This window comes from Canis aureus, chromosome X (genome assembly GCF_053574225.1).
Source record: "Canis aureus isolate CA01 chromosome X, VMU_Caureus_v.1.0, whole genome shotgun sequence".
In the NCBI taxonomy this organism is placed as follows: Eukaryota; Metazoa; Chordata; class Mammalia; order Carnivora; family Canidae; genus Canis; species Canis aureus.
In genome coordinates, this window is record NC_135649.1 from 73,060,686 (window position 1) to 73,132,774 (window position 72,089).

Sequence of the window (72,089 nt, forward strand, 5' to 3'; positions counted from 1 at the left end):
ATTACGATTTTGGTCACCCTCTAATGCAAACCAGAATTCCTATACTCTTCCACTCCATTCACACAAGATGTCTGCTGTCCTTTCATTCATTAATTCATTTATTCGTCTTGCCTGTGGAGTCTATTTAGATCATAGAATATGTAACTTAAAAGGTGTGTGTTTAAATAAATGAAAGATGTCAGGTTAAATAATCTCCAACAATTTACATTTATTCATCCTAGTAAAAAGCTATTCTGGGGGTATTTTGCCATTAGGAGAATGAGGGATTTCTTATATTCAGGGGTCACCTTATATTCAGGCATATATGGTATCTGTGATGACCATCCATACTACTTTAGAGGTAAGATCCCTTTTTTCTCTTGTCTTGATGATTAAAATAACATCTAATTGATTTCTGGGCTCCTCCACTTCAATAACACCTACCAGAATTGACTTCCAAATGTTTATTTTGTCATCATTCACCTGCTTAAAACTTTCCCATGGCCTTGAGTCTTCAACAAAGTTATTTTCATACACTTCTCTGATAATAACTGTATTGGAAAAATACTGTGAAATCTTACCTGTAGAAGGATAATAATATGACCTAAAGTGACTGGGTGATGGGCAATGAGGGAGGCACTTGGCGGGATGAGCACTGCGCGTTATGCTATATGTTGGCAAATTGAACTCCAATAAAAATCTTTTTTAAAAATGACCTTAAGCGAAAAACTTAGAGGCATAAGATTTCTTTAAAAACTTATATTTGGGGGGATCCCTGGGTGGCGCAGCGGTTTGGCGCCTGCCTTTGGCCCAGGGCGCGATCCTGGAGACCCGGGATCGAATCCCACATCAGGCTCCTGGTGCATGGAGCCTGCTTCTCCCTCTGCCTCTGTCTCTGCCTCTCTCTCTCTCTCTCTCTGTGACTATCATAAAAAAATTTAAAAAAAAAGAGAAAAAAACTTATATTTGGTCAAAAAATTTTAAATTTTATATATCTTTATATAGTCTAAAATATTAAAATAGTCTTAAAATTATTATTGAACATTACTATTATTTAAAAAGGATGTGGCAGGTAAACTAAAATACTCTCTATCATTTCTTTCTATTGGTATGATTTGTTATTGGAGTTCGATATGCCAACATATAAAGTTTTGAACAGGAATGGATGCTGTATTTTGTCAAATGCTTTCTCTGCTTCTATTGAGAGGATTATATGATTCTTTTTTCTCTTGTTGATATGATCTATCACATCGATTGCTTTACAGGTGTTGAACCAGCCTTGCATCCTGGGGATAAACCCCAGTTGTTCGTGGTGAATAATGTTCTTAATGAGCTGTTGGATCCTATTGGCTAGTATCTTGTTGAGAATTGTTGCATCTGTGTTCATAGGGATATTTGTCTATAATTCTTTTTTGGTAGGGTCTTTGTCTGGTTTTGGAATTAAGGTGATGCTGGCCTCATATAAGGAGTTTGGAAGTATTCCATCCCTTTCTATCTTTCATAAAAGCTTTAGTAGAATAGGTATAGTTTCTTCTTTAAACGTTTGATAGAATTCCCCTGAGAAGCCATCTGGCCCTGGACTTTTGTGTCGGGAGGTTTTTGATGACTGCTTCAATTTCTCACCGGTTTTTGGCCTGTTAGATTTTCTATTTCTTCCTGTTCCAGTTTTGGTAGTTGTGATTTTCCAGGAATGCGTCCATTTCTTCTAGATTGCCTAATTTATTGGCGTGTAGCTGTTCATAATATGTTTTAAAATCATTTGTATTTCCTTGGTATTGGTTGGGATATCTCCTTTTTAATTCATGATTCTATTAATTAGATTCTATTCTCTTTTGTTTTTAATAAGGCTGGCTAATAGTTTATCTATCTTATTAATTATATCAAAGAACCAACTCCTGGTTTTGTTGATCTGTTCTACAGTTCCTCTGGTCTCTACTTCAATGAGTTCTGCTCGAATCTTTATTAACTTCTTCTGCTTGGTGTAGGTTTTATTTGCTGTTCTTTCTCCAGTTCCTTTAGGTGAAAGGTTAGCTTGTGTATTTGAGTTTTTTCCAAATTTTTGAGAGATGCTTGTATTGCAGTGTATTTCCCTCTTGGGACTGCTTTGCTGTATCCCAAAGATTTTTTGTTTTTGTTTGTTTGTTTGTTTGTTTATTCTTTTTGTTTTTTGTTTATAATACATTCATTATTGGTGTTCAATTTGCCAATTTACAGAATAACACCCAGTGCTCATCCCATCAAGTGCGCCCCTCAGTGCCCGTCACCCATTCACCCCCACCCCCGCCCTCCTCCGCTTCCACCACCCCTAGTTTGTTTCCCAGAGTTAGGAGTCTTTCATGTTCTGTCTCCCTTTCTGATATTTCCCACACACTTCTCCCTTCCCTTCTATTCCCTTTCACTATTATTTATATTCCCCAAATGAATGAGAACATATAATGTTTGTCCTTCTCTGATTGACTTACTTCACTCAGCATAATACCCTCCAGTTCCATCCGCAATTGCACTGTTGGGGATTTACCCCAAAGATACAGATGTAATGAAACGCCGGGACACCTGCACCCCGATGTTTCTAGCAGCAATGTCCACAATAGCCAAACTGTGGAAGGAGCCTCGGTGTCCATCGAAAGATGAATGGATAAAGAAGATGTGGTTTATGTATACAATGGAATATTACTCAGCCATTAGAAATGACAAATACCCACCATTTGCTGTATCCCAGAGATTTTGAATGGTTGCATTTTCATTTTTCATTGGTTTTCATGAATCTTTTTAATTCTTCTCTAATTTCCTGGTTGACCCTTTCATCTTTTATTTGGATGGTCTTTAACTTCCAGGTTAAAGCATTATGGTCCAAAAATATGCAGGGGACAATCCCAAACTTTTGGTTTCAGTTAAGACCTGATTTGTGACCCAGTATGTGGTGTATTCTGGAGAAAGTTCCATGTGCACTTGAGAAGAATGTGTATTCAGTTGCGTTTGGATGTAAAGTTCTGTAAATATCTGTGAAATTCATCTGGTCCAATGTATCGTTTAAAGCTCTTGTTTCTTTGGAGATGTTGTGCTTAGAAGATCTGTCATTTGCATAAATCACCGTGTTGAGGTCTCCTAGTCTTAGTGTATTATCTATGTATGTCTTAACTTTGGTAATTAATTGATTGATATACTTGGCAGCTCCCACATTAGGGGCAATAATATTCATAATTGTTAGGTCCTCTTGTTGGATAGGTCCTTTAAGTATGATTTAGTGTCCCTCTTCATCTCTTACTACAGTCTTTGGGATAAACTTTAATTTATCTGATATGAGGATTCCTACCCCTGCTTTCTTTTGAGGACCATGGTAAATGGTTCTCCAAACTTTCACTTTCAGGCTGGAGGTGTCCCTAGGTCTAAAATGAGTCTTTCGTAGACAGCAAATGGATGGGTCTTGCTTTTTTATCCAGTCTGAAGCCCTGCATCTTTTGATGGGATCATTAAGCCCATTCACGTTCAGAGTTACTATTGAAAGATATGAATTTGTGTATTATGATAATACCTATTCGGTCCCTGTTTTGTGGATTATTTCTTTGGGCATCCTCTTTCTTTTACAGGGTCCCCTTAATATTTCTTGCAGAGCTGGTTTTGTGGTCACATATTCTTTCAGTTTCTGCCTATCTTGGAAGCTCTTTATCTCTCCTCATATACTGAATGAGAGCCTTGCTGGATAAAGTATTCTTGGCTGCAGGTTCTTCTCCTTTAGGACCCTGAATATATCCTGCCAACCCTTTCTGGCCTGCCAGGTCTCTTTGAAGACGTCTGCTTTTAATCTAATATTTATCCCCATATAAGTTAGGGATCTCTTGTCTCTTGCTGCTTTAAGGATTTTCTCTTTATCATTAGAATTTGCAAGTTTCACTATTAAATGTCAAGGTGTGGAACAGTTTGTTATTGATTTTAGCAGGGGGATCTCTCTATCTCCTGGATCTGAATGCCTGTTTCCTTCCCCAAATTAGGGAAGTTCTCAGCTCTGATTTGTTCAAATATGCTTTCTGGTCCTCTGTCCCTTTTGGTGCCCTCTGGAACCTCAAATAATGTAGAGTTTTCTTTCTGAGGCTGTCATTTATTTCCTTTAACCTTTCCTCAGTGTCTTTTAATTTTTTTCTATTTTTCACTCAGCTTCCTTCCTTGCCATCAACTTGTCTTCTATGTCACTCACTCTTTCTTCTACCTCATTAACCCTCGTCATTAGGATCTACAGTTGGATTACATCTCATTTAATTGATTTTTAATTTCAGCCTGATTAGATCTAAATTCTGAAGTCATGAAGACTCTTGAATCCTTTATGCTTTTTTCCAGAGCCACCAGTAGCTGTATAATTGGGATTCCGAATTGGCTTTCTGAAATCAAATTGTAATCCAAGTTCTATAACTCTGTGGCATAGAGCATGGTTTCTGATTCTTTCTTTTGTGGTGAGTTCTTCTTTGTAGTCATGTTGCTCAGTACAGAGTGGCTAAAAATGAGTTGTACTGGAAAAGGAACAAAAGAAAAAAGAAAAAACAACTAACAAAAAAAGAAACTAACAATAAAGGTACACACATCTCATGCTGTACACCTGGAGGCCACTCACATCTCTCACATCCAGTGTCAATCCACATCTGCCTCTCACATGCTGCCCTTCTCCCATCCACCCAGGGACACCCAATGGCTCCTCCCTGATCCTCCCCCTGCCCCTAGCCTGGAGGAGCTCTGCCCAAGAGGGCATGTGAATATGCAATGGGAGTCCCGGGCTGGACAATGGCAAGTGTGCCTGCCGTGATATGCCCATTTCTGGGGCTGGCCAGTTCTCCCTTGTGTGAAGCTCGTGCCCTGACTCTGTCTTAAGTGCATTCGTGCACTTACACATGGCCTTATGTTTGCAGCCTTGCCCGGCCGCTGGGGTGCATAGGGATTTTAGCGGACATGAATGTAAAGAAATTATATATATATATATTGCTAAAAAAATAAAACACCTTATTTTTATATAAGAAAATAAAGTAAAAAACAAGGAGGGGTATCCTCTGGTTCTATATACTGTAAATATCATATTTATCCCCATATAAGTTAGGGATCCCCTGGAGCTTTCCAGTGCTGCTCAGCCAAGAACTTGCTCTTCCCCTGTCCTTCCAGCTGGTCTTCTTGGGGAGGGGCCTGCTGTGCTAATTCACAGGTGTGTGCATGGCTCAGTGGGATCTGTTTTTTCTGTGAGGCCCCTATTCCCTGGCCACTCTGCTCCATCCCATGCACAAGGTGACACCAGTAGGAACAACAACAGAGGCGGTGGCCAGCTCTCCAGCTCTGGAGTCAGCTCCCACAGTAACTACCACAGTCTCCCAGTCCACACTGGCCTGGATGCTCCACGGCCTGTGGGTGCTGATCTGCAAAGCTTGGGCGCGCCCCATGGCAGGAGAGTCGTCTTTGTCTTGTGCCCTCCCCACCTCTGCCTTTCCCAGGGGAGTGCAGATCCAGGGCTATGTCCTCTTGGCACCCTGGATTCCGGGGCCTGTGCTGCTGGAATTGCGCTCCTGGGGCCGCAGCTCCTGAAGGCAGCAGAGCGCAGTCCCTCCATCCAGAGCTGCCGCCTGAGCTTCTCCCGAGTAGCTGCCAGCTGCACATTCCAGCCCTTTATTGAGCTGGCCCACAGTCTGTGGTCCACTCTCCCCCGGGGTGCACTTGTTCTGTTAGTGACCCCGGGAGACTGGAGGCTCCCCTGCCTCTCCTGTAGTTCTGCCCGAGTTCCCTGCTAAGCGCCTTTCTGTGCAGGAAGAATCTGGTGCAGATTTTTAAAGTTCCTGCTTCTCCTGGACTGGGCTTTCCTGTCCTGGAGTCCTTTGCCACCCGGCTTTAGCTCGGCTCCTTGTGGGGTCCCTCCCCCACTGGACTCTTTTTTTTATTTTTTTTCCGCCTTCCTACCTTATTAAAAGTGCAAACACTTCTCTCTGTAGCGTTCCAGCTGTTCTCTCTTTAAATCTCAGGTCGAATTCGTAGGTTTTCAGGATGATTTGAAAGTTACCTAGGTAAGTTTTTGGGGACAGGTGACTTGGGGACCCTACTCCTCCGGCATCTTGCCCCACCCCCCTATCATTTCTATTTATGCTGGGAATAGTTGTGCTAATATTTGAGAAGAATGACCTATGGGGGAATCCCTGGGTGGCGCAGTGGTTTGGTGCCTGCCTTTGGCCCAGGGTGCAATCCTGGAGACCCGGGATCGAATCCCACATCGGGCTCCCGGTGCATGGAGCCTGCTTCTCCCTCTGCCTGTGTCTCTGCTACAGAGACTCTGCCTCTCTCTCTCTCTCTCTCTCTCTGTGACTATCATAAATAAATTTTAAAAAATTTAAAAAAAAAGAATGACCTATGGAATGAAGTCAAGATTTCTGATTTCATGTACAAGGCCCTCTGTGATGTATGGCTCTGTACTATCTTATTAATATTTTTTCTTGACACTCCTTGCCCTTTTCTGCTCCTAGACCATTATGCTTCAAGTACTGTAGCCAAAGTTAGAACCCTGAATTATTTTATTAAAAATAGAAGGGGTGACTGGGTGACTCAGTCAATTGAGCATCTGACTCTTGTTTTTGGCTCAGGTCATGATCTCCCAGTTGTGTGACTAAGCTCCATGTTAACCTCTGCACTCAGTGTGGAGTCTGCTTGTCCCTGTCCCTCTGCCTCAGCTCCTCCCCCTGCTCTAAACAAACAAACAAGTAAAATCTAGAAGGGAAAAAAAAATGACAAAAACCATAGTAGAAAAAAGACAGATGAACCTATATCATCTTCATTCCATGAGTGAACTTTTAAATTTTTTTGCGTGTATTTGACACACAGTGTTACATTAGTTCCAGGTGTACAATATAGTGATTCAAATTTTCTGTATGTTATTCTGTGCTCACCACCAGCATTGCTACCATCTGTCACCCTAGCCTACAATGCTATTACAATATCATTAAGTATATATCTTATACTGTGACTTCTTCATTTCATAACTTGAAGCCTGTATCTCACACTCCCCTTCTCCCATTTTCTCATGCCTCCCTCCCTCCTCTGAAGTAACCATTTCTTAGTTTTGTGTATTCATGGGTGTAATTCTACTTTTTTGTTTTTCATTTATTTTTTACATTACATATATGAGTGACATCGTGTGGTACTTGTTTTTTTATAACTGACTTGTTTTACTTTGCATAATACAATCTTGGTCCTTTCATGTCATCACAATGTCTTAACTTCACCATTTTTTATAGCCGCATAATATGATATATATATATAATATATATGTGCTATATATATGCTATATATATGCTATATATATATATATATATATGTCACATCTTCCTTATCCATTCATATATTGATGAGTACTTAGGTTGCTTCTATAGCTTCGCTACTGTAAAAATGTTTAAATAAACATAAAGGTGCATATATGTTTTCTAATTGATGTTTTTATTTTCAATGAGTAAATAAACAGTAGTGGTGTTGGATTGTATGGTATTTCTATTTTTAATTCTTTTTAGGAAAGATATTTCATGCAAAACATTTTTTTCATTTCAAAAGTTTTATTGAGGGATCCCTGGGTGGCGCAGCGGTTTGGCGCCTGCCTTTGGCCCAGGGCTCGACCCTGGAGACCCAGGATCAAATCCCATGTCGGGCTCCCGGTGCATGGAGCCTGCTTCTCCCTCTGCCTGTGTCTCTGCCTCTCTCTCTCTCTCTCTCTCTCTCTGTGTGTGACTATCATAAATAAATAAATAAATAAAAAGTTTTATTGAAAAATATATCCCTTGGGACGCCTTGGTAGCTCAGCAGGTGAGCGTCTGCCTTCTGCTCAGGGTGTGATCCCAGAATCCGGGATTGAGTGCCACATCGGGCTCTCTGCATGGAACCTGCTTCTCCCTCTGCCTATGTCTGTGCCTCTCCTTCCCTCTGTGTCTCTCATGAATGAATAAATCTTAAAAAAATAAAAATATATCCCTTAATGCCAAAGCAATCTTGAGAAAGAACAAAGCTGGAGTTATCACAATTCCAGATTAATACAATATGTAGTAATTAAAGATGTAGTAAACAAAACAGTACAGTACTGGCAGAAAAAATAGACACATTCACCAATAGAACCAAATAGAGAGCCCACAAATAAGCCCACAATTATATGGTCAATTAGTCTATGACAAACAAGGCAAGTATGTACAAAACAGAAAAGTTTATCTCTTCAATAAATGGTGCTGGGAAAACTGGATAGGTACATGCAAAAAATAAAACAGGATTACTTACTTACATTATACATAAAAATACAAACTCAAAATGGATTAAAGATCTAAATGTGAAACAGGAAACCATAAAACTTCTAGAAGAAATCATAGCCAGCAATTACTTTGACATCAATCACTGAAACATAATTTTTTGTGCTTGTACCATATGGTTTTGATTAATTGAGCTTTGTGGTATATATTGAAATCTGGAGTTGTGGTACCTCTACCTTTGTTCTATCACAAAATTTCTTTGGCTATTGGGGATCTTTTGTGGTTCTATACCAATTTGGGGATAATTTGTTCTAGTTCTGTGAAAATTGCTTTTGGCATTTTGATAAGAATTACATTAAATCTATACATTGTGGGGCACTTGGGTGGCTCAGTGGGTTAAGCATTTGACCTGATTTTGGCTCAGGTCATGATCTCGAGGTTGTGAGATCGAGCCCCACATCAGGCTCCATGCTCAGTGGGGAGTCTGCTTGAGATTCTGTCTCTCACTCTCAATAAATAAATAAAATCTTTTTAAAAAATCTGTAGATTGCTTTGGATTGTATGGACATTTTAATAAAATTGATTCCTCCATACCGCAAGTGTACAATATCTCAATTTTTTGTGCCATCTTCAATTTTTTTTTATAGTTTTCAGAATGTAGGTCTTTCATCTCCTTGGTTAAATTAATTCCTAGGTATTTTATTATTTTTGGTGCCATTGTAAATGGTTCACTATTAAATGTCGAAGTGTTGAACGGTTTTTATTGATTTTAGGGGGGGATCTCTCTATTTCCTGGATCTGAATGCCTGTTTCCCTTCCCAGATTAGGAAAGTTTTCAGCTATGATTTGTTCAAATACATATTCTGGACCTCTGTCCATTTCGGCGCCCTCAGGAACCCCAATTAAATGTAGATTTTTCTTCCTCAGGCTGTCACTTAATTCCCTTAACCTATCCTCATGATCTTTTAATTGTTTGTCTCTTTTTTTCCTCAGTTTCCCTTTTGCCATCAACTTGTCTTCTATGTCACTCACTCATTCTTCCACCTCGTTAACCCTCATCTTTAGGACCTCTAGTTTGGATTGCATCTCATTCTATATATGAGATGATTTTTAATTTCTGCCTGATTAGATCTAAATTCTGCAGTCATGAAGTCTCTTGAGTCCTTTATGCTTTTTTCTAAAGCCACCAGTAGCTTTATAATAGTGCTTCTGAATTGGCTTTCCGACATTGAATTGTAATTCGGATTTTGTAACTCTGTGGGAGAGAGGACTATTTCTGATTCTTTCTTTTGAGGTGAGGTTTTCCTTCTAGTCCTTTTGCTCAGTGCAGAGTGGCCAAAAACACGTTGTATTGGGAAAAGGAGAAAAAGAGAGAAGAGAAAGAAGGAAAGAAAAAGAAAAAAAAAGAAAAAAGAAAAAAAAGAAAGAGAAAAAAAGAAAAAAAGAGAGAAGAGAAGAAAAGAAAAAAAAAAGGGGGGAGGGATCCCTGGGTGGCGCAGCGGTTTGGCGCCTGCCTTTGGCCCAGGGCACGATCCTGGAGACCTGGGATCGAATCCCACATCGGGCTCCCGGTGCATGGAGCCTGCTTCTCCCTCTGCCTGTGTCTCTGCCTCTCTCTCTCTCTCTCTCTGTGACTATCATAAATAAATAAAATTTAAAAAAAAAAAGGGGGAGAAGCAAACAGAAATCAAAAAACAAAAAATAAGGGGGAGTATCCTCTGATTCTGTATACTGTAAATTCCTCGATTTCCCCTGTAACTTTCCAGTGCTGGTTGGTCAACAATTTGTTTTTCCCCTGTCTCTCTAGCTGGTCTTCTGTGGGAGGGGCCTACTGCGCTGATTTTCAGGTGTTAGCACTTGGGGGAGCTGCTCAGCCCCCTGCTTGGTGCAGGGCTCAGTGAAAGATGTTTAAGCTGTTTATCCGGTTAGGGCACTATGAGGCTCAGTGGGGATTGTTTATCCTGTGAGGCCCCAGGAGGAACAACAACAGTGGCGTTGGCCAGCTCTGGAGCCCTGGATTCAGCTCCTGTAGTAACTACAGAGCTCTCAGTCTGCGGGGGCCTGGATGCTCTGGGGGCGGAGCTGATCTGCTCAGCTTGGGGCAGGAGTATCCCTGCTGTCCTGTGCCCTCCTGGCTTCTGCCTGTCCTGGAGGGAGTGCGGGATCCTGGGCTGTGTCCCCGGTGCCCTGTGCTCCCAGGCCTGCGCTGTTGGATTTGCGCTCCCGGCCGCGCAGCCCCTTCTGTGCGGAGCTGCCGCCTGAGCTCCCAGAGCCACGCAACCCCCTCCACGTGGAGCCTCCACCCGTGCTGCCTCCAAGTACTCCCGGGTCCAGCCAGGCGCGCACTGCAGCCCTTTAGGGAGCTCGGCCGCGGGGTGTGGCACTCTCCCCCCCCTTCCCCCGGCGCAGTTCCTCTGTTAGTGTCCCAGGGAGCCTGAGGGCATCCCCGCCCCTCCTGGGATCCTGCTCTAACTCCCTGTGAGAGCCTTTCCGCCCGGGAAGATTGGTGAAGCTCCTGCTTCTCCGGGATGGGGCTTTCCTGTCTTGGGGACACTCGCCCTGGCCTTAGCCTGGCTCTTCGCGGGGCCCCTCCCCCTTGGATGCTTTTTGTTTATTTCTTTTTTCCCGTCTTCCTACCTTGATAGAAGCATGAACTCTTCTCACTGTAGCATTCCAGCTGTTCTCTCTTTAAATCTCAGGCCGAATTCATAGATTTTCAGGATGATTTGAAGGTTATCTAGGTAATTTGGTGGGGACAGGTGCCTTGGGGACCCTACTGTTCAGCCATCTTCTCAATGTCGAGAAGGATAATCTGGGAATAGAAAGAAAGGAATGAAACCAGGAGATATAAGTTCCATGGAAGTCAAGAGAGCCAGTAAAAAAAGAAATAATTTTGGATGATTCTGAGAACTCGAATGAGATAAGAAGAAGCCATGTTTTTCATAGTAAAGGAATTCATGGGTGATCCTGAGGAGATCAGAATGTAGTGGGTTTAGAAAATAGAGATGGAGGTAAGGATATGAAAGCAATGGCTATGGAAAACCCTTTCCAGAATTTTGACTCAAAAAGGGAAGACAGAGTTTATGGGAATAATCCAGAGGAAGAGGGAATCTGGAGATACCAGATAAAGCAAAGTAGGGTAGATGGGAGAAGTGGGAACAGATAAAGAGATTAGTCTGGAATAGAAAAAAAAAACTCTTATATAAAAGACTAGAATAAGCTCTAAGGTGGAGGCATCCGAAGTTGTTTAGAGGGTTATAGCCTGATGTTGTATTATGGTCTCAGTGAAACTATAGGTGAAGTCTTATCTGCTAGGAGTTTTGAGTAGGATATATTAGTGTTGGGTACTTAAGTAAGATGAACAAATTTGAAATACCCATCTTGGATGGGACACCTGGGTGGCTCAGTGGTTGAGTGTCTGCCTTCAGCCCAGGGCATGATCCTGGAGACCCAGGATTGAGTCCCATATGTGGGTCTCTGCATGGTGCCTTATTCTCTCTCTGCCTATGTCTCTTCCTCTCTGCCTCTGTGCATCTCTCATGAATAAATAAATAAAATATTTAAAAAATAGCCATCTTGGGCAGGTGGAAAGAAAGATGATTAAGGATGTAAGAAAAGTCTGTTCAACTAAACTATGGACCAACTGAACTTTGAAAAATCCCAGGACTATGAGTCATTCTTTCTTATGTCCTACCTTTCAAATTCAGAAGATCCAAGACTGTATATGCCATTGCCTCAGACATCTATGGCCATGTTTATCTACATATATCATATAGACTGACAAAAGGGCATCAGGAACTGATCTTGGTACTCAGGCATGTACATCCCTATAGATGCTGGATTCCATAGGGACTGCCCCATACACCCCAGTATCCCCTGATGCCTTCACTCTCTGCTTTTGCTCTCTGTTCCTAGTCTCCAGAGGGGCTTTAAGGTCCCCATTATGTCTATATATCACATGAGAGGTCACTCTGCCTGCATCAAACTCTGAAATTAGAGGAATGACCAACATTCCCCTAAGTAACCTTAGTAACTTCTGAGAGGGAGCTGAGGGTGGCTTTAGGGAGCCCTGAATCTCTCACTGGGCCACAGTAGAACATCTCTGGCTACAGAAATAGGGAGTGGGGAGGTTGCTCCTATCCATTCTGCATCATTTCAGGCTGATTCCATCAATGAAGTATAATCAGAGATACCCTTTACCTGGGAGTACTTGGTTTGAGTTCATGAAGTGACTCCTGTCCATCTTAAGAGTAAGTAAAGAGAAATCCCCCAAGAGATGAGCTGACTAAACCTCACTTCTACTGCTCAGGTATGGGGGCCAGAGTGGCTCCCCCATAGAGAGCAGAGCTGAGAGCCTTAACTCTACTGTCCCTCACATCCCACCTCAGGTTCTTGGTAGGGGGTCTGGTGCTGAGGAAAAGTCCAAAAGACCCTGGCAATTCCATTAGTTTTTGTTACATAGGGTTTTAGAAAAGTCTTCTCTTTTAAGGTGAAGTTTGAACAGATACTAGGAGGAAGTGAGGGAAGGATTCATGCAGATATCTGAGGGAAGAGTTGCCCAGACTGAAGGAACAAGTACAAAGACTGAGTCTAGAGAATGCTTTGAGAAGAAACAGCAAAGAGGCCCCATGTGGTTGGATATGGATTTGCCAAGGGGCAGTGGCCGATGAGATTAGAGATATAAGGATAGGGTGATGGAGGTGGGATGGAGTCAGGTAGACCATTGTAGACTATTATTAAGGACTTTGGATTTACTCTGAATTAGAAACCAGCCATTGGAATGGTTTGGACAGAATTGAGCTGATTTGAATTTTCAAAGGATCACTCTATCTGCTGTGCTGAGAACTGACTAGGGTGGAGTAAGGTCAAGAGCAAGAAGACCTGTAGTAGGCTATGGCAGTAATGTAGCTGAAAGATGATGGTGGCTTGCAACAGAGTAGTTGCAGTGGATGTGCTGAGAAGTTGTGGGATTCATAGTATATTTTGAAGACAAATCTGATCAGTTGTGCTAAAGGATTGAATGTGAGATGTGAGAAAAAGAGGGGGCAAGGATGATTCCAATGTTTTTAGCTTCATAGGGTTTTTGTGAAGATGAGATAAATTAATCCATGTAGAACATTTAGAATAGTACCTAGCAAGTGCTTGGTGAAGGTTAGTCACTATTACAGACAAGTTATGGTAGAGGACAGTAGTTTCATAAATGCTGCCTAAGATAACTTTCCAAATAATGAGACTGCTTGTGGACTCTGAAGTTTCCTTAGTACCTTTATCTCAGGCTTCCTTCTATCCTCCAGGAGAGGAAGCATTATGGAATACAAGTCTCTTAATCTGTAAAATGGGGATAGTAATCCCTATCTTGTAGGACTGTTGTAAGCTACAAAGGGGCATATTTGCATGATTTATAAATGCTCAGTAAGTGTTCCTTTCCATATTTTCTTCAATGAATAATTTTGATTATGCTGTCCCCTAGCTAATGTACCAGCAAATGTCCTTTTAATTCAGTTTACTCAGGTAAGTGCTGCCAATGGCCTAACATGGCTCCCTGTCCTTATATTCAGTTTTCTAAGTAGGATCAAAAGAGGTAGAGCAATGCAGTTGACAGCACAAAAGTTGGGTGAGCCCTTGAGGCTGAGGTTGTAGATAGGCCCCTAATCCTGACCTGATGAATTTCCCATCTTAGCTAGAAGGTACTTGTGTTTAAAAAATAAAAGACAGAGTGGCTGCACCATTTCACATTCTCACCAACAGTGTAAGAGGGTTCCCTTTTCTCCACATCCTTTCCAACATTTGTGGTTTCCTGCCTTGTTAATTTTCCCCATTCTCACTGGTGTGAGGTGGTATCTCATTGTGGTTTTGATTTGTATTTCCCTGATGGCAAGTGATGCAGAGCATTTTCTCATGTGCATGAGCAATTTCACTGTTGGGGATTTACCCCAAAGATACAGATGCAATGAAACGCCGGGACACCTGCACCCTGATGTTTATAGCAGCAATGTCCACAATAGCCAAACTGTGGAAGGAGCCTCAGTGTCCATCGAAAGATGAATGGATAAAGAAGATGTGGTTTATGTATACAATGGAATATTACTCAGCCATTAGAAATGACAAATACCCACCATTTGCTTCAACGTGGATGGAACTGGAGGGTATTATGCTGAGCAAAATGAGTCAATCAGAGAAGGACAAACATTATATGTTCTCATTCATTTGGGGAATATAAATAATAGTGAAAGGGAATATAAGGGAAGGGAGAAGAAATGTGTGGGAAATATCAGAAAGGGAGACAGAACATAAAGACTCCTAACTCTGGGAAATGAACTAGGGGTGGTGGAAGGGGAGGAGGGCAGGGGGTAGGGGTGGATGGGTGACAGGCACTGAGGGGGGCACTTGACGGGATGAGCACTGGGTGTTATTCTGTATGTTGGCAAATTGAACACCAATAAAAAATAAATTTATTATTAAAAATAAATAGATAAAAGACAGCATGGTTGCGCCAGGTGGGTGAATGTCCCCAGGCTAAAGGGTCTTTCTTGCTCCGAACTAACATTTCTTCATCAGGAAAACATTTTAACATGTGGGGCTCCTTGGCAACTGAAATTCAATATGTTCAAAGTCTTCCTGGCCTCTTCCATTTTGTCTTTTGCATCTTAGTCCTCTCGTAATTTGTTTTGTTCCTCCTACTATGTATCAGGCTCCTTCACAGCCTTGCCATTTCCTAGCTGTTTGACATTGTACAAGTCAGTCTATGTGTCAGTTTTCTCATCTCTACATTGTGACTAGTACTAGAGTAGTTACAAGTATTAAATGAGTTGATATATGCAAAATATTGAGAAGAGTGCCTGGCAAATAATAAATTATTTCCAAGAATTATTGTTCCCTCATGATGATGGCCAGTTGGAGGGAAAGGACAGACATTAAGCAAGTAAGAAAATTAATTAAATGATTATGGGTTTAAGTTAGTGCCAATAAGGAAATAAACAGGGTGCCGGGGACAGGGGCAAGACAGGCCAAGTGAAGCTTATATCAAGATGTGACACTCTGCCATAATAACTAAGATCCTCCCTTGACACCACAGATTTTAACTTTACCTTTGCAATTTCTCCTGCTTCCATTCCCTTTTTATCATCACCATAGACCAACCTCTTCATAATCTCCTAATTAGTATCTATAACCAGCCTTTACTCCACCAATTTATTTCCTACCCTGCAGCCAAACCCATTTTTTTTAAACTCTAGGATCTAGAATATCCTTTGAGCACCTATTGTATTCTCCTTGCTTTATGAACATTAGCTCACTTTAAATTCACAAATTCATAAACAAAATATTATAAATCTCTATCTGCAGATGGGACAACTGAGGCTTAGAGAGGATAAGTTCTCTGCTAAATAGCCAATAGCTATTACGTATTAGAACCAGAGTCGGAATAGAGATCTGTGGATTCTAGAGTTTTTATTCCTTCACGATGCCTTCCTAAACTTGCATTTTACCTATTGGGTAATGACCCAAGGAAATAATGATAACATATACTTATATAGCATTTTCCATGCTCCAGGTACTATTACATGTATTACTTCATTCAATCTTCAAAACAACCCTTTGAAGAAGGGATTACAATTGTTCTCATTTTACAGAGGAGGTTACTGAGCAGCAGATCTAGGATTCTAACTCAGTTTACCCTCCTTCTAGGCCTTAGCCCACAGTAGCAGTCTAAGAGGCCCCATTCTGGTCCTAGCTTTAATCAGGGGCCATGTTGGGAGTTCACTCAGGACCAATTCAAAGTCACCTCAGAGCCTATTCATCCTCTTTTTTTTTTTTTCTACCAAAGGCATTGATTGCAGCCTACGTACTGAGACCTTACCTTAAACTAGCATACGGCTTCTGCCCACACCAGGTGAGGCCCCTCAGAGTCAGATTATGACACATTGCTTGGACCCTCTCCCATGCCTTGGCTTAAGCTTCCTTTCTCTTTACCCATAATGCAACTTGATCCTCTGCATTTTTTTAGGCCCCCTCACTCTATTGAAGAGCATTTCCCTTCCTTGGCCATATTTTCTCTCTTATGTTTTTCCATTTTCTCTGCTCCCTTGCTGCCCGTCTAGCCTGTACCTCATAGTATGGCCACTCATTCAGTGTTGTATGCAGTTCTTTGACTATGTCCAGTCTTTCTTATCTCCCCTCTTCCTCTGGAAGTTCTTCAAGGTCAGGGATTAGTAACATTCCAGTACTTATCCACTGATGCCTCTGTTATTATAAACTTCTAAACCACCAGAGACTCATTGCTGGAAAAAAAAACCCTTAAAGTCTATTTAGTATAACCCCTTATTTGTATAGAGACTCTGCGTTCCAGAGAAGGTGATTCCACAAGCAAATTCTCCTTGATTTTGAGTGGTCTTTCCCCTGTTTTATGTCTCCTCTCTTCCTCTCCAAATCCTATCTACTTTTCTGAACAAAGGAGGGAAAAAAGGAGGTCAGGAGCTGAGAAGGGGCTTTTCCATGTGTCTGAAAATTGTTACCTTTCCAACATAATTTTCTGAAAAATTCCAGCCCTGCTAACATTCATGTACAGAACTTTGAGGAGCTTAGCTGCATCCTACTGTGCAAGAGTTACAAAAGAAGTCTGCATAGTGCCTCTGACTACTTGACCCTCTGTCTGTTCCCACAAACCAGGCAAAAATCTAACTCCCAGTCTGCCCACAGTCCCTGAAGCTTTTTGATTCCTTCCATAGGAGTGGCTTGGTCTCTGTTTACCTCCCCTTCCCCGCCTCCCAGCAGCACTGTGTCCCTCTCAGGGGTGGGATTTCTTTGCATAGACATGCCTAGACACTCCAGTAGTCTAGTCGCTGCTTTGGGAGCCTAATGGGGGCAGAGAAGTAGGCTTATTATAAAAGAAAAGGAGAATGGGTTTAGGCTGTTATTTCTACACAGGGATGTGAAATTAGCCTGAGTGATTGCAACGGATTTTATCTACTGTGAGTGTGGTATGTAGGCTGGGGGCTGAGGGGTGGGGGCTTGGGGGTATGTGTGGCCTGTGCTGAGGCATGTTTGTCCAGGAATTCTGTTGCTGAAGCAAGATTCATCCATCCATGTATTTACAGGGTAAGTGCAGGAACACTCCCTGGCATGGCAAGGCTGCCCAGACCTATGGGACATAAGGGTGGAGGTTCAGGATCAGATTAGGGTGACCCTACTAAGGAGCTACAAAAGCGGAATGTCTGTGAAGGCATTCTGGTGGTGGGTCTGTCCATCCATCTGTGTCCGGAGAAAGCTAAGGTGCCTAGGACCTGGGTTAATACCCCAATGACTTTGGAGGGCCAGTGCGAACCTGTGTAGGCTTTTCCTGGACTTGTATGGCCTCTGGGAACATGCCTGGACGTTTCCAAACACCCTGAGCACTTGGGATTTAGAGCTAAGGAAAAGAAGGAGGCTGGGAGCTTAGGGGAGGTGTGGGGGGTTGGATCAGACACGTGAAGCATCCCGAGGGAAGTTGAGCTGCCAGTCCACCCACGTGATCCCTAGGCAAGTCAGGGCTTGTGTAAAGAACACTCAGGTTCTATTTGGAGGCTTTAAGCCTGCCCCCTCACCCACTGACTGGGTTTTTACTTGATCCCTCGCTCCAGAAAGCCAAGCCCAGAACAGTGATATTTTGATCCTGCTTTACCTCAAACACTGGCAGAGGCTAACACAGCTATGAGAACTAGGGGATAAAAAGAGACCCACCAGAACCCTGGGACAGCAGAGACTACAAAGTCTGGTTTGGACTGGTATTAGCAGTGTTGGCCAGTGTTGTGTCATGTACGGTGGCTAAGACAAGAGACAGTGGAACATCTTCCTCTATATAACTCTCCTATCCCCTCCTTTACCCTAATATACCTTCAATTCTACGTAACAGGCTCACTGAGTACCTACTCTTTGTCACCACTGTGTGAGATAAGAAGATGCTTAAGGTGCACTGGGACCTGATGGTTTCATTATGGGTGTAAGAACAAATAAATATGACACAAGATAGTCTTTTAAAGGTTTAATCAAAATGATTTGAGATTGTCAAATAAAGATCACTTCAAGTTGTGTCAAGGATAATCATAAAGACATTTTTTAAAATTTTATTTATTCATGAAAGAGACACACAGAGAGAGAGAGAGGCAGAGACACAGGCAGAGGGAGAAGCAGGCTCCATGCAGGAAGCCGGATGTGGGACTCGATCCCACGACTCCAGGACCACACCCTGGGCCGAAGGCAGGCGCTAAACCACTGAGTCACACAAGGATCCCCTCATAAATACATTTTTGACATTATCATACTTTTTAGGGCTCCAGAGACAGACTACTTGAGTTCAAATCCCATCCCCACCACTTATTAACTTGTGTGGCATTGGACAAGTAGAATTACTTCCCTCCTTTCAGATCTCTGATTTGCTCCAGGCTAAAATAGACAATAATAGTGCTTACTTCCTCAAGTTTTTGTGAAGATTAAATTAGATAATCCAGGTAAAATATTTGTACAAACTTAGCACAGTGACTGCACCAAAATAAGCACTCAATAAATTTTGACTATTATTATTATTGTTAAAGATGGATCATGAAGCACAGATAGGATTTCAACAGGTGGAGATAGGAGAGAAGGCAATCAATGCAGGAAAAAAAAACAGGAACAACTCTTTGGAGGCAGCAAAGATCAGGGTATGTGAAAAGAACACAGGCTGAACTGGATTTTAGAGTACAATTAGGGAAAAGTGAAATTAAGTTTGCTGTGGTAGATTGGTGGCAAACTTGAAAACTTAGTTGCAAAAAAAAGAAAGAAAACTTAGTTGCTAGAGTTTCTGTTTGTACAAACATTGGAAAGCCATTGAAGATTTCAGAACTAAAGAAAAAAGTCAAATTTATATTTTGGGAAGAATAATCTGGTAAATATGAGTCAGCTCGATTGCAATAGGAAAGCACAAGAGGTGGATAAACCAGATACAGAGAGGGGATGAGACCCTGGAGCTGAGGTAGTGGCTTTGGGAATAGAAAGGAGTGAATAAATTTAATAAGACATCACAGAGTTGAATCTACAGAATTAAAAGTTGGTAAATTATATGGGATTTAAAAAGGAGGGATGAAAAGAATCAGAATCTTTTGTGACTGGCTTAAAATTTAAAAGGTTGTACATTCCAATCTCAGTTCTGTCTACTTCTCTGAATGGTACAATAGAAAGTATATCCACTTTCTGAGTTAAATAGCTCTATTCAAATCCTGAGTCTGCTACTTGTTTGCTGTCTGTGATTTTAACATATTATTTATCCATCATTCTTAGTCAGGATTTTATTTCTATAGAGCATTTAGAAATATATGGGGAGCATAATTTCTTTTTATGTTTTAAAAATGATTTTATTGATTTATTTGACAGAGAGAGAGAGCACAAACAGGGGGAGTGGCAGGCAAAGGGAGAGGGAGTAGGCTCCCTGCTCAACGGGGAGCCCCCATGTGGGGCTCCATTTCAGGTTCCCTGGATCATAACCTGAGCTGAACACAGAGGCTTAACTATATATATATATGATACTACAGCATTTAGTGCCAACAAGAAAGAGTTGTTCTTTCCACCCACTTATAATACCAGCTATAAGTCCAGTGAGAAATATTGAATTTCTCTGAGCCTCAGTTTTCTACTCTGAAAAACAGGGAGAATAGTACTTACATACTAGTTTTATTGGGAGGATGAAAGAAGATAAACCCGATAAAGTACTAGCACAATGTATGACATACTGTAGGCTTTCATGAATCATAATTTTCTTTCATTGCAATTGACTTCACCTTAAAACATCCTTGTTAGTCTCTGCTTGAACACTTCCAGAGGGAATGAACTTAATGATCTCTGAGAGAGTCCATTCCCTTCATGGAAAGCCTTGACTCTACAAAAGTTCTTCCTTTTGTTAAATTGAACTCATTCTCCCTATGGTTTCCACTCTGAGGTCCTACTCATTCTCCCTGGGGCCACTCAAAGCAGTCTGTTTATTCTCTTTCATGATAGTTCTTTATAGATCAGAAGGCTGGAGACCAGATCCTCCTGCATCTTCTGATCTCAGGTAAAACAGCCTGTTTTGTCTACCATTTCTCACATGGCATGTTGTCAAGTTAAATAAGATTGTGACATTTTTAGCTATATAATTTGGGACAATGGTGGTTCCTCCAAAGTGATGAGAAACACTACATAAGGAGCAGGATGGGTTGCTGTGACAAGTTCCTTTATAATTTATTAATTCTTAAGTTCCCACTATGTGCCAGATGCTTTTGAATCCATCATGTCACTGACTCCTCACCCCAACTAGGAAAGGTATAGGTGTTCTTTTAATTGTACAGGTGGCCAAATAAGCCCAAAGAAAATAAAACTGTCTAGAGATTGTTTAGTTAGAGTCTGAGCCACAATTCGAAGTTAAATTTTTCTTACTCCAATGTTAGTGTCATTCTTTGTTTTTTCATTTTACACAGTTGTGTCTGTTTAAAATATAGGCTGAGCAATTAGTTATTCTTTCTTTAAAAGACCTCATTTACTGCTGTTGCTGGGTCGTAGGGCAGGTATATTTTTAACTGTTTGAGGAACCCCCACACCCCGATGTTTATAGCAGCAATGGCCACGATAGCCAAACTGTGGAAGGAGCCTCGGTGTCCAACGAAAGATGAATGGATAAAGAAGATGTGGTTTATGTATACAATGGAATATTACTCAGCTATTAGAAATGACAAATACCCACCATTTGCTTCAACGTGGATGGAACTGGAGGGTATTATGCTGAGTGAAGTAAGTCAGTCGGAGAAGGACAAACATTATATGTTCTCATTCATTTGGGGACTATAAATAATAGTGAAAGGGAATACAAGGGAAGGGAGAAGAAATGTGTGGGAAATATCAGAAAGGGAGACAGAACGTAAAGACTGCTAACTCTGGGAAACGAACTAGGGGTGGTAGAAGGGGAGGAGGGCGGGGGGTGGGAGTGAATGGGTGATGGGCACTGGGTGTTATTCTGTATGTTAGTAAATTGAACACCAATAAAAAAAAAAAAGACCTCATTTAGAGAATCTTTTTAGGAGAAAAAGCCCCTAGTGCCAGTGGGTAAGCAATGCATCTACCTGGGACCACAAGCTAGGCCTTAAAACTTTCCTTTAGATGTCTTCTTGATCTGCTCTACTTGAATGCCTTCTGCAGAGAGTGAGGTGTTTTTTGGAGCTGTTCCTCAGAGCTGAAGCTGGAGATTGAGGCAGAAGCTATTCTTCTCTGCTTCTATTCTGGATACTAGCTCTATCTATCAATTTTACTATTGAGTGCATAACAGGAGGGATGTGAGTCAGCCTCACCATCAGTCCTTAAAATGGAAGGTATTATTCTGTGTTCATGGGGAATAGGAGGATGGCTATAGTTTGTCTTGGATTAGAGTTAAATATACATGTTTTCTGTGTTCCTCACAAGATTATGATTTCTTAAAGGTAGAAAAGATGTTTTATTCACCTCTGGTTTATCCTCTTGACACAATGACCTAACAGAATCCCTAGCATAGAAGACACTTAAGTGTTTTTTGAGTGACCAGAAATCCATTCTATCCTTCCCAAGGTGACTATAGTTATGATACCGCTTAAATATCCCAAAAGATATCATGACATTCTCAAAAATAAAGGAATTGTCATGTAACATATATGGTGGAATCAAAGACTAAGATGTCTTCACTTACAGGAGATTATTAGTCACCACGGTGAGTAAGGTGAATAAGTAAGCCAAAAGGGCCACACCTTCCTGACTCAGGAAGGTATTTTGGAATTTTTTCTGTTGAGGATAAAATGAGCCAATATTAGTCAGTGGGAGTGGGGGGAAGAAATAAAAGCTACAATCTAATTATTTGAGTAGTTAGTCTTAAACCTGGGCCCACTCCTTTAAGTATGAGAAATAGACAAGCCACTGGGCCCTGAAGTCGGATACTTGGAGTCTAATCCTATCTCTGCCACTAGCCAATTATGTGACTTTGGGAAAATTATATCCCTTCTCTGGGACTCAGTCTCCCCATCTAGATAATCAAGTAATGGGGTTAGGTTACCTTTTGGGGTTCCATGATATGTTTTCAATTATCTGGTGGTTTGAAGTTTTAACCAGTTGCCAAAAAGGAAAAAGAAAAGAATAGTGGAAGATGCTACCATGTGAATACTGAGATACCTATTTTTTTTTTGAGATACCTATTTCTTAAAAAAAAAAATAAGTCAAGTACAGCTAGATGGTATTTCTTTACTGGGCAAAAGGCAGTTGTAGCTTAGAAGAGTTTTAAACTTTCTTCTAAGATTGTAGAATTCTGAAAATTGTCTTATAGAATGTGTGTTTACATAGGAGATCATGGGCTTCTTGTTGTCTTGCCTTTCCCCCACTACCCTGCCAAGTCTTATATGTCTCTTCTTTTTATTGGGCATCCTTAAAAAAAGACAAAAAAATGATATCAATAACTCATATCCTGTAAAAGACTGGCTTAATTTTATGGACTAGTTCTCACATTTCTTTTTTTTATAATAAATTTATTTTTTATTGGTGTTCAATTTGCCAACATATAGAATAACATCCAGTGCTCATCCCGTCAAGTGCCCCCCTCAGTGCCCGTCACCCATTCACCCCCACACCCTGCCCTCCTCCCCTTCCACCACCCCTAGTTCGTTTCCCAGAGTTAAGAGTCTTTATGTTCTGTCTCCCTTTCTGATATTTCCCACACATTTCTTCTCCCTTCCCTTATATTCCCTTTCACTATTCTTTATTTTCCTCAAATGAATGAGAACATATGTTTGTCCTTCTCCGATTGACTTACTTCACTCAGCACAATACCTTCCAGTTCCATCCACGTTGAAGCAAATGGTGGGTATTTGTCATTTCTTTTTTTTATTTTTTTTATTTTTTATTTATGAGAGAGAGAGAGAGAGGCAGAGACACAGGCAGAGGGAGAAGCAGGCTCCATGCAGGGAGCCCGACGTGGGACTCGATCCCAGGTCTCCAGGATCACACCCTGGACCGAAGGCAGGCACTAAACAGCTGAGCTACCTGGGCTGCCCTATTTGTCATTTCTAATGGCTGAGTAATACTCCATTGTATACATAAACCACATTCTTTATCCATTCATCTATCGATGGACACCGAGGCTCCTTCCACAGTTTGGCTATTGTGGACATTGCTGCTATAAACATTGAGGTGCAGGTGTCCCGGCATTTCATTGCATCTCTGTCTTTGGGGTAAATCCCCAACAGTGCAATTGCTGGGTCGTAGGGCAGGTCTATTTATAATGCGTTGAGGAACCTCCACACAGTTTTCCAGAGTGGCTGCACCATTTCACATTCCCACCAACAGTGTAAGAGGGTTCCCTTTTCTCCACATCCTCTCCAACATTTGTGGTTTCCCGCCTTATTAATTTTCCCCGTTCTCACTGGTCTGAGGTGGTATACTCATTGTGGTTTTGATTTGTATTTCCCTGATGGCAAGTGATGCAGAGCAATTTCTCATGTGCTTGTTGGCCATGTCTATGTCTTCCTCTGTGAGATTTCTGTTCATATCTTTTGCCCATTTCATGATTGGATTGTTTGTTTCTTTGCTGTTGAGTTTAATAAGTTCTTTATAGATCTTGGAAACTAGTCCTTTATCTGATACGTCATTTGCAAATATCTCCTCCCATTCTGTAGGTTGTCTTTTAGTTTTGTTGAAGTCAGTGGCATTCCTATACACTAAAATGAGACTGAAGAAAGAGAAATTAAAGAGTCAATCCCATTGACAATTGCACCCAAAAGCATAAGATACCTAGGAATAAACCTAACCAAAGAGGTAAAGGATCTATACCCTAAAAACTATAGAACACTTCTGAAAGAAATTGAGGAAGACACAAAGAGATGGAAAAATATTCCTCGCTCATGGATTGGCAGAATTAGTATTGTGAAAATGTCAATGTTACCCAGGGCAATTTACACGTTTAATGCAATCCTTATCAAAATACCATGGACTTTCTTCAGAGAGTTAGAACAAATTATTTTAAGATTTGTGTGGAATCAGAAAAGACCCCGAATAGCCAGGGGAATTTTAAAAAAGAAAACCCTATCTGGGCGCATCACAATGCCAGATTTCAGGTTGTACTACAAAGCTGTGGTCATCAAGACAGTGTGGTACTGGCACAAAAACAGACACATAGATCAATGGAACAGAATAGAGAATCCAGAAGTGGACCCTCAACTTTATGGTCAACTAATATTCAATAAAGTAGGAAAGACTACCCACTGGAAGAAATACAGTCTCTTCAATAAATGGTGCTGGGAAAATTGGACATCCAAATGCAGAGGAATGAAACTAGACCACTCTCTTGCACCATACACAAAGATAAACTCAAAATGGATGAAAGATCTAAATGGGAGACAAGATTCCATCAAAATCCTAGAGAACACAGGCAACACCCTTTTTGAACTCGGCCACAGTAAGTTCTTGCAAGATACATCCACGAAGGCAAAAGAAACAAAAGCAAAAATGAACTATTGGGACTTCATCAAGATAAGAAGCTTTTGCACATCTCTGTTCTTTTATTTCTGGGATGGTTTATTCTCACTGGCTTTAATTAGTCATGTCTACACCTTCTGGTAGGGTAAGAACTAGCACCCAAACAGATGATGATTCAGCTTCAGCAGGTCTCTCTGAGGTGTTCAAAGGTCACCATGCACCTGGAAGTGGTTCAAATCCAACACTGCTGCTCTATGGGAAAGATAGTGATTGTAACAGAGTAATAATAACAATAATACAATGATAAAAATGACATAGTCCCCTCTTCACTGTGCCTGATCTAGACTTTATAATTTATGAAGCTCATTTACACCCATTTCATCCTCCTAAGACCCTGAATTGGGTGTTATTTTTATCCCTTTTTAAGGAAGAGGAAACCAGCTCAGATTAGATATATGGCTTGTTAGGCCAGAGGTCAATCTGGCTGAAGTCTTCTAATTCCCAGAGCAAAGCTTTCTTCACTGCCTCAAGGCTTCCCCTTAACAACTGCTTTAGGGTGTTACAGTTACCATAGAGGAACTGGGGGCAATATTGCAATAAAAAAACCGCAGCCGGGTAGTAGTCCCCCAGTAGTGTGTTTATAAACTCATTAACTGCAAAGTTCAGTGTGAGCCCCACCCAAGAAAATAAACTTCCTGGCTGGAATACCTAGTCCAGAATAGCTTCTTGGCACTGAATTTTTCTGTGGCAATGCAAATACTAGCCTTGGTTTCTAGGGCAATCTCAGTGCATAGGCGTGCCAGTCAAGAGCAAAGTCCTCATGGTGTGAACATTACGTGACAATTCCAAGCCATACCCAGAATCACCTTGGTTCTAACTTCCTTTCTAAAGTTCAAAAATTGGAGTTGGCCATTGAAATAGGGAAATGAAATTTTACTTTGCTTTTTAAAGGATCTTATGTAGGTGAGGTGAAATATATTTTCCTTCTTTGGAATTGTTATTTGGTCATGGCAAATATTACACTCAATTGTTTGCTTTTGGAGAGTGCCTTTAAAGATTTCCTTTACATTGCTTTTAAAGTGTGGACATCTTTCTTTGAGCACCTTGTTTTTGTGTATTTTTGTTTTACTGGAGAGTTCTCAGTCAGTGGAAGCATAAAGGGCACTTGATAAAAACATTTTCAACATGTCCCTGAGCATACATAATAGTTGTCCATATTTGAACTAACAAAATAAGTTGTTTTTATTTGTAAGGGAAGAGAGGTGTTTGCCAAGAATGAGTTTGCTGTTTGGCTCACTATTTTCTTCTCTGTATACCTGGATTTTAATTTTGACAGTGAAGAATCTGGGAGAGCAACTTTCTTCTCCAAAGTTCTCAGACACAGGTTAGGTAAGAGTGTCAATGCTGCAGTACTGTCCTCAACACACAGTCCTACTATACTGGGAAGATAATCTCTCATGCCCCTAATTCCCTGCCTACCTCACTATCAAGATTTTTGGTGTTTTACATTGAATGTAGGTAAATTTTGATTACTTTTCCATCATAAATTGGTCATTTACAGAAATTTTGTTAGATCTTGAACCATATATATGTGGCTACTGGCAGATAGCAGAGTTGTGTTTTATTTTTGATCCTCTGGAAATAATTCTTATTAGCCAGTAAACAGAAATACTTCCAAATACATTTTTTATTCTACTTTCAAAGAACCAAGATGCTTCCTTTGGCTGGTGTATCTTTGCTTGGTGAGTACAGCAGGGAAATAAGAAGTGTGTTTATAGAAGCATTATTTATAACACCCATAAAGTATAAACAACCCAAATGTCTATCAACTGGTGTATGGATAAACAAATTGTTATATATGAATACTATTCAGTCACAAAAAATGATTGGACTGACATACAGGGTCATAGATGAACCTCAAAGAATGTTAAGTAAAAAAGCCAGAAACAGCAGACCACATATTGTGTAATTCAATTTCTATACAATGTCCATAAAGGCAAGCTAATTGAGACAGAAGGTACACTAGTGGTTACTTGGGGCTGGGGGAGAGAAAAAAATATTCAATGTAAATAGGCATGATGATTCTTATTTGAGGATGAAAAAGTCCTTATTTCAGGATGAAAATTGAGTTATGATGATTATGGCTGCAACACTCAGTAAAGTTAATGAAAATCATTGAAATGTACACTCAAAGTGAATGAATTTTATAATATGTAATATATACCTCAATAAAGTTGTTTTTTAAAATATTCTATGATCACTGATTTATGAGTAGACTTGTGTTTGCCAGTGTGATTACTTTCCAAACACTTGCATTGCCAGAAATAATTTAAAACAATCTCAATCTTTCCTTCCCTCCCTCCCTCACTCCAACATACACACTCTCACACAAACACAGACATACATACCACCCAATTACTCAATTCAGGACGAAATAAAGAGATAGAATCTGAGTCCTATTTAGTTCTTTTTCATTTTGAACTTTACACATAACCTCTCATGTGCTTTCTCACTTTCATAGTTTGCCTCATTAAATCCTCATGATGTTCCTAAGTGGCTTATGTTCTTTATAACTTTTATTTCACAAAAAAGCTCAAGCATATTTAATGCTTTCTATCTCGATACAGCAGTAAGTGCTGTGCTTGAATTCCAGCCCAAGTCTGTCTGACTCTGAGGCACAAGCATTTCCCACTCTGCCACAACTACCTCCCTAAGACAGACCCCATAAAAGACAACCCTATTCCACATGAAATTCCCACTGAATTCCTCATAGTTCGCAGTTTAGAAGGTTACATCAAAGAGTCTCCCTGGGAGTTTCTAAGAATTACACAAAGGTGTCAAAATATTATCAACTCATGATGATCATTTCCATATTATCAGAATGACCACATTGATCATGCTATCTTATTGGCTACAATGCTATCATTGAGAGAGCATCCTGGAAATTTGAGTTCTTATTTTACCTTCATCATTCCCCAGACAGATTAAGATCTTTTATCCTTTCCTTGGCTTCAGTTTCTCCCTGGCTGCACAAAGGAGATTAGACTCCATGATCTTTAGGAGCCTTCCAACACTGATAATATGCAATGAGCATGCAAGACCTAGCTTGCTCTAGACTCACTCTTGGTAGCAGGAGTCCTCAAAGGAGAGGGAGAAAGAATAAAGAACATAATAAGAGAGGTTGGAGAAGATGGCAGAGGATTAGGGATCCCCAACTCACCTGGCCCCACCAACTTACCTAGATTACTTTCAAACCATCCTGAAAACCTACAAATTTGACCTGAGATTTTTTTTTTAAGATTTATTTATTTATTCATTCATTCATGATAGACAGAGAGAGAGAGAAAGGCAGAGACACAGGCAGAGCGAGAAGCAGGCTCCATGCCGGGAGCCCAACATGGGACTCGATCCCAGAACTCCAGGATCTCGCCCTTGGCCAAAGGCAGGCGCCAAACCGCTGAGCCACCCAGGGATCCCTGACCTGAGATTTAAAGAGAGAACAGCCAGAGTACTACAGAGAGAAGGGTTTTCATTTCTAACAAGGTAGGAAAGGGGGGGGAATAAAAAAAGAATCAAGTGGGGGAGGGGCCCCATGAGGAGCCAGCTAAAGCCGGGTGGAGGGAGCCTCAGGATAAGAAAACCCAGCCCTGGAGAAGCAGGAACTTTAAAAAATCCGCACCAGATTCTTCCCGGACAGAAAAATGCTTAGCAGGGAAATGGAGCAGAACTGCAGGAAGGGCATTGGAGGCTCCAGTTTCCCAGAGTTACTAAATAGAGGAAGTACGCACCGGGTAAAGTGCCCCACAAACTGCGGGCCAATCTTGGTAAAGGGCTGGAGTGTGCACCCGGCGGGGCATCAGGGAGAAGCCTGTCGGTAAGGCGGTGGCTCCAGATGGAGGGGTCTGCACACTGCTGCCTTCATGAGCCAAGGCCCCAGGCGCGTGATTCCAGCAGCACAGGCCCCGGATCCCAGGGCACTGGGTGGACAAAGCCAGAGATCCTGTACTCCCCCCTGGACAGGCAGAGGTGGGGAGGGCACAGGACAGTGAGGACTCTCCTGCCACTGGGCGCCCCCCAAGCAGTGCAGGTCAGCGTCCCCGTGCCACTCAAGGAGCATCTAGGCCAGTGCAGACTGGGTGTCTGCAGTAGTTACCGCAGGGAGTTGACTCTAGAGCTGGAGACCTGGCCACCGCCAGTGGTGTTGTTCCTCCTTGTATCACTCTGTGCCTGGGACGGGTGTGGCCACCAGGGAACAGAGGCCTCACCGGGTAAATGTTTGTTTCCCACTGAGCCCAGCACCTGGCAGGTGGCCTGGCAGTTCCTCCAGGTGCACACACCTCAGAATCAGCACAGCAGGGCCCTCCCCCAGAAGACCAGCTGGAAGACAGGGAAAGCAGGTTCTTGACCAAGCAGCCCTGGAAAGCTCCAGGGGAAGTCAAGGGATTTACAGTATATAGAAACAGAGGGTACCCCTCCTATTTTTTTCTATATATATTTTTTCTTCATTTTTCAAGAACAACTCATTTTTATATCAGACTGTAAATTTCCAGTATTTTTCTCCTTTCCCAACTTAGCTACAATATTTTACTACCTCTTCATTTTTAAGATTCTTCCATTTTTATTTTCATATTTCTACCATTACAGGTCCTAGATATATTTTCCACTTCTAGATTCCCTTCAACATACTCAATTTTGCGATATATACAAGATATGATTTTTTGTTTTGTGTTTTCTGCCTCATTTTGTTCTACAATGGCAGAAGTTAATACCTTCTAAAACATGATCAGCATAAACTCAGAGCCATTCTGGGTTCCATGCTGGTTCATTCTCTGAGATTCCTCATTCCCATTCTGTCCACCTCTTTTATCTCATTTCTGTTTTGATGGTCAAGGTTAGGGCCTTCTACAAGTATTTCTGGTTTATATAAATTTGGGACTGAGCATCTTCTAACATACAGAACTTAATATACTCAGAAACAAGAGGATCACCCTCTAGAACCACTCAGAATCATCTAGAGTGAAATTTACTTAGCTCATGGTTGATATTATTGACTCAGCCCGCTCATACAGCCACTCTGCACTAAGCAAAATGACTAGAAAGAAGAACTCACCACAAAAGAATCAGAAACAGTACTCTCTGCTACAGAGTTACAGAATTTCTATTACAATTCGATGCCAGAAAACCAATTCAGAAGCAAAATTATAAAGCTACTGGTGCTCTGGAAAAAATCATAAAGGATTCAAGAGACTTCATGACTGCAGAATTTAGACCTAATCAGGCCAAAATTAAAAATCATTTAAAGGAAATGCAACAAAACTGGAGGTCCTAATGATGAGGGTTAATGAGGTAGAAGAAAGAGTGAGTGACATAGAAGACAAATTGATGGCAAGGAAGGAAGCTGAGGAAAAAGGAGAAAAATAATTAAAAGACCATGAAGAATGGCTAAGGGAAATAAATGACAGTCTCAAAAGGAAATATCTATGTTTAATTTGGGTTCCAGATGGTGCTGAAAGGAACAGAGGACCAGAAAGCATATTTGAACAAATTACAGCTAAGAACTTCCCTAATTTGGGGAGGGAAACATGCATTCAGACCCAGGAGATAGAGCGACCCCCCTAAAATCAACAAAAACCCTTCAACAGCTTGACATTTAATAGTAAAATTGCAAATTCCAATGATAAAGAGAAAATCCTTAAAGCAGCAAGAGACAAGAGATCCCTAACTTATATGGGGAGAAAAAACCTAAATAGGCCATTAATCAGGGAGGAAATTGAAGCAGTCACCAAAAACTTCCCAAGGCACAAAAGTCCAGGGCCAGATGGCTTCCAGGGGATTTCTATCAAACTTTTAAAGAAGAAACAATACCTATTCTACTAAAGCTGTTTCGAAAGATAAAAAGGACTTAAAACTTCCAAACTCGTTTTATGAAGCCAGCATCCCCTTAATTCCAAAACCAGACAAAAACGCCTCCAAAAAGGAGAATTATACACCAATCTCCCTGATAAACACAAATGCAAAAATTCTCAACAAGATACTAGCCAATAGGATCCAATAGTACATTAAGAAGATGATTAACCATGACCAAGTGGGATTTATCCCCAGGATACAAGGCTGGTTCAACACTCATAACAAAAATCAACGTGATAGATCATACCAACAAGAGAAAAACAAGAACCATATGATCCTCTCCATAGATGCAGAGAAAGCATTTGACAAAATACAGCATCCATTCCTGATCAAAACTCTTCAGAGTGATAGAGGGAACACTCCTCAGCAAAAAGCCATCTACAAAAAGCCCACAGCCAATATCATCCTCAATGCGGAAACACTGGGAGCCTTTCCCCTAAGATCAGGAACACAGCAGGGATGTTCACTCTCACCACTGCTATTCAACATATTACTAGAAGCCCTAGCTTCAGCAGTCGACAACAAAAAGAAATAAAAAGGCATTCAGATTGGCCAAGAAGACGTCAAAATCCCCTCTTTCCAGATGACATGGTACTGTACATAGAAAACCCAAAAGACTTAATCAAGATAAAAATCTTCTTCACAGCAAAAGAAACAGTCAACAAAACTAAATGATAACATACAGAATGGGAGAACATATTTACAAATGACATATCAGATAAAGGGCTAGTATCCAAGATCTATAAAGAATTTATTAAACTCAACAGGAAAGAAACAAACAATCCAATCATGAAATGGGCAACAGACATGAACAGAAATTTCACAGAGTAAAACATAGACATGGCCACTAGCACTTGAGAAAATGCTCCGCATCACTTGCCATCAGGGAAATACAAGTCAAACCCATTGTATTGTTTTCCATATTCAAAGAGCAGACACAGGTATGGTGTGTGTATCCATGTATACACATGAGCATGTATTCTTTAAAAAATACTTGATTATCAGTAAAAATTTATCAAATAATGTTGATTTGTAGCCCAGTGGGGTAGAAATAACACTGAATTTGGAATTAGATGACTTTGGTTCAATTTTTAGCTTTGCTGAATAGCAATATGATCTTGAGTAAGTCGATTTTTTAGTGCTGATTTTCTTGCCCTTCAAAGGAGCATTTTTTTTTAAATTGGAGGAGCTTGACTTTAGCTTTATGAGTTCTTTTGTAGAATATTTTAAGAAATGCTACTGAGTTGTTGGTCACTATTAGCTGAAAATGTGCTGAAATGACATCCAAAAAGGCCAGTAACAATTAATAATTCATGTCTCTGGCTCTGGAATATCCACACTTATTTCTCACTGAGAGATAGCTTAGATGACCTCGGAAGAAGGGAAGTTGAAACCACCCTGGACTGAGAATCTTAGTGAGCTGTGTTCTAATCTCAGTTCTATTCCTATGAAGTAACTTTGGACAATTATCTTTGTCAGCTTCCTTGTTTGTTTCATTGAGATGAGCAAGGAGAATTTTAGGTGTTGATCCAACAAATCTCTGTAATACCTTCTAGTTCTGATAATGTACACATCTGTCTTCAGTCCTATTCCAATCTGAGACTATAATGATAAAAAAAAGTCATAAAAATGCAATTCTAGCCAGTGACTAGAATTGAAGGGCTCTCAGTACCTTTCTCTGAGCCAGACTGAAAAACTGGCAATGTGAACCAGCAAGATTGGTATGTTTTTTGAGGCTACCCTTATGCTATTAAACTTGATTAGTTGAATTTAAATATCTTCCCACTAAGGAGATGAAACAAATCTTATAAATCTGAAGGGATACAAGTGGTTCCTAGACCAGTACTCTATTTTCTCAAGTTTTTGATTTCTTATTGTTTGGTCTAATGTCCAGACTTATGTGATTTCTATCAGAGGGGAAGGTGGGAAAGTGAGATCAGTTTTTACAAAGTCTCCAGAAGTGTCTGATATGAACTTTGGTAGTAGTATGTATTTTTACTAGTCTACCACCTCAGCTATCTCTAACATGCACTAGGCATTATATTGGGTGCTAGGAAGAGAATGAATATAGTAGAGAGAAGGAAGACAAGGGGAAGAAAAGAAAATACCATTTTGATCCACTATGGGTCAGGCAATGTGCTCCGAGGTTTACATACATTAGAGTCTTGCAATGTTGAGATTAGTATCACTTCCATTTTACAGATGAATAAACAGTTTCAGAGAAATGAAGTGGCATGGTAGATGAGATTAGATTCCATGTCTGTCTCAATTCCAAAGCCATTGTGTTTTCCAGTAAGACCTTAATATTTGCATTTCCCAAGAGAAAATGGAAGCTTCTGGATTTTTCTGTTCAGTAGGCAGCAAATGTATTATTCCTGGCATTTGCTAGTATCATCATATCTTGGAGGAATTGGTTCTATGCTGTAGAATGCTTCTTAAATTTTCTAAGCATATTTTAATTGGAAAGTATCACAGAATGTCAGGGCTGCTAAGTTACTTACCCTAAGCTTCTTACTTATCATATGGAGAGACTAAAGGTCAGAGACAGAGACTAGTTCATTGGCTCATTAAGAAAGCCTAGACTAGACCCTAGGCTCGAGGACCTCTCAATTCACACTGGCAGTGTACACACCAGAAGGCAGGTGGTCAACTTATGGGCACAGTCACAAATGTCCTTCATACCAGAGGCCTAAGGACCATAGTCCCCATGAGAACAGAACACTCATTTGGTTATAATGGTTAAATTTTTCTTGGCTAATTTGATAGTCCAAAATACTTATTTAATTTCTATTCATTTGACTTCTAGTAAGGTTGACATTTCTTCATTTAGCAACATAATTCATACAACTGCAGACCAGAAATTGTAATATCTCTCTTATACACTACATCCAATACATCAGCAAATCCTGTCAACTATTTATTCAAAATATATTCTGGATCATGACACTTTTCTCCAATTCCACTTCTACCACCATAAGACCAAATCATCATTTCCTAGACTATAGAAATTGACCCATAATTCATCTCTGTCTCTTATTACCCTAAGTCTATTCCCCATATAACCACTAGAGTGATCTTTTAAAATTATAGATCATATCACTCCTTTGTTGATAAATCTCTAGTGGTTCCCATCTCCCTCAGAATTAAATCTGATTTTTCCATCTTGCAAGATGACGGGCGAAAAAGCCGAGAAGCCGGATACTAAGGAGAAGAAACCTAAAGCCAAGAAGGTTAATGATGGTGGCAAGGCAAAGAAGGGTAATCTAAAGGCTAAAACGCCAAAGAAGGGGAAGCCCCACTGCAGCCGAAACCCTGTCCTAGTCAGAGGAATTGGCAGATATTCCTGATCGGCTATGTATTCCATAAAAGCCATGTACAAGAGGAAGTATTCGGCAGCTAAATCCAGGATTGAAAAGAAAAAGATGGAGAAGGTTCTTGCTACCGTTACAAAACCAGTTGGTGGTGACAAGAATGGTGGTACCCGAGTGGTTAAATTTCACAAAATGCCTAGTTATTATCCTACTGAAGATGTGCCTCGCAAGCTGTTGAGCCATGGCAAAAAACCTTTCAGTCAGCATGTGAAAAAGTTGCGAGCTACCGTCACTCCTGGGACCATTTTGATCATCCTCACTGGGCGCCACAGAGGCAAGAGGGTAGTTTTCCTGAAGCAACTGAGCAGTGGCTTGGTACTTGTGACTGGACCTCTGGCCCTCAACCAAGTGAGTTCCTCTGCGTAGAACACACCAGAAATTTGTCATTGCCACTTCCACCAAAATTGATATAAGCAGTGTGAAAATCCCCAAACATCTCACTGATGCTTATTTCAAGAAGAAGAAGCTGCGTAAACCCTGACACCAGGAAGGAGAGATTTTTGACACAGAGAAGGAGAAATACGAGATTACAGAGCAGCGTAAGGTTGATCAGAAAGCTGTGGACTCGCAAATTCTGCCAAAAATCAAAGCTGTTCCTCAGCTTCAGGGCTACCTCCACTCTGTGTTTTATCTCACAAATGGAGTTTACCCTCACAAATTGGTGTTCTAAATTTCTTACAAAAGAACCTAATTAAACAACTGATCCATTTCTTTTGTGTCTTTAAATTTTTATCTGCCTGGAAGTGTGGTTTGACTCGGCCAGCTTGTGGGATCTTAGCCTCTGCTAAGAGGAGTGGGAGCTGAATGGGTGGTACCAGCTGTAGTGGAACCTTCTTTTTGTCGGCTCTGGACTAGCATTTAGCTCCCTTAGTGTCTGGCTTGTCACCCAGCACCCACCTGCATTTTTTCTCAGGTCACCGTTGAACCAGATAATACTGGACTATGAGGACAGGAAACCGCCCTGCTCTTTAGGCCACAGACTTCCATTTCTCCCCCATTGGCCCAACTCTAAGTCCTTCCCCCATAATCATTGCCATTAGTCTTGTGTATCTAGTTTTTTTGAAGTGTACACAGCAAATGAGTATAATGATTCACCATTTTTTAAAGCCAAAAACCTTGTATACTGTATATACTGTTACACAGATAACAATGTGTTCTGGTCCTTCCATGAAGTCCATCTTCATTGATGTAGAGGCTAGTGTGCCGTTATATGGTATTTGGGTTTACATCATTTGTAAGTATATACAAAGTAGTAAATAAGCTCAAGTCTGCACACAGATGAGTATCAGGTAAGAATTATTTTTGGCTGAGTAAGTTTCTGCAATTTAATTTTAGTAGATTGTGCCAAACGGCCTTCTGTGGGGTTTGAGCCAGTTTATGCTCTTGTACAAGAGTGTCCGTTTCTCTATAAGCTCCCTTAAACATTGGGTTATCAAATTTGCAAATTTGAAAAAAAAATCTGCAAATATGAAAGATGGCCCCTGTGGACTTTTTGAAGCTGCTTTTATTAACAATTCACATTAGATGAGATTCATAATTAGAGTGTAGTTCTGTGACATCTGTGTGGTTTAGTTAAATGTTATCCCCACCTTAAAAGTTTCCTCAGGATTATAAAATCAGCTCCCACTCCTGGCAATTCCTGATTAGATTTCTGTTCTGTGTTTTTGCTTTTTCTGAACGTTCTAGACAGTATGCTACTGAGCATAATATTACTGGATGTGCTCAAATTCACGGTTCTTGTCAGTTGTTGGTCCATTAAGTCCTTGTATCACTATTCTAAAATTCACACATTGAAAGACATTTGGGTTGTTCACAATTACTGGAGGTGATGAATAAAGCCACTATCAACATTAAAAAAAAAGAATTAAATCTGAACCCTTTACCATTACCTGTAGGTATCTGCATGGAAACCTGGAAACCTCTCTCGCCTGACATCTTACCTTTTCCCTGACCTTACTCACTCTATACCAATCACTCTGTCCTCTTTGGCTGTTTGTTGAACATCCTGTATATGGCACCACTGCAGGGTCTTTTAAGTACCATTGTCTCTGCATGGCATAATTTTCTCCCAGATATCACTTCCTCACTTTATTCATCTGTCTGCTTAAATATGTTCTCCTCAAACAGGCTTTCCCCAGCCATCCTATATAAAACATTAAGCCTTCTCCAACCATACTTCATCTTCTTTTTAAAAAATATTTTATTTATTTATTCATGAGAAACACAGAGAGGAGGAGAGACATAGGCAGAGGGAATAGCAGGCTCCCTGCAGAGAGCCTGCTGCAGAACTCAATCCCAGGACTCTGGGATCATGACCTGAGCTGAAGGCAGATGCTCATCCACTGAACCACCCAGGTGCCCTACCATCTTCTTAATATATTATTTTTCTTTATAGTATTTATGAGATCAGAAGTTTTGTCTGACTTATTCACTGCTATAGCTCCAACACCAAGAGCAGTACCAGACACAAAGTAGTTCCTTAATAAATATTTATTAAGTGAGTGACTTAATCAGCAATATGTTTCTTTGATGATTGCCCCATTGGCCTTATAGAAGTTCAGATGGTACCCAATGGAAGTTTTCATTATGTCCATTGCATAGGTAAATTAAGGGGGAGGAACAAAAGAGATAAGATTTACCTAAGGATATCTTGTGAGTCTTTAACAGGCCCAATATAGGATTCCTATCTCCTGAAATACACATCAGCATCCTCCAAAGACACTTATCATTGCAGAGTGTTTTTGAGGGATATCTTTGCTTGGGCCCCAAGGCTGATTTCCAGAAGTTGATATTAACTTGATGAGATATTATAAGCATTGTGGTTTTGTTCACAAAAGCTGATAAATCAGTGAGATTTAGGAATACATCTTGATTAGTTAAAAACAAATTTTGGCAGCTGAGAGTGAAAAAAATACAAATAGGCCCTGCATTTGTCTACCAGCTCCTTTCTGATAACAGAAATTATTATTTTGCATTATTCAAGACATGACAGTGTCTTCCACTAAAATAGAACCACTTTAAGCAGGAAAACTTGTTTCTTAATGAGAATGTGTTTGGAAAGGATCACTCTGGATACAAATAAATTACACAATAAACTAAAACCCTGGAGTGCCTGAGGGTCAGTTGGTTAAACATCAGACTTAGGTTTGGCTCAGGTCATGATCTCAGGATCATGAGATCGAGCCCTATGTCAGGCTCCACACTAAATGTGGAACCTGCTTAAAATTATCACTTTCTCCCTCTCCTTCTGCCCCTCCACCCCCACACATGCACACTTTCTCTCTCTTTCATAAATAAATAAATAAATAAATAAATAAATAAATAAATCTTTTTTAAAAAGCCATAAAACCCTATAAGTTTAGCCTTTCCTTGAATTATCTATCTAGTATCTTTCTTTTCAATATCATGGCATTTATCCTCCTAAATTATTTTCCTGTTCTCCCTATAACCATAGCACAAGGAGGACATAAAGAACTGTTTGCATTACAGAGTTGGCTAACCTCTAAGCAGAATGGTTAAACAATTGCTCTTGGGTCATACAGGATGGCAGTAGCAGCAACAAAATGACCACAACAGATTTCCAATCCAGCATTACAAGGTTATTTGTGTGCACTGCCATTCCACCTTCACTATGCTTAAATTCAAGTGATAGAGTAACCATCAACCAATCAGGAGTTCTTGAGCACAGACTTTTTAAAAAAGATCTTATTTATTTATTCACAAGAGACACACACAGAGAGAGAGAGAGAGAGGCAGAGAGAGAAGCAGGCCCCATGCAGGGAGCCCGACATGGGACTCCATCCTGGGTCCCCAGGATCATGCCCTGGGCTGAAGGGATGTTAAACCACTGAGCCACCCGGGCTGCCCCTTGAGCACAGACTTGAGTTTCCACTGGTCTGGATTTGAATGCCAGCTTTGGCTTTTAGATGTAAATGTGGACAAGTCACTTTATTGCTCTGTGGCTCCATCCTTCATAGATAAAACAAGGATTATAAGAGGTGTGAATTGATTTGATACATGTCAAGAATTTAGCATAGTAACTATCATGTAGTATATACTGCATTGATGTTAATAATAATAATTTTTTCTGATGGAGTATTCATTGTGTGACTGATACCACACTAGCCATTGGGATAAGAATTTAAAAGGTCACATGAGTTACTATTAGGTATAGATACCACATGCTTCCTGCTCTGACCTTCACTCCTTCCTTCTCTTCTCTCCCCTTCCTCCACCTTGGGCAATTTCTGCCTGGAGTAGAAAGAGATTCCCTGTCTGACAAACAAACAAACAAACAAAACAAAAAAACAAAAAAACAAAAAACAAACCTTGCACCTTGTAATAAATGAGAAACCCAACTTATTAAAAATTAAAAAATACTTAGGTTAAAAATATAAGTTCTACAGTAAGACTATTTTGGATCTAATTTCATCTCTGTATCTTAATAGTTGGTAATCGAGCAAATTTTGAAATTTTGATTCATTTTCCTTGTGTACAAAATGGTGACAACAACAACAATCTCACTGGCTTATGATAAGAAGCTGAAGGCAGATGCTCATCCACTGAACCACCCATGTGAAATAAACCACGTGTAAATCTTAGAATAATGATTGGCATATATCAAGGCCTCAATGAAAATTAAGTATTATGATTTTTATCAATGTCATCATTATTTATTATTCCTCATTTAATCTTTTTTTTCAAAGATTTTGTTTATTTGAGAGAGAGAGAAGAGAAGAGAGCATGACCTGGGAGAGCGGCAGAGGAAGAGGGAGCAGCAGACTCCCTGCAGGAACTCTGCTAAAGGCTTGGTCCCAGGACCCTGAGATCATTACCTGAGACAAAGGCAGATGCTTAACCAATTGAACCACTCAGACACCCCATTCTTCATTTAATCTTAAATGGTTTTTGGCTCATAACAATCATTCAATAAATGTTAATTACTATCAGTATTATTATTGTTATAGTATCTGTTTCCTGTTGCTGCTATAACAAATTTCCAGTAACTTAGTGGTTTATGTCAAGAGGAAGATCTGACTACCAATCTCAAGTGAAAATTTCTACTGCATGGAGGAAGACAAAGACAATAAGAATGCCAGCCACCAGAAGCAGGATCTCAGACTTTGGTCCACTGCATCTTTTACAGCTTTGGAGATAGCAAGGAGGACTCATAATATAAGGGTACTGGTTGGAACAACACTTACTCTTAGTTATGATCTTTGTTTTATACTCACAAGGCTCCCCTTAACATTTCTTATATGAGTGGTTTAGTGGTCATGAATTCTCTTAACTTCTGTTTGTCTTGAAACTATCTCTCTTTCCATTCTGAATGATAGCCTTGATGGATAGGATATCCTTGGCCATATATTTTTCTCTTTCAGCACTTTGCCTATATAATGCCACTTTCTTCTGGCCTGCGAAATTTATCCTCAAAAAATCAGCTAATAGCCATAAGGGGTTTCATTTGTATTCAACTCCATTCTTTTGTATTGCAAACTTTAAAATTCTTTTTCACTTTATTTTAACATTTTAATTACTATGTGTCTTAGTATGGACATCCTTGGGTTGGGTTATTGGAGGAAACTCTACGTCTCCTGAATCTGGTTCTCTGTTTCCTTCCTCAAATACCGGACGTTTTCAGCTATTCTCTTTTCAAATACATTTTCTCTCTCCCACTTCCTGTATATTCCTTCTTGGATCTATAAAATGTGAATATTATTGTGCTTAATGGTGTCAATGATTTCTCTAAATCTATTCTCATTATGTAATATTTGTTTGTCTCTCACCTGTTAAGCTTGATTGCTTTCTATTACTCTATTCCTCAGGCCACTGATATGTTCCTCTGCCTCCTGCAGTTTACTATCTATTCCATTCATTTTATTTTTAATTTCATTTATTGAGTTCTTAATCTTTTATAAGTAATTTTTTTATCTCTTTGTCAAAGGTCTCACTGATATCTTCCACCCTTTCTAAATTCCAGAATTACTGAACTACTTTAAATTCTCTATCAGGCACATTACTTATCTCTGTTTTTAAAAGATTTTATTTACTTATTTATTTATTTATTTATTTATTTATTTATTTATTATTTATTTGACAGAGAGAGAGAAAGCACAAGCGGGGGAGTGGCAGGCAGAAGGGGAGAGAGAAGCAGGCTCCTCATGGAGCAGGGAGCCTGATGTAGGACTAAATTCCAGGATCCTGGGATCATGACCCGAGCTGAAAGCAGATGCTTAATCAACTGAGCCACCCAGGTGCCCACATATTACTTATTTTTGTTTAGCTTAGATCTCTTGCTGTGATTTTATCCTGTCCTTTCATTTGTGATATATTCCTCTGTCTCTTCATTTTATCTACCTCTCTGTGTCTGTTCCTGTGTGTTAGGAAAGTCTGCTATGTCTGCTCTTGAAAGTAGTGACTTTATGAAGAGGCCCTGGAGTGTCCTGTAGTGCATTGTTTCCTGTTCACCAGAACCTGGCACTTCAGGAGAGTTCCTGTGTGCGTTGCTTGCATTCTGCCATTGTAGCTGAATCACTTTTTTTCACTTTAGACATCTGCATTGACTCTCTGCCTGTTGTGGGCTGTGCTTGCTCTCTGTGGTATTAGTGAGACACAGGCATCCCAGCTCTGAGGGGGCCTGACCTCAGGAGATCTGGGGGAGCAGTGCAGAGGTTTTAGCAAAATTTGCTCTAAGCTTAGGGCCAAGGCCAGCTGGCTTGGGGTGGTTGAGTCCTGAAGAGAATGCACGAGAAAAGTTGCACTGTTAGCAGGTTAGGTATCAAGTGTCTGTGCAGCAGCTGCCTCACTGTGTTTATTCTGGGGTAGGTGGGGGGAGGAAAACTGTTCCTTCCAGCTCCTTCATTCCCAGAGAATTCCTCCTACATGCTCCAAAATCAGAATAAATAAATCTTGCTCCAATTTTACCCAAGAGTTGTGCAAACTGTTAGTTCTATATTGTCTCTGCAGGCTGCTGTCTCCTTAAGAGCAGAGTCTGAGCTATCACTACCACCCCCTTGCTGAGTCAATTGGCTTTTAAAGCTCCAGACTCCAAGTTCTGCTGATTATATAAAGTCATAGTGTTCAAAGGCAGAGGTTATGGGGATTCATCTTCACTATGTGGACTCCCAAGTTCTTTCTCCTCTGCACACTTGCAGCCCCCTCCCTCCTGTGGGCAGCTCTGATCACTTTTCTGCCCTTAGTAGCCTCTCCAATGTGGTTTCCTCTCTACATTTAGTTATGAAGATTGTTCTTCCAGTCTTCCAGTTGCTCTTTATGGTTTATTTACATGCACGTGAGAGACATCTAGTTATAAACATGGGATGGGGTGAGCTTAGGGACTCCTGCTCCACTATTTTCTTAAGCTCCAATTTTCAATATTTTTTAAAAATTGAAATCATGAAATGTATCTATTCCAATCACAATGAATTAAAAATAGAAATCAATAACAAAAAATAGCTGGAAAATTCACAAGTAGAAATCAAATGCACTCTCAAACAACTGCCAGCTCAAAGAAGAAATCACAAGTGTAATTAGAAACTACTTTGGATGGGGTGCCTGATTGGCTTAGTCAGTTAGACATCTGCCTTTGGCTCAAGTCATGATCCCAGGGGTCCTGGGATCAAGACCCACATCAGGCTTCCTGCTCAATGGGGTATCTGCTTCTCCCTCTGCCCCTCCCCTTGCTCATCCTGTGCTCTCTCTCTCTCTCTCTCTCTCTTTCTGAAATAAATAAAATATATATTAAAAAACAGAAACTTTTTTGGATAAATAAAAAACACAGTAATCAAAAACATATGGAATTCAATGAAAGCCATCCTCAGAGGGAAACTTATAATTGTAGATAGCCCAACTAAAGAAAAGAAGAAACATCTTGGGGAGCCTGGGTGACTCAATCTGATAAGTATCCAATGTTTGATCTCAGCTCAGGTATTTATCACAGGGTTGTGAGTTCAAGCCCCACATTGGGCTCTATGCTAGGTGTGGAGCTTACAGAAGAAGAAGAAGAAGGAGAAGAAGAAGAAGAAGAAGAAGAAGAAGAAGAAGAAGAAGAAGAAGAAGAAGAAGAAGAAGAAAGAAGAAGAAGAAGAAGAAGAAGAAGAAGAAGAAGAAGAAGAGAGGAGGAGGAGGGGAAGGAGGAAGAGGAGGAGGAGGAGGAGGAGGAGGAGGAGGAGGAGGAGGAGAAGGAGGGAGATCTCAAATCTACAACACAGCTTTATACCTTAAGTGACAAGGAACCAAAAAAATGCTAAGTCCAAATCTGGAAGAAGGAAGGAAAATTACAGAGTATAATAGAGATAAGCAACATAAAGAATAGAAAAAGAATGGAGATAATCAACAAAACCAATAGTTGGTTCTTTGAAAAAAGATTTAAATTACTAATATCAGAAATAAGTATGGAGAGGGTCACCTGGGTGACTCAGTGGTGGAGCATCTGCCTTTGGCTCAGGTCATGATCCTGGGGGCCTGGGATGGAGCCCCACATTGGGCTCCCCGCAGGGAGCCTGTTTCTCCCTCTGCCCATGTCTCTGCCTCTCATGAATAAATAAATTTTACAAATATTTTTTAAAAATAAATATGGAGGGAAGCCCGGGTGGCTTAGTGGTTTAGCACTGCCTTTGGTCCAGGGCATGATCCTGGACACCCGGGATCGAGTCCCATGTCGGGCTCCCTGCATGGAGCTTGCTTCTCCTTCTGCCTGTGTCTCTGCCTCTCCCTGTGTGTGTGTGTGTGTCTCATTAATAAATAAATAAAATTTTTATAAATAAGTAAATAGAAATTACCAATAAGCTTAAAGAAATAAAATAATTCTATGACCAATTATACATTAACAAATTAGATCGCCTTGGTGAAATAGGCAAATTCCTAGAAACAATCTATATTGACTCAAGAAAAAGTAGACTATTTGAAGAGACCTAAAGCAAGCAAGGAGATTGAGTCAGTAATTAAAATAATAAAAAAAAAACACAACAAAGGAATTCCTGGGAATTCCTAGATGACCAGATGACCTAACAGGTGAATTCTACCAAACATTTAAGAATTAACAATTCTCAAACTACTCCAAAGAATGGAAAATGAGGGAAGACTTTCTAAGTCATTCTATAAGTCACTATTATCCTGATGCTAAATCATAGAAATACCTCATAGGGAAAGAACATTACAGACCAATAGAGTTTATGAATATAGATGCAATAATCCTCAACAAAATATCAAATCCAACAGCATATTAAAGATATTATATTCCATGATCAAATGGGATTTATTGCAGGTATGCAACAGTGGTTCAACATAAAAAATCAATTAATTTAATGAAACCATATTAATATAATGAAGAGGAAAAACTACGTGATCATCACAATTAATGTGAAAAATAATTTGACAAAATACAAAACTCTTTCAGGATAAAAAAACACTCACAAAACTAAGGATAGAAGGAACTTCTCAACATAATAAAGAGCATTTATGAAAACTTACTGCTAATATCATATTCAATAGTGAATAACTGAAAAGCTTACTTTCTAAAATCAGGAATAAGACAAATGTACTTGCTTTCACCATTTCTATATAACAATTTACTGGGCATTCTAGCCAGAGAACTTAGGAAAGGAAAATGAATAAAATGCATCCAAACTGGAAATGAAGAAAGAAAATTGTCTATTTCAAATAATATGATTCCATGTATAGAAAGTCTAAAATAATCTACAAAAAAGTTATTAGAGTTAATGAACAGATTTAGCAGTTGCAGGTGATAAGATTAATGCACTAAACTAAGTTTTGTTTCTATACACTAACTATAATGAACAATCTGAAAAAATTGAGAAAGCAATTATATTTACAGTAATATCTAAAAGAATAAAATACCTAGAGATCAATTTAACAAACTAAGCAGGTAAAAGATTTACCTCAAAGATACAGATGCAATGAAACACTGGGACACCTGCACCCCAATGTTTCTAGCAGCAATGTCCACAATAGCCAAACTGTGGAAGGAGCCTCGGTGTCCATCGAAAGATGAACGGATAAAGAAGATGTGGTTTATGTATACAATGGAATATTACTCAGCCATGAGAAATGACAAATACCCACCATTTGCTTCGACGTGGATGGAACTGGAGGGAATTATGCTGAGTGAAATAAGTCAATTGGAGAAGGACAAACATTATATGTTCTCATTCATTTGGAGAATATAAAAAATAGTGAAGGGGAATAAAGGGGAAAGGGGAAAAACGAGTGGGAGATATCAGAAGGGGAGACAGAACATGGAAGACTCCTAACTCTGGGAAATGAACTAAGGGTGATGGAAGGGGAGGAAGGCGGGGGATGGGGGTGACTGGGTGGTGGGCACTGAGGTGGGCACTTGACCGGTTGAGCACTGGGTGTTATTCTGTATGTTGGCAATTGAACACCAATAAAAAATAAATTTATTAAAAAAAAAGACTTGTCACTGAAATTTCTGCCTTCATGTTAACATGACTAATTCCCCGTGTTTCTGTTTTATGTGGCATTCTTTTATAAGGATTCCAATCAGATTGGATTAGGGGTTCACCCTACTCCAGTATATCCTTGTTTTAATTTAACTAGTTGTATGTGCAAATGATCTTATTCTCAAATAAAGTCACATTATGAAGTAATAGAAGTTAAAACTTCACCATATATTGTTGAGGTACACATATAACCTCTAACAATATCAAACTGTTTTCAACAGTGGATGCACCATTTTATATTCACATGAGCAGCATATGAGGTTTCTAATCTCTCCACATCCTCACCAACATTTGATTTACCCTGTTTTTTATTAGACCCATTCTAGTGGGTGTGAAGTAGTATCTAATTGTGATTTTGATTTGCATTTCCCTAATGAAATGTGAGTTTCACAAAGAATGCTTTGTTTATTCATAGTTCCTTGCAATTCCATATGAACTTCAAACTGACTTGTCCATTTCTGTAGAAAAAATTATTGGGAATGAAACAGAGATCAAACTGAATCACTTTGAGAATGTGTTTGTATTTATTCAGGTCTTCTTTAATTTCTTTTAGCAGTCTTTTATAAGGCAGAAATTGAGGTAATGCATTTATAATACCAAAGATTGCCAGAAAAACACCAGAAGCTAGGAGAGAGACATAGAAAAGATTCTCCCTCAGAGCCCTCAGAATGAACCATCCATGCCAACATCTTTATTTGTGATTTCTAGACTCCAGAACTTTGAAACAATAAATGTTGATTAAGCCATCCCATTTATGATCTGTTACAGCAGCCTTCACAAACCAGTGTACATGGTTCCTCAACAAATTAAAAACATAATTTTCATATTATCTCATAACTGTACTCCTAGATATGTACACAGAAGAAAAAAAACAAGTGTTCAAATAAAAACTTGTAGACAAAGGTTTATAACACAGTTAACAAAGGGTGGAAACAACCTAAATACTAATCAGCTGATAAGTGGATTAAAAATGAAGGAATAGGGCAGCCCCGGTGGCTCAGCGGTTTAGCGGTTTAGCCTTCAGCGCAAGGCGGGATCCTGGGGACCCGGGATCGAGTCCCACGTCGGGCTCCCTGCATGGAGACTGCTTCTCCCTCTGCCTGTGTCTCTGCCTCTCTCTCTCTCTCTCTGTCTCTCATGAATAAATAAATAAAATCTTAAAAAAAAACAAGTGCCTAAAAAATAAAAATGAAGAAATATTATTCAGTCATAAAAAGAATGCTACAACATGGGCAAACCTTGAAAACATTACCTTAATTAAAAGAATCCAGGGGCAGCCCAGGTGGCTTAGTGGTTTAGCACCTGTCTTTGGCCCAGGGTGTAATCCTGGAGTCCCAGGATCAAGTCCCACATCGGGCTCCCTGCATGGAGCCTGCTTCTCCCTCTGCCTGTGTCTCTGCCTCTCTCTCTCTCTTTCTGTCTCTCTGTGTGTGTGTCTTATGAATAAATAAATAAAATCTTAAAAAAAGAATCCAGAAACAAAATTCCATATATGAGTCTAGCCATTTGAAATTCCAGTATAGATGAATCCCATGAGCTAAAAAGCAGATTAGTGGTTATCAGAGCTGAAAAAATGGGGAAATTAGGACTGAATGCTTAATGTGTATAAGATTTCCCTTTGTGGTTATGAAATTTTTCTGGAATGATATAGGGTGATGATTGCACAACATTGATTTACTAAATGCCACTAACTTATTCACTTTAAATTTTTTAAATGGTAATTTTATTTTATGTATATTTTAGACAAAAACTATCAAGAAAATTTGTCCTTCTCCGATTGACTTATTTCACTCAACATAATACCCTCCAGTTCCGTCCACATTGAAGCAAATGGTGGGTATTTGTCGTTTCTAATGGCTGAGTAATATTCCATTGTAAACATAAACCACATCTTCTTTGGGACGTCTGGGTGGCTCAGTGGTTGGGCAGACACCTTTGGCTCAGGGCATGATCCTGGGGTCTGGGATTAAGTCTTCATCAGGCTCCTTGCAGGGGCTGCTTCTCCCTCTTCCTCTGTCTCTGCCTCTCTTCCTCTCTGTGTGTCTCATGAATAAATACATAACACCTTAAAAAAGAATGTTAGAAGACAGCCCACAGAATGGGAATAAATATAAATCATATATCTGATTAGGATCTAGTATACAAATTATATATAGAACTGTTACAACTCAAGAACAACAACAAATTTAACAATAGGTAAATCATCTCAAAGGTATTTCTCCAATGAGGATATGCAAGTGGGCAGTAATCACATCAAAATATTCTAAACATCATTAGTCATTAAAGAAATGCAACTTAAGACCACCGTGAGATCCATTTCTTTAGGAAAGACAGGGATAACAGATACCTGTTCTTCAGGAAGGCAGGGAGAGAATAGAAGGTATCAAGGTAGACAGAGCAGATTGAGCAAGTTGCACAGACATAAAGCAGATAGCACAGTACTGTAAATAGTTTGACATAAGAGGGCCTTCAGTCAGTCAGGTAGGGGCAGGCCATGAAAAAAGTATTCATGAAAGGGTCAGATGAGAGAGCCCTTTGAATGCCATGCACACAGTCAACACTTACTTTGTAAGTCATTGGAAAACAGATTAACAAAGAGTTTTGAGAAGATATTAATGCAGTCAGACCTATATTTTATAGTGATGACTCTGATGGCAGAGTTGGTATAGGAAGACTGGAATCAAGTAAATTGGTTTAGGAATATATGAATATTTTCCAAGTAAGTATGATATCTGTCACATATCATAATAGCCTCTAGCAACATGTGTGGTTGTTTGAAGAAAGGTCAAAATAAGCAGAAACTAAAAGTTCACTTGACTTTATCAATTAAAAGGTCAATGGTAACCAGTATTAGGACAAAAATGAAGGAGGAAGCCGTATTTCATTGGGCTGAGGAGGTAATGATATCAAGAGAATATAGATTACTATGTGAAAAAGACTTTGTGAAAATGAAAAATAACTGAGGCATTTCAAGACTATTTTGTTTATATATTTATTTTTAAAAATAGGAAAGGCTAGAGCATGTTTAAATTTGAGGGAGAAGTCTGTAAAAAGAGAAAAGTTGAAAACATGGAAAATTAAGCAAACAAGAAAGAAAAAAAGGAAAGAAAGAAAGAAAAGAAAGAAAGAAAGAAAGAAAGAAAGAAAGAAAGAAAGAAAGAAAGCCAGCCAAGTTCCAGATGAGTGAACAGAATATTCAGAAAACAGGTAGAGGAGTTAACTTTTACACTGGAGGATTTAACATGTCCTCATTTGAAGCTGGGGAAGAAGAGATTAGAGGTGAGAAATGGTTTTCAATTCCAATACACTGCAATGTTACTCAATTACAGAGACATTTCTATTTAATGGGAATTTTCTGTAGGGGTATAAATGGTCATTATACTGCCAAGTGTCATGAAATTAGAATCTCCATCATTCCCACTAACCATGAGGTAAAGGATTCAGTTCTGCTATTATCTAGCTGTCTTTTCTTTTTTTTTTCTTTTTTTTTTCAGCTGTCTTTTCTTGAGTGTTTTTAGCTACTTTAAAGTTCAGTTACTTTCACTGTAAAAGGAGGCAGGAGATTAAATTGATGGTCTCTAATTTCTTTGTAGCATGGACATTACATGATTTTGTTGATCCATTTTTTGAAAGCATCTCTGTGTTATGGAGTCTCTGTTGGTAGGCATTATTTTCCTGTGGGCTGGTTCTCTGTGGACTGGTTCAAGGGGCATTATTACTGTGAGATTATCATTTATAAAGTCTAGATTACTAGTTGGGGGACTCTGAATCTGGTTCTACTTCTGTCAGGGGCCAGTTTTATTGAAGTTTAATGGCTTCACTGAGCTCTGGAATTTGGTTTCTTCAAATATAAAATCTAAAGTCTATCCCACATGAAAAAGACTATGAACAAAATATATGTTTGTGCAGAATAGATAAAAATTAAATTAGAAAATTATTGGTAATTGTTTAATCTGAAGGATGGAACTTCGGACTACACTCTATTATTCTGTGTATATGTTTGAAATTTCTGTAATAATAAAGTTTTATTTATGAAAAGAACAATTGTAATAGGTTATATGTAGATTTGATATATCTATGTTATTTCCCTTTACTCTGTTCATGCTCATACCAATTAAGCTGTAAATTGACTGACTGAAACTACTAATTGAAAATAAAGTACATTTTAATGGAAAAATTTTTAAAAATAATAGGAGGAGTGACACTACCACTGTCACATAGGATCTCTCTCTCTCTCTCTCTCTCTCTCTGTCTCTTTCTCTCTTTGTTTTCTATGAGATGTTGCTCTAGTTAGGGGAGTATTACCTCTGTATGAGCAAAGATGATAGTTGGTATGCACTGGTCTGACAATACCAGTAATTATTTTAATACAAAACAAAAATACTTCTATAGTGGTTTAGCAAATAGACTGTCCTAACCACAGCCTCAGCCTCTAAATTACTTCATCTTCTTATAATTCAACAAAGTGTTGACATCAGGCACTGCAAAAGGCACTAGTATCCTACTCCAGTCCTTACAACCTATGATGACTGCCCTGATTGGTTAGTACCCATGCCTTATAGATTGACTAAATGTGCTTAATAACACCCCTGTAGGGATCCCTGGGTGGCACAGCGGTTTGGCGCCTGCCTTTGGCCCAGGGCGTGATCCTGGAGACCCGGGATCGAATCCCACGTCGGGCTCCCGGCATGGAGCCTGCTTCTCCCTCTGCCTGTGTCTCTGCCCCTCTCTCTCTCTCTCTGTGACTATCATAAATAAATAAAAATTAAAAAAAATAACACCCCTGTATAAATAGGGTTATTTTATAAAGTTGTGTAGGTGGTCTCAGGATTTGAGAGGCATCAAGGTTGTCATTCCCACATCCAGAATTAAATCAGCTTTTGTTCCTGAACTATAGGTCACCCTTTATTTCTAACCATATTTACTAATCAATTTTTTCTCTTTCCCCTATGGCATGATCTCTTTCCAGGCCATGAGTGAAAGTCTTATTCTTAGAGAGTTTCATAAGTACCCTGGCCATGACTGCTGTGCCACTTCCTCCTGTCCAATTTCTTTTCACAGGCACCCTCTATATTCTTGCCCTCCCTTCCTCAGAGGTATGCTTCCCCAGATGAGCCCAAAACTTAGAGGAAACCCCAGCTGCCAAAGCACTTTTTATTTCCTACATGTTTCTTTCACTAGCAAGAGTAGGGCATGCCAGCCAGAGACTCTAAGTAATCAAATCTCATACACAGGCTTGTTCTTCTAAAATCCAAGCATCCCTTGCTAGGTCGTAACAAAGGCTAGTGGCTACTGAGTGTCTCTTTTGGAGCCTGCAATAACACTGGGGCTATAGACTGTTAACAATCAGTTTTAGTTTCAAAGTTTCTTACCTAGCCAAGCTTTATTAATGCTTGGTCAGACAGGTACACAGTATCAGAAGATTCACAAATGGATATAGTTTGAAGCATTTGAAAAGCTAAATGGCCAAGATACACTTAAGTATTTTTTAAAAACCTGACAGTGTATTCACAGAGAATAAGCCTATTTCAAACCTTTCAGCTGTTCCCTTCTGAACAAAGCCTCTGGAGTGAGGACTCCAGAGTAAAGTTTGGGCTTGGAGCTCCAGAACTTCACAATTTACATTTACTGGTTGTCAGACAGAACACCATTTTAGAAGTAGTACCTGTCCAGATGAGGGCTGTTCAGTAGGTATAGTCTGCTTGTGATGTAAGGGTAACACACTATCTGGAAGTCCACCACTAAGGCTCATTCCTTTGGAACTTTTCAGTGTTCCATATAAACAGGCATATATAAATAGTACTTCAGAAGGACTGTATTTGGTATGTATGGCTTTGGTTTCCTTATGGGCTATTTTGGCAGATAAATAGTTAAATGTAAGACCATAATTCACATTAAGCACACTTTATAAAACACCATAGTATTGTTACCCATACTTAATATTTCACTATTATATCTAAAACATTAATAAGTATGGATATATATACAGTTATAGAGAATTTAAGCCATAAATAAGTAGATTAGAAAGAAGATGAGAGTTCACAATGGAGATCCTATAGTGTTCCTACATTTATGCTTTTTCACCGCCTAAACTCTCTCAAGTTTCTTCTTTTCATTTCCTCTTTTCATTACCTTCCTGGGAACAGAATTGCCAATATACTCGAAATCCCACTTAACGGATTAACTCAATACACATTCGTCCATTAATTGGCCTGTGCTTCTTTTGTTTGATTATCTAATAAACTGCCTCTCAGCCAGTCTCTCTGTCTCTGTCCTGAAATACCTCTTATCTCCTCAGCAGTCTTTCCCCACATCAGGTGGATTTTCAAAACTTTTCCAAATCAAGTGTTTTGTCTTCAAGCATTCAAGTAAGCAGTGGAAGCTTCCTTTTTCCCCTAATGAGATATCTCTATCAACATTTTGCTTTCCTTAAGGAATATGAAGAACAGGGGCATCTGGGTGGCTCAGTGGTTGAGCATCTGCCTTTGGTTCAGGTTGTGATCCTGGGGTCCTGGGACCAAGTCCTACATTAGGCTCTCCTCAGGGACCCGGCTTCTCCGTCTACCCATGTCTGTGCCTCTCACAGATAAATAAATAACATCTTTAAAAAAATAACATGAAGAACATCACTATTTAAACACCAAATAGGAAAGCTACTTTGTATTTTATTCAATCAAGCGTTGGCACTTCCTCCCAGAACTGAAGAAAAATTCTGTTATTATTAGTCAACTCCAGGAGATAAGAGTCATATTCTATGCTGACTTCACTTGTAACCGGTGGGATGACATAGCCAAGAGTCTACTCTTAAATATTTTTCTGCCTTCTAAAATGTTGAAAGACAAGTCAGTATTTGGAGGAGAATATAAAAACATTAATAACAGTAACAATAAGAAGAGTCATAATCAGTTTGTATTATAGTAATAATAATAGCAATAATCATAAGATGGGTAACAAAATGAAATTGTTAACAATAAAAATAATACATTGTGTTTGAGAAGGCATAATGATGTTAAACACTTCCAAATGTGTCATCCGTTTTCTCAGATAATCCTCACAGAAATCTCGTGAAATAGATATTTTACTGATCTTCATTTTAATAATGAGGAAACTGAAGTTAAATTACTATCTCAAGGTAACACAAATGGTGAGTCAAGAAGAAAATCCTGGTCCCCTGACTATGAGTCCTCAGGTCCTTTTTCCATTACACATCCTGCCCCTACATCTAAACCAAAAAATAGAAGTACTGTGTTTCTTCTAACACAGAGAACAAGGCAGGAACTTAGACAAAATATGAAGAAAGAGGAATTTATTTCAAGTGAAAGAACATGATAAGGCCACAGAGAGATATCTAATTGAAACAGATATAAGTAACTTGTCTGATGGAGAATGTAAAGACACAATCATAAGGATACTTATTGGACTTGAGAAAATAATAGAAGACATAAGTGAGACCCTTACAACAGTGATAAAAGAGTTGAAAAATAAATCAATCATAGATGAAGAGTGCAATAAATGAGATAGGAAACAGGCTTGATGCAAAAAACAGCAGGCTAGAAGAAGCAGAATGAACTAGTGATATAGAAGACAAAGCAATGGAAAATAATGAAGCCGAACAAAAGATAGAATTATAGAATACAATAATAGACATAAGGAACTCAGTGACTCCATCAAATGCTATAATGTTTATATTTTAGGAGTCCTCAAAAAAGAGAAAAAGGGGAACAAAAATTTTACTTCATGAAATAATAGCAGAAAACTTCCCTAATCTGGGGAAGGAAATAGACATCGAGATCCATGAGGCACAGAGAACTCCCATCAAAATGAATCAAAAAAGGTAAACACCAAGACATATTGGAATTAAATTTGCAAAATATAGTGATAAAGAAAAGAATCTTAAAGGCTAGCAAGACAAAAGAGAACTTAAACTTACAAAGGAAATCCCACAGTCTAGCTGGAGATTTGTCAACAGAAATTTAGCAAGCCAAAAGAAAGTTGCATCATATATTCAAAGTGCTGAATGAGAGAAATCTGGAGCTATCTAGACTCTCTCCAAAAAGCTATCATTCAGAATAGAAGTAAAGAATTTCTCAGACAAAAATACTGAAGGAATTCATGTGCATTAAACCAGCCCTGAAAGAAATATTAAAGAAACTCTTTAAATGCAAAAGAAAAAAGTGACAAAAGTGATGGACAAGAAAAAAAAATCGGAGGAAATCTCCAGAAACTATGACAAAACAAGTAATAAAATGGCAATAAATGCATATCTATCAATAATTACTTTGAAAGTAAATGGACTAAATGCTCCAATCAAAGACATAGAAGTCACAGTTTCATTATTTGCAGATGACATAATACTCTATATAGAAATGCTGAAAGACTCCACAAAAAACTGCTAGAACTGATAAATGAATACAGTAAAGTTGCAGGAAACAAAATCGACATACAGAAATAAGTTGCATTTGTATATAATAATGAAGCAGCAGAATGAGAAATTAAAGACTCAATCCCATTTATAATTGCACCAAAACCAGTAAGATACCTAAGAATGAAGCTAACTAAAGAGATGAAAGACTTTATTCTGAACCCACCATTTGCTTCGACGTGGATGGAACTGAAGGGTATTATGCTGAGTGAAGTAAGTCAATTGGAGAAGGACAATAATTTTTATATGCTTTCACTTATATGGGGAATATAAAAAATAGTGAAAATGATTATAGGAGAAAGGAAAGAAAATGAGTGGGAAAAATCAGACAGGGAGACAGAACATGAGAGATTCCTAACTCTGGGAAATGGACAAGGGGTAGTGAAAGGGGAGTTGGGTAGGGGAATGGGGTGACTGGGTGACGGGCACTGAGGGGGGCACTTGATGGGATGAGCACTGGGTGTTATACTATACGTTGGCAAATCGAACTCCAATAAAAATATATACAAAAAAAGGACAAAAAAAGACTTGTATTCTGAGAAGCACAAAACACTGATGAAAGAAATTGAAGACTACATAAAGAAATTGAAAGACATATGTTCATGGATTGGAATAATAAATATTGTTAAAATTCCTATACTATCCAAAGCAATCTACATATTTCATGCAATCCTTATCAAAATACCATCAGCATGTTTCATAGAGCTAGAATAAACAATCCTAAAATTTGTCTGGAACCATAGAAGACCCTGAATAGCCAAAGCAGTTTTGAAAAAGAAAAGCAAAGCTGTAGGTGTCACAATTCCAGATATCAAGTTATAAAACTAGATAAATGGAACAGAATATAAAGCCCACAAATAAACTCATAATTATATGGGGCATATAATCTTTGACAAAGTGTAAATGTAAGAAAAGACAGTCTCTTCAACAAATGGTGTTGGGAAACCTAGACAGCAACATGCGAAAGAGTGAAACTGGACCACTTTCTTACACCATACAAAAATAAATTCAAAATGGATTAAATACCTAAGTATGAGACCTGAAACCATAAAAATTTTAAAGAAGAACACAGGCACTAACCTCTACAACATTGGCCTTAGAAACTTCTTTATAGATATGTCTCCTAAAGCAAGGGAAACAAAAACAAAAATAGGCTATTAGGACTTCTTCAAAATAAAGACCTTCTGTGCAGCAAAGGAAACAATAAACAAAACTAAAAGGCACACTATGAAATGGGAGAAGATATTTGCAAATGACATATCTGTTAAAGGGTTAGTATTCAAAATATATAAACAACTTATAAAACTCAACACCCAGAAATCAAATAACCTAATTTAAAAATGGGTAGAAGACAGTATAGATATTTTTCTAAAGAAGACATCCAGATGGCCAAAGACACATGAAAAGATGCTCAATCGATATCACTCATCATCAGGAAATAAAAATCAAATTAAGATATCACCTCACACCTGTCATAATGACTGAAACAACACAAGAGATAATAGGTGTTGGTGAGGATGTGGCAAAAAAGAGAAACCTTTCACATTATTGCTGGGAATGCAAAGTGGTGCAGCTACTCTGGAAAGCAGTATGGGGGTTCCTCAAAACTTAAAAACAGAATTACCCTACAATCCAGCAATTGCATTACTGGGTATTTACCCAAAGAATACAAAAATAATGATTCACAGGGACTGATGCACCCAATGTTTATAATAGCAATATCTATGATAGCTAAATTATGGAAAAAGCCCAAAAGTCCACCAACTGATAAATGGGTAAAGAAGAGTTGATATGGGGACACCTGGGTGGTTCAGCGGTTGAGCATCTGCCTTTGGCCCAGGGCATGATTCCGGGATTCTGGGATCCAGTCTTCCATTGGGATCCCTGCAGCAGGAAGCCTTATTCTCCCTCTGCCTATTTCTCTGCCTTTCTCTCTGTATCTCTCATGAATAAATGAATAAAATCTTTTTTAAAAAGAAGAGTGTGTGTGTGTGTGTGTGAATATATATATATATATATATATCAGTCATGGACATCAAATACCATATGATTTCACTCATATGTGGAATTTAAGAAACAAAACAAATGAACAAAGGGGGGAAAAAAAGAAAGAGGCTTACCAAGAGACAGACTCTTAACTATAGAAAACAAACTGTTGGTTACTAGAGGGAAGGTGAGTGGGGGTGGGTAAAATAGGTGATGGGGATTAAGGAATGCACTTGATGAAATGACCACAGGATGTTGTATGGAAGTTTTGAATTCCTATATTGTACATCTGAAACTAATATTACACTGTATGTTAACTAATTGGAATTCAAAAAGAAACTAAAAAATAATAATAATTACTGCCTTTCATTTTCAAACTGTGTTTCTAGACCAGAAACTGGACACACACCAGAATCTTTCAGTTGGAAAAGCAGATTCTTTTGGGCCATCCAGTCTCTGCCCCTCTACTAGATCACTAAATGCCCCATATTTGTGGTAAAGTTTGTAGGCCATGGATAAAGCTGTCATCAGTGAAAAGTAAGATGAAATCAGTTTATAGTTCACTATGATCATGATTTATTACCAAGATTTATAGTTATGAAACTATAAGTAATCTATAAGCAGATACTAAGCAATAAACCCTCTTGAGCTAGAATGAGTCTTATTGAAAAAGCTGAGATAAGGAAAGAGTCACACTCTTTTACTTTCTCATTAATATTTTTAGGTATGGTGCCCTCTCTTGATGGCTAGGCAAAGATAATTCATTAAAACAGGGTCATTTAGACTTATAGTGGACAAAGAGAAAAGATTAGTCACAAACTAAGTGCTTAAAACAAATTGTACCATATTTTTTAAAATTTTCTTTGTCACTTCAATGTTATCATAAAGATTGGCTCCCTTGAAGACCCAGAGAGTTGTGTCCCTCATGGACCCAGCTGATAGATGGCCACAAGGAACTTTCACAATGTGTCCTGGCTTTGCCACTGTCCCTGTTTTGCTTCAGAGGCAATTCTTCTTCAATCCAGAAATAGTGACATACAGAGATGTTCAGGTGTATGATTTGGCATGCACACATGAGTTTGTGCATGTGGGTGGGGGTGGCTGAAAGGAGGAGCTCTGTGTGCATGGATAAATAGAGAATAGGAATACTGAAGTGTGATTAGATGTAGTCAACACCAAAGAAGGAGTTAACACTGAAGGGGTAAGCAGAGAGCAATGGATTTTATTCAAATACAGGAAAAGAAGAGAAAAGAAATATGCATACAAAATGGAAGTGGAAAGGGAACGAACCTAAAATGTAGAACAAAGAACTATAAGTGGAGAGACCTTAATTACTGAAGAGATGACAACCCTCAGCCTAGAAAATTGTGAACCCTGAAGGCAGTAAAAAAAAACCCAAATCTGAGTATCCAGGAAAAAAACATATGAAAGTGAGCACCTGGATGAAATATTGGAAGGAGAGAAAAGCACTTTTGTACCCCATAAGGGTGTTTCTGAATATATATGTATGGCATATCTGGAATATGTGTGGCAACACTGCTGTGAAATGAAGACAGGAGACTAGAAAAATTCACAAAAGATGTGTCAGGGTATATCAAGTCTAAATTAAAGTGAGTTAGAAAAGATGTAAAAAAATTTTTTAAACATTATAGATAAATCAGAGTGGAACTATATACATTTAACACAGATATAACTGGGGTAGAAACAAAATTAGCACAGAAGAACTATTACGGAATACCATAGGAGTAATGGGCTAAGACTCTATAAAATTGTCACAGATAATCATGATTGCCACAAAATTGATATCAAGAAAAATAAAGTCAGAGGGAAGGGAATTGAGTTATCGACAGTAGAGAAAACCTGATTCCTGGGACAAAAATTTGTCACAATCTGAGATCTTCTAAGACTTCACTTTTCAGACATGAAATCACATCTAAGTTCACTTAGCATGGAAATTACAAGTAGAAATGTGAGAGCACCAAATAGAAGGATAGCATGAGAGGCCACAAGAAACATAGCATATTTTATTCATTCATCTTTTGATGGATACCGAGGCTCCTTCCACAGTTTGGCTATTGTGGACATTGCTGCTAGAAACATCGGGGTGCAGGTGTCCCGGTGTTTCATTGCATCTGTATCTTTGGGGAAAATCCCCAGCAGGGCAATTGCTGGGTCGTAGGGCAGATTATTTTTAACTCTTTAAGGAACCTCCACACAGTTCCAGAGTGGCTGCACCAGTTCACATTCCCACCAACAGTGCAAGAGGGCTCCCCTTTCTCCACATCCTCTCTAACATTTGTGGTTTCCTGCCTTGTTAATTTTCCCCATTCTCACTGGTGTGAGGTGGTATCTCAATGTGGTTTTGATTTGTATTTTCCTGATGGCAAGTGATGCGGAGCATTTTCTCATGTGCTTGTTGGCCATGTCTATGTCTTCCTCTGTGAGATTTCTGTTCGTGTCTTTTGCCCATTTAATGATTGGATTGTTTGTTCCTTTGGTGTTGAGTTTAATAAGTTCTTTATAGATCTTGGAAACTAGCCCTTTATCTGATATGTCATTTGCAAATATCTTCTCCCATTCTGTAGGTTGTCTTTTAGTTTTGTTGACTGTATCTTTTGCTTTGCAGAAGTTTCTTATCTTGATGAAATCCCAATAGTTCATCTTTGCTTTTGTTTCTCTTACCCTCCTGTAAAAAAAATAACAATACTGAAAGATAGTTTCAAAACACAAAAAAAAGAAACTAAACTATCATATGTTGTGCTTTTAATTCCAGTAAAACAAGTAAAATTAGAGTCAAAATATTTTTAATTTTAAATTTTTTCTATGAAGAAATTATAGTGAGATATGTACTATGTAAAATCCAATTTTTCATTTATATATATACAATAGTATATATTAATATATATACAGTATATATTTACATATATTCAAATAAGAAAATGAAAAAGGTTTACCTTAAAGTGACTGTTTCTTTCGGACTTTGATGCCTCTTTTTGAATTCCTGTTATAACCTCCAAAATCTTCTAATTGTGGATGTCATTTGTGAAAATTCTCACTTTCATCACTAGATGATAATTCTAACTATATAATTCAATAAAATTCTTGCATAAGAAAAAAAGAAACATAGCATATACATGCTTGTACCTGTGTTAATGTATGGATGTATAAGTGTGTGTGCACACATGCACCTGATTGTGCCAACTTTCAGATTAAGATAAAACAAACTGTAGTTGGGACACTGATTTAATTTTCATGCAACCATTGGGAGAAGAGCATTACTGTGAATCAGTACAATAGCTGCCTAGGATTGGAAATTTCTAATGGAAAAAAATCCCTATAATTCACCAGAGATCAGACACACAAGTTTATACATTAGTAAAATACAAACACCTATGTTTTTCTCCAGGTGAAAGAGCCCATGATTCTGGATAATAAAATGGGAAATATGAAACCTGAAAAAGGAGTCAAAAATTAGAAGAACTAAAAAAAAAGTTTCTGAGTTTAGGGAGTCATATTTAAGAAGATGAGTTAATGGAAGTACAGGGCCATTCACAAGTTGGTTTTGCCCCTTGAGAAAACCTTTTGACTTTTGAGATGAGTAGGCTAGGTTAGGCAGAAAGCAAATACAGAAGAGCATCAAGCTAGTACTCAGGGGTGCAATGAACATAAAGTGTTCTTATTAGTGAGGAAGGGCTAGTCTTCTCCGTGATGCTTCACTGATGTTCTTGCTCACTCATTATTCCTCCATCTTACCAACACCAATTACTAATGGTAATCACAGATCAAAACTGGAGTCAAAGTAAGTCTCAGTGATGGAATCTATTTCTCACCCCTCCTATTTCTAAAGCAAGGTAGGTGAGAGTCAAGGGATTCCTGCAGGATATTTCATGGGGCCAATTGCACCAATAATGGCACATGGACTCCACAGGTATGGTATTATCGTCCCTCTTGTTCCGGGACTGTCATCAACTGCAGAAGAGATGGAAGCTGGACCTACAAGGGATGTCCATGATTTGAAAACATTGGCATAAGGCCTATATCATCTCTGGATGATTTGTTGTCATAACGTTCAGCATGAACATCTAACTTGGGCTAAGGAAATGGGACAAATTTCCTTGGGAGAAAAGTGGAAACATACATAGTGGTATGTCTCGAGAATTAGAGATTCTCTCACCTAGCATATCATCAGGTACATGGGCCCAGGTATTCCTTTGAACAAAATTCCAAGGGGTCAGGTGGTCATCTGGTGTGGGTGCTTACATTGGAGATTGATGGTCTGCACCTAGAAACAGAAATAAGCGTCCTTGGTTGAAGACTCCTTATCTTGCTCCAAGGGGACATCTGGATTATGCCAACACCCGCCCCCCGGAAATGTTCATCCCTGTGGCCAAACTGTTCCTCACACACCTCGGGCTCTGGAATTTCCAGAGGTACCTATGGAACTGCAGATGTCTGCAACTCATGGTGTTCAAGCTCTCTCCTGCATTTGTATTTGTTGGTGTACCTAGGAGTCCTTTGATAAGAGCAGAAGTTTTGTGCACTGGGATGCTAGAAGTATGAGTTTGTCATGGACGCTAGCAGTAGATGAAAGGATTGTAGCAGGTATTGCTCATAGTAAACCAGTGGAAGGTACAGAAAACTATATTCTCAGTTTCTATGTCTGCACTAGAAATAAAAACCACATAGTAATTGATGGGAAAGCAATATACTATAAAGACCCTTATAATTAGAATCAGCATTTGGATGTTCTTTTTTCACTTCTGGTAGTGTGCCAAAATTTGATAAACAGATAGATCAACAGCTTCATTTTGTATACACAACCTCTACCCAGGTGTAAATATGTTCTAAAAATCACTGGTAGACTCAGGATGTACAGTATCCCAAATGTCCCAATAACTCACACACTGATATGCTGGTGGGAAAACAGATTTTGATAAATTGCATGTGTAAGAGCAAGTAGTACTGCTAGACTCCAGATCATGGTGACAGTCAGTGTGCTGTAGGAGTGTGTTAGCCTTGGCTTCACCAGATGCAGAGTTACCTGGAACACAAGAAACACCCTTCTTTTTTAATATTTTAATTTAAATTCAAGTTAGTTAACATACAGTATAATTTTAGTTTCAGATGTAAAATTTATTGATTCATCACTTACATACAACAACCAATGTTCATTACAATAAGTGCCCTCCTTAATACCCACCACCAATTTAACACATCCCCCCATCCACCTCCCCTCTTACTAGAACAAACCTCAGTTTGTTCCTTTCAGTTAAGAGTATGTTTTCTGTATTGTCTCTTTTTCCCCTATGTTGATCAGTTTTGTTTCTTAAATTCCATATATGGGTGAGATCATACTGTATTAGTCTTTCTCTGGCTTATTGTACTTAGCATAATACTATCTAGCTCCATCCACATCATTGTAAATGGCAAGATTTCATTCTTTCTCATGGCTGAGTAATATTCCATTATATATTATATGCTATAATATAGCATATAATAGCACATTGTCTTTATTCATTAGTCAATGGACATTTGGGTTCTTTCCATAATTTAGCTTATTGTTGATAATGCTGCTGTGAACATCAAGCTACATGTATCCTTTGGAATCATTATTTTTGTATCCTTTGGATAAATACCTAGTAGTGCAATTGCTGGGTCTTAGGTATTCTATTTTTTACTTTTTGAGGAATTTCCATACTGTTTTCCAAGTGGCTGCAACAGTTTGTATTCCTACTAACAGGAAACAGGGTTAGTAGGGTTCCCCTTTTTCTGCATCCTTGCCAATACTTGTTGCTTCTTGTGTTTATTTTAGCCATTCTCACTTGTGTGAGATGATATTGTAGTTTTGATTTGTATTTCCCTAATGATGAGTGATGTTGAGCATCTGTTTACATGTCTTCTTCAGAAAACATTTATCCACGTCTTCTGCCCATTTTTAGCTGTATTATTTGGGTTTTGGATATTGAGTTTGATAATTTGTTTATTTTGGATACTAACCCTTTACCAGATATGTCATTTGTAAATAACTTCTCCCATTTTGAAGTTTGCCTTTTAGTTTTGTTGACTGTTTCCTTCACTGTGCAGAGCTTTGTATTTTGATGAAGTCCCAACAGTTTATATTTACTTTTGTATCCCTTACCTCAGAAGACATATCTAGAAAGAAGCTGCTATGGCTGATGTCAAGGAGGTTACTGTATATGTTATCATCTAGGATTTTGATGGATTCCTATGCCACACTTAGATTTTTAATCTATTTTGAATTTATTTTTTGTATGGTGAAAGAAAGTAGTCCACTTTCTCATTCTTTTGCATGTTGCTGTTCAGGTTCCCAAACATCATTTGTTGAAGATACTTTTTCCTATTGTATATTCTTTCCTGCTTTGTTGAAGATTATTTGTGGGTTCATTGCTTTTTTTTTATTCTGTTCCATTGATATATGAATCTGTTTTTGTGCCAGTACTGTACTCTTTTGATCACTACAGCTTTGTAATTTATTTAGAAATCTGAAATTGTGATGCCTCCAGCTTTGCTTTTTCTTTTTTCAAGAATTTTTTGGCTATTTGGGGTCTTTTGTGGTTCCATACAAATTTTAGGATTGTTTGTTCTACTTCTGTGAAAAATTCTGGTGTTATTTTGATAGGGATTACATGAAATGTATAGATTGCTTTGGGTAGTATAAACATCTTAACAGTTACTGTTCTTCCAATCTGTGAGCATGGAATTTTTTTCAGTGCTTTGTGTCATCTTCAATTTCTTTCTTTTTTTTTTTTAATTTTTTTTTAATTTATTTTTTATTGGTGTTCAATTTACTAACATACAGAATAACACCCAGTGCCCGTCATAAATGTTTTCTAGTTTTCAGAGTACAGAGCATTTAGCCATTTAATTAGGTTTATTCCTAGGTATCTTATGGCTTTTGGTGCAATCATAAAAGGGAAAAATTTCTTGATTTCTCTATCTGCTGCTTTATTATTGGAGTATAAAAATGCAACAGGTTTCTGTACATTGACTTATATCCTGCAATTTTACTGAAGTTGTGTATTAGTTATAGCAATTTTTTGTGGAGTCTTTTGGATTTTCCATATAGATATCACGTCATCTGCAAATGGTAAAAGTTTGACTTCTTGCCAATCTGGATGTTTTTGTTTCTTTCTATTGTCTGATTACTGTGGCTAGGACTTCAAGTACTTTGTTAAATAACAGTGGTGAGAGTGGGCATCTCTATTTTCTTCACCCTACAGGAAAAGCTTTCAGTTCCTCCCCCTGTTTTTTTAAAAAAGATTTTATTTACTTATTCACGAGAGACACAGAGAGAGAGAGGCAGAGACACAGGCAGAGGGACAAGCATTCTCCATACAGGGAGCCCGACGTGGGACTTGATCCCGGGACCCCAGGATCACGCCCTGGGCTGAAGGCAGGTGCTAAAGCGCTGAGCCACCCAGGCTGCCCATGATTCCACACAAATCTTAAGATGATTTGTTCCAACTCTCTGAAGAAAGTCCATGGTACTTTGATAGGGATTGCATTAAATTTGTAAATTGTCCTGGGTGGCATAGACATTTTCATAAGAGTAATATTTCCAATCAATGAGCATGGAATATTTTTCCATCTCAGGTGCTAAAGCACTGAGCCACCCAGGCTGCCCAGCTTTTCCCCTTTGAGGATGATTTTATCTGAGGGTTTTACATTAATGGCTTGTATTATGTTGAGGTATATTCCTTCTATCCCTACTTTGTTGAGGGTTTTTTTTTTTACCATGAATGGGTGTTTTATTTTGTCAAATGTTTTTTCTGAACCTATTGAGAGAATTGTGTGGTTCTTATTTCTTTTATTATTGTGGTGTATCACATTGAATAATTTGCAAATGTTGAACCACCCTTGCAACCCAGAAATAGACCCCACTTGATGGTGGTGCATTGTTCTTGTACTATACTTTTGGATTCAATTTGCTAGTATTTTGTTGAGAATTGTTTCATCCATGTTCATCATGTATTTTGGCCTATGTTTTTCTTTTTTAGTGGAGTCTCTGGTTTTGGAATCCAGGTAATGCTAGCCTCATAGAATAAGCTTGGAAATTTTCCTTCCATTTCTATCTTTTGGAATATTTCAAGAAGAATTGGTATTAACTCTTCTTCAAATGTTGATAGAACTCCACCTTGAAGCCATATGGTGCTGAACTTTGTTTAAAGGGAAGTTTTTGATTACTTATTCAATTTCTTTGCTGATTATCAGCCTGTTTCTTTTAAATTTATTCCCACTTAGCTTTTTTAATTTCTATCTTTGTAGGAAATTGTCCATATCTTCCAGATTGTCCAATTTGCTGGCATATAATTTTTCATAATATTCTCTTACAATTGTTTGTATTTCTGTGTTGTTGGTTGTTATTTCTTCTCTCTAATTTGTGATTTTATTTATCTGAGTCATTGTTGAACTCTGGGTAGGAGTTTATCAATTCTATTGTTGTTTATTTTTTTGTGTGATCCAGTAAAACTTTATTTAGAAAAATAAGTTTGACCACATCTGACTTGTGAGCTGTTGTAGTTTGAAAATCCCTGATCCATTTTATGTATATACATATGAAGTTCGATTTGACAACATATAGTATAACACTCACTGTTCATCATATCAAGTGCCCTCCTCAATGCCTGACACCAAGTCACTCCATCCCCCCGTCCGCCTCCACTTCCACTTCTCCTTGTTCATTTCCCAGAGTTAGGAGTCTCTCATGTTTTGTCACCCTCTCTAATTTTTTCCACTCATTTTCTCTCCTTTCCCCTATAATCTCTTTCACTATTTCTTTTTTTCCCCTTTCACTATTTCTTATATTCCCCGTGTGAGTAAAACCATATAAAGACTGTGCATCTCAGATTGACTTACTTCATTAGGAATAATACCCTCCAGTTCCAACCACATGAAGCAAATGGTGGATATTTGTCCTTTCTAATGGGTGAGTAATATTATATGATATATAGATATATATCATAATATTATATCATATATATATAATGTGATATATATATCACATCCTCTTGATCCATTCATCTGTCAATGGACATTGACACTCCTTCCACAGTTGGCTATTGTGGATATTGCTGCTATAAACATTGGAGAGCAGTTGTCCCAGTGTTTGCATCTATATCATTGGGATAAACTGCTGTTTATCCAGTAGTGCAATTGCTGGGTCGTAAGGTAGCTCTATATTTAACACTTTGAGGAACCTCCCTGCAGTTTTCCAGAGTGGCTGTACTAGTTCACATTCCTACCAACAGTGCAAGATGGTTCCCCTTTCTCCATATCCTTTCCAATATTTGTTGTTTCCTAACTTGTCAATTTTCACCAATCTCACTGGTGTGAGGTGGTATCTCATTGTGGTTTTGATTTGTATTTCCCTGATGGCAAGTGATGCAAAACTTTTTCTCATGTGCTTCTTGGCCATGTCATCTTTGGTGAAATTTCTGTTCATGTCTTTTGCCCGTTTCATGATTGAATTGTTTGTTTCTTGGGTGTTGAGTTTAATAAGTTCTTTATAGATCTTGGATACTAGCCCTTTATCTGATATGTCATTTGCAAATATCTTCTCCATTGTGTAGGTGGTCTTTCAGTTTTGTTGATTGCTTTTTTTTTTTTTTGCTGTGCAGAAGCTTTTTATCTTGATTAAGTCCCAATAGTTCATTTTTGCTTTTGTTTCCCTTGTCTTCATGGACGTATCTTTCAAGAAGTTGCTGTGTTCAAGCTCAAAAAGGGCTGTGTTGTCCCCTCTAGGATTTTGATGGATTCTTGTCTCACATTTAGATCTTTCGTCCATTTTGAGATTATCCTTGTGTATGGTGTAAGAGAATGCTCTAGTTTCATTCTTCTGCATGTGGTTGTCCAATTTTCCCAGCAGCATTTTAGAAGAGACTGTGCTTTTCCCAGTGGGTATTCTTTAGTGATTTGTCGAATATTAATTGACCATAGAGTTAAGGATTTAATTTTGGTTTCTCTATTCTGTTCCATTGATCTATGTGTCTGTTTTTGTGCCAGCACCACACTGTCTTGATGACCACAGCTTGGTAGTACAACTTTAAAACCGGCATTGTGATGCCCCAGGCTTTGGTTTTCTTTTTCAATATTCCACTGGCTACTCAGGGTCTTTCTGATTCCACACTAATCTTTTTAAAAAGATTTTATTTATTTATTCCTGAGAGACAGAGAGACAGACAGACAGACACATAGGCAGAGGAAGAAGCAGGCTCCACACAGGGAGCCCATTGTGGGACTTGATCCTGGGTCACCAGGATCAGGCCCTGGGCTGGAGGCAGCGCTAAACTGCTGAGCCCCCCGGCTGCCCATGATTCCACACAAATCTTAAGATGATTTGTTCCAACTCTCTGAAGAAAGTCCATGGTACTTTGATAGGGATTGCATTAAATTTGTAAATTGTCCTGGGTGGCATAGACATTTTCATAAGAGTAATATTTCCAATCAATGAGCATGGAATATTTTTCCATCTCTTTGTGTCTTCCTCCATTTCTTTCATAAGTGTTCTATAGTTTTTAGGGTATAGATCTTTTACCTCTTTGGTTAGGTTTATTCCTAGGTATCTTATGCTTTTGAGTGCAATTGTCAATGGGATTGACTCCTTCATTTCTCTTTCTTCAGTTTCATTGTTAGTGTATAGAAATGCCACTGACTTCTGGGCATTGATTTTGTATCCTGCCACACTGCCAAATTTCTGTATGAGTTCTAGCGATCTTGGAGTGGAGTCTTTTGGGTTTTCTACGTACAGTACCATGTCATCTGCAGAGGAAGAGTTTGACTTCTTCTTTGCCAATTTGAATGCCTTTTATTTCTTTTTGTTGTCTCATTGCTGAGGCTAGGATTTCTAGTACCATGTTGAATAACAGTGGTGAAAGTGGACATCCATGTCATATTCCTGATTTTAAGGGAAACACCCTGTTTTTCCCCATTGAGAATATTTGCTGTGGGCTTTTCCTAGACTGCTTTTAAGATACTGAGGTATTTTCCCTCTATCTCTACACTCTGAAGAGTTTTGATCAAGATTGGATGCTGTGTTTTGACAAATGCTTTCTCTGGATCTATGGAGAGGGTCATATGATTCTTGTTTTTTCTCTTTTTGATGTGATATACCACATTGTTTGTTTTATGAATGTTGAACCAACCTTGCATCCCAGAGATAAATGCCACTTGGTCATGGTGAATAATCTTCTTAATGTATTGTTGGATACTATTGACCAGTATCTTGTTGAGAATTTTTGCATCCGTGTTCTTCAGGGATATTGGTGTATAGTTCTTTTTGGTGGGGTATTTGTCTTCTTTTGGAATTAAGGTGATGCTGGCCTCATAAAACGAGTTTGGAAGTATTCCAAACTTTTCTATCCTTTGGAACACCTTTAGTAGAATAGGTATTATTTGTTCTTTAAACGTTTGATAGAATTCCCCGGGGAAGGCATCTGGCCCTGGATTTGGCGTCTTGGGAGGTTTTTGATGACTGCTTCAATTTTCTCCTGGGTAATTTCCCTGTTCAAGTCTTCTATTTCTTTCTGTTCCAATTTTGGCAATTTGTGGTTTTCCAGAAATGCATCTATTTTTTCTAGATTTTCTAATTTGTGGGGATATAGCTGCTCATAAAACGTTTTTAAAATCATTTGAATTTCCTCAGTATTAGTTGTGATATCTCCTTTTTCATTCATGATTTTATTAGTTTGAGTCTTTTCTCTTTTGTTTTTATAAGGCTGGCTAATGGTTTATCTATCTTATTAATTCTTTCAAAGAACCAAATCCTGGCTGGTTGATCTGTTCTGTAATTCTTCTGGTCTTTGTTTCATTGAGTACTACTCAAATCTTTATTGTCTCTCTTCTTCTGCTTGGTATAGGTTTTACTTGATTTTCTTTCTCCAGTTCCTTTAGGTGAGAGGTTAGTTTGTGTATTTGCGTTTTTTTGCAATTTTTTGAGGGATGCTTGTATTGTGATGTATTTCCCTCTTAGGACTACTTTTGCTGTATCCCAAAGATTTTTTAATGGATGTATCATCATTTTCATTAGTTTCCATGAATCTTTTAATTCTTCTCTAATTTTCTGGTTGAGCATCTTTTAGTAGGATGCTCTTTAACCTCCATATATTTGAGTTTTCTCCAAATTTCTTCTTGTGATTGTGTTATAGTTTCAAAGAATTGTGGTCAGAAAATATGCATGGGACAATCTGAATATTTTGGTATCAGTTGAGACCTGATTTGTGACCCAGTATGTGATCTATTCTGGAGAAAGTTCCATATGCCCTTGAGAAGAATGTGTATTCAGTTGTGTTCGGATGCAAAGTTCTGTATATATCTGTGACATCCATCTGGCCCAGTGTTTCATTTAAGGCCCTTGTTTCTTTGGTGATGTTGTGCTTAGAATATCTGTCATTTGCAGAAAGTGCCATGTTGTATTATTATCTGAGTATCTCTTTACTTTGGCTACTGATTGATATTCTTGGCAGCTCCCATATTAGGGGCATAAATATTCATGACTGTTAGGTCTTCTGGTTGGATAGACCCTTTAAGTATGATATATTGTCCCTCTTCATCTCTTACTACAGTCTTTGGGATTTACTTTAATTTATCTGATATGAGGATTGCTACTCCAGATTTCTTTGAGGACCATTTGAATGGTAAATGGCTCTCCAACCTTTCATTTTCAGGCTGTAGGTGTCCTTAGGTCTAAAATAAGTCTCTTGCAGACAGCAAATAGATGGAACTTGCTTTTTTATCCAGTCTGAAACCCTGTGTCTTTTGATGGGATCATTAAGCCCATTCTCATTCAGAGTTACTATTGAAGGATATGAATTAAGTGTCATCATAATACTTACTCAATTCCTGTGTTTGTGGACTATTTTTTTGGGTTTCCTCTTTCTTTTACAGAGTCCCCCTTAATATTTGTTGCAGAGCTGGTTTGGTGCTCACCTATTCTTTAAGTTTCTGCCTATCTTGGAAGCTTGGAAGCTCTTTATCTCTCCTTCTATTCTGAATGAGAGCCTTGCTGGATAAAGTATTATTGGCTGCATTTTCTTCTCTTTTAGTTCCCTGAATATGTCCTGCCAGCCCTTTCTGTCCTGCCAGGTCTCTGTGGAGATGTCTGCTGTTAATCTGATATTTCTTCCCATGTAATTGAACAATCTCTTGTCTCTCGCTGCCTTAAGAATTGCTTTTTTATTTTTGGAATTTGCAAGTTTCACTATTAAATGTCGAGTTGTTGAATAGTTTTTATTGATTTTGGCAGTAGGGGTCCCTCTGTATCTCCTGGATCTGAATTCCTGTTTCCCTCTCCAAATTAGGGAAGTTCTCAGCTATGATTTGTTCAAATTTTCTGGTCCTCTGGCCCTCTCAGTGTTTTCTGGTACATGTCAGTTCTTCCTTCTGAGGCTATCATTTATTTCTCTTAACCTTTCCTCATGGTCTCTTAATTGTCTTTCTCTTTTTTCTTCAGCTTCGTTCCTTACCATCAATTTGTCTTCTTTGTTGCTCAGTCTTTCTTCCACTTCATTAACCCTAGCTGTTAGGACCTCCAGTTTGGATTGCGTCTCATTTAATTGATTTTTAATATCAGCCTGAGTAGATCTAAATTCTGCAGTAATGAAGTCTCTAGAGTCCTTTTTTTCTAGAGTCTACCGGTAACTTTTAATTGTGCTTCTGAATTGGCCTAACATTGAATTGTAATCCATATTCTTTAGCTCTGTTGCAGAGAGTACTGTTTCTGATTCTTTCTTTTGTGGTGAATTCTTCCTTCTAGTCATTTTTTCCTGTGTAGTGTGGCTGTATGAGTTGGCTGAGTCAAGAATATAAACCACGACCTAAATGAATTCTACCCTCGATGATTCTGAAGTTTCCTCAAGGGTGATCCTCTTGGTTCTTATTGTAGTAAGTTCTGTATGTTAGAAGATGATCAATCCTAAATTCATATAAACCAGTAATATTTGTAGAAAGCCCCAACATTGACCTCCAAAACATAAATAAGATAAAAGAGGGGGCGCAGAATGGGAATGAAGAGAGCATATAATTTCACAGAATGAACCAGCACAATATTCCTCTTGGTTCTGGGTGTATGCTGGTCATGTTTTAGAAGGTATTAACTTCCGCCATTGTAGAACAAAACAAGGCAGAAAAACCAAAAAAAAACAAAACAGAAACTTGTATCTTATGTGCCTCCCCAAATTAATTGAGTATGTTAACAGGAATCCAGAAATGAAAAATATATCTAAGACATGTAGTGTAGAAATATGAAAGTCAAAAAGAAAGAAACTTAAAAATGAAGAGCTAGTAAAATATTGTAGTCAAGATGGGAAAAGAGAAAATATATTGGAAATTTTTCGTTGGATATAAAAATGATTTGTAATGGAAAAAGGAAAATAAATTAAATAAGTTAAAAAAAGAGAGAGTGGGGGTACCCTCTATTTCTATATATTATATTCCCTCCTTGGTCCTGGGGCTTTCCAGCAGTGCTTGGTCAAGAACTTGCCCTGTTATTCCAGCTGGTCTTCTGGAGAAGGATTCTGCTATGCTGATTCTCAGGCATGTGTGCCAGAGTGGAGATGCCCAGCCCCCTACTGGGTCCCAGGCTCAGCTTGAGCTGTTTATGCTGTGAGGCCTTGGTCTCTGGTGCCCCTCCCTGGGCACCTGGTTAAACAAGGACCAAGGACGAGAAACAATGGCAGCAGCCAGATTTCCAGCTCTGGAGTCAGCTCCCCACTAGTAACTAATGTCACCCAGTCTGCACTGGCCTAGATGCTCCTGGGAATGGCATGGATGCACTGGTCTGCACAGATTGCGGGGCTCCCAGTGGCAGGAGAGCTCTCACTGTCCTGTGCCCTCCCTGCTTCTGCCTGTTTCCAGAGGGAACACAGAATCGTGGCTTTGTCAGCTTGGGCGCCCTGGTATCCGGGATCCTGTGCTGCTGGAACTGCACTCCCTGGGGCCATGGCTCCCAAAGGCAATGAGATGCAGCCACCTCCATCAGGAGCCAGCCCACCTAACCAACTGGCTTCTCCCAAATGCCCCGAGTGCTGTGCACTCCAGCCATTTACAAAGGTCTGTCCGCAGTTTGCGGTGCACTTTCCCTCGGGCGCACCTCTTCTAATGGTGACTCCGGGAATCTGGAGGCTTCACTGCCCTTCCTGAGATTCTGCCCAATTACCCTGCTAAGCACTTTTCCATCTGGGAAAAATCCGGGGCAGATTTTTAAAGTTCCCACTTCTCCAGGGCTAGGGTTTCCTGTCCTGGAGGCTCTCGTTGCTCTGCTTTAGCTCATCTCACGGTGACCCTCCTCTACTTTACTCTTATTTTTTTTATTTCCACATTCCTACCTTGCTAGAAGCAAAAACCGTTCTCTCTGTAGCACTCCAGCTGTTCTCTCTTTAAATCTCGGTTGAATTTGTAGGTGTTCAGGCTGTTTTGAAAGCCATCTAGGTAAGTTGGTGGGACCAAGTGAGTTGAGGACTCCTACTCTTCTGCCATCTTGCCCTGCCTCCTCCAATTCTACTAATTGATAGTAAGAATCAACTCCTGGTTTCATTGATCTCTTCTACTGTTTTTTTGTTTTTTTAAATTTTCTTTTTAGTTTCCATATCATTTATTTCTGCTCTAATCCTCATTATTTCCCTTTTCTGCAAGACCTATGCTTCATTTCTTCTTTTTTGAGCTCCTTAGATGTAATTTTAGATTGCGTATTTGAGTTTTTCCTGCTTCTTTAAGTAGGCCTGTATTGCTATATATTTCACTCTTTTAAACATTTTCTTATTTAAATTCAACCCAGTTAACATATAGCATATTTGTATTTTTCTGGGGTAGAATTTTTTTTCTGGGGTAGAATTTAGTGATCTATCAGTTGCATATAATACCCTGGGCTCATTACATCAAGTGCCCTCCTTAATGCCTATCACCCAATTACCCCATCTCCCAACACCTTTCCTCCAGCAACCCTCAGTTTGTTTCTTACAGTTAAGGTTTCTTATGGTTTGTCTCCCTCTCTGTTTTTACCTTATTTCATTTTTCCTTCCCTTCCCTATATTCATCTCTTTTGTGTCTTAAACTCCACATATGAGTGAAATCAAATGGTATTTGTCTTTCTCTGACTCATTTATTTCACTTCTTATGACTACTTTTGCTTAACCCAAAGGTTTTAGACTATCATATTTTCATTTTCATTTATTTCCATGTATTTTTTATTTCTTCTTTAATTTCCTGATTGAACCATTCATTTTTTAGTAGCATATTCTTTAAACTCCATGTATTTCTGGTCTTTCCAAACTTTTTCTTGTGGCTGACTTCATGTTTCGTAGTTTTGTGTTCAGAAATTATGAATGGTATGATCTCAATCTTTTTTTTAACTTGTTGAGGCCTGATAGGTGTTCTAAGATGTGATCTAGTCTGGAGAATGTCGCACGTGCACTTGATGAGAATGTCTATTCTGCTGCTTTAGGATGAGAAGCTCTGAGTATATCTGTTAGGTCCATCTGGTCCAGTGTGTAATTCAAAGCCATTGTTTCCTTGTTGATTTTCTTCAGATGATCTGTCCTTTGATGTAAATGGGGTTTTAAAGTCTCTTATTATTACTGTATTATTATCAATTAGTTCCATTCTGTTTTTTAATAGTTTTTTATATACCTTGGTGCTCCCAGGTGGGGGCATAAATATTTCCCTTTGTTACATATTTAAGTTGGATGATACCCTATATTATGATGTAGTGCCCTTCTTCATCCCTATTTCCATCGTTGGTTTAAGATCTAGCTTGTCTGAGGTCAGTATTCATACTCTGGCTTTCTTTTGATGTTCATTTGCACGATAAATATTTCTCCATCCCCTCACTTTCAATCTGCAAGTGTATTTAAGTCTAAAATGAGTCTCCTTTCAGGAGCAAATAAATAGATCTTATTTTTAATTCATTCTTACATCCTATTCTTCTGATTAGATCATTTAGTACATTTATATTCAAAGGAATTATTGACAGATATGCACTTATTGCCATTTTATTACTTTTTGTTTGTTTTATTTCTGGAGATTTTCTCAGATACTTTCTAGTCTTTGTCACTTTTGGTCTTCCCTTCCCACTCAAAAAGTCTCCTTTAATATTTCTTTGGTACCAGTTTAGTGGTCATGAACTCTTTTAGTTTGTGTTTGGCAACTCTACATCTTCTTCTATTATGACTATTGTTAAATAGAGTATTCTTGGCTGCATATATCTTCCATTCAGCACATT

General features: G+C 38.9%; 1 long non-coding RNA gene and 1 pseudogene across 1 annotated transcript; one reads left to right on the forward strand and one right to left on the reverse strand.

Annotated features, from left to right (window-relative positions):
• Positions 1 to 23,093: 23,093 nt before the first annotated feature.
• Positions 23,094 to 28,962, reverse strand: LOC144307759 (uncharacterized). Its single transcript, XR_013374479.1, has 2 exons — positions 28,478 to 28,962; positions 23,094 to 23,943 (listed from the first exon to the last, which is right to left on the reverse strand). It is a non-coding gene; the product is annotated as an uncharacterized LOC144307759 (long non-coding RNA).
• A 4,783-nt stretch (positions 28,963 to 33,745) lies between these two features.
• On the forward strand, positions 33,746 to 34,652 carry LOC144308642 (large ribosomal subunit protein eL6 pseudogene; annotated as a pseudogene).
• Positions 34,653 to 72,089: the final 37,437 nt, after the last annotated feature.